General features: G+C 30.4%; 1 protein-coding gene across 1 annotated transcript; it reads left to right on the forward strand.

Annotated features, from left to right (window-relative positions):
* Positions 1-3,650: 3,650 nt before the first annotated feature.
* LOC141451293 (uncharacterized) lies at positions 3,651-39,143 on the forward strand. Its single transcript, XM_074122565.1, has 22 exons — positions 3,651-3,877; positions 11,549-11,650; positions 13,083-13,215; positions 13,300-13,463; positions 14,174-14,329; positions 15,176-15,304; positions 15,411-15,608; positions 15,955-16,251; positions 16,666-16,863; positions 17,093-17,239; positions 19,652-19,801; positions 21,369-21,509; positions 21,780-21,935; positions 22,042-22,140; positions 22,939-23,136; positions 24,109-24,286; positions 29,515-29,640; positions 31,325-31,436; positions 32,503-32,520; positions 32,772-32,996; positions 33,098-33,258; positions 34,331-39,143. The coding sequence occupies exons 1-22, from the start codon at positions 3,854-3,856 to the stop codon at positions 34,645-34,647; spliced, it is 3,429 nt and encodes a 1,142-aa protein (XP_073978666.1). The 5' UTR covers positions 3,651-3,853; the 3' UTR covers positions 34,648-39,143.
* Positions 39,144-60,948: the final 21,805 nt, after the last annotated feature.

The following is a 60,948-nucleotide window of genomic DNA, read 5'->3' on the forward strand; positions in this document are numbered from 1 at the left end:
ACTTAGAATTAAACATAGTTTAAATTAAACAGAGATCTGTGAAATAAAAGTTCTCTTTTAAACGCTAAAAATTTGAACTAGTAGTTAAAATTAAGGCTGTCGTTTTGAACGATATAATCAGAAATTCCTAGACGTTTGCATACCAACTACTCGTAAAAAGGCCAAATTTTTTTAGCTTGAAACAGTTTTTGACTGTTTCATTTTTTGCTATTTCTTGAGAGTTAAAAAATAAAATTAAATATTCCACTGAAGTAGAAATAGTTCAAAAGAATAATATGTCATATTTGAGATAAACAAATAAGTTTAATCTAACAGAACAATTGTTCAATAAAATGATCAATAACATTTCTTACAAACTTTTTTATCATATCAGAGAAGTTACGAGTTAACAGTAAATTATTGACGACAAGCGGTGTTCGTTCCTTTACTTAGGAGGAATTCTGATCTAAGTAATTAATAGCTTTAATCGGGGACTTACCTTCGATAGTATTCCTAAATTAATAACGGTTCCCTAAACAATTAATTTTCCACTGGATGATTTTAATTAAATTTTAAATTAAAGTCACTTCGCCAAATTTTGTTCATAAATTTTAGATTGTAAATTTTAGAGTGCTTGCTAACTGTCCAATTTACTTTGAAAAATATAGTTTTAAAATTATTCTGATATTTTTAAATTTTAGGTTTCATGCAAAGTGATGTAATTTTTTCCAAAAGTAGAAGGTAAAGGTTATTTTCTTTTTTAAGGGATTTGAATCAGTTTGTGATAAATGGAAGTCAAAATATATTTTTGGTCTGTTCCATTGTAAGCAATGATGAAAATCTTTTTTGAAAGTGTACCAAGTTTGTCCGTGTTTAGCCCAGGTAATTTGTGATCATGTTGTTAGAGAATAGTGACTTTATTTGTATTTATAAACTTTTTACACAAATTATTAAAGTATTAACCACCTTTATAGGTACTGTGAACTTCTATAAATTATAAAGTTCGCTATTTGCTGGCCTCTCTTAAATAAAGTATAAAGATAACCTTTAATCTGGATAAGAGTTAGCAAACTTAATTTTATTGTTCTTAGTTGTTTTTATTTTCTGTCATGTTTGCCGTTAGATTTTTTAAATCACTTTTTATGTTGTAAGAACTAACGTGATATGTCTTGGTTCATGTACAGATCTATAGTTGGGCCTGAAAATTTACTGTATTTGTAAAACAATATGTAAGAGTGAATACTGTGAAGTAATGTTTAGGTGGCCTAATTCATGTTGTATAATTGGGTAAGGAATCAAACAATAACGGAGAAAATGAAATGAATAGACTTTAAAGAAAAGACGAGTCCTGATTGTTGCTAATGAAATCGAGAAAGAAATTAAAGCAAGAATTACGTTAGATGCCTGTATGAGTTTATACTCCTGTCGAATATCTAATCAACGATGTAGTACAGGAAGTGACGATTATGTGGAAATGATGCGAGTTATAACAAATAGCCAGTTATTGAACTCTAGAAGGAGTCAAACTCGGCTAAACTGGTCATCGTGATTTGAAGAGTCTTTGGATAGTATTTCTAGGAGGCTAACATGCAGGACCGCATAAAGTGCAGTTATGCCCAACTGAAAAAGTAATAAAAAGACTTAGTTGTTGACGAAGGCCTTGTTACAATTTGATTAGTAAGCAAAATGGTAGAAAACTATTTTTTGCAATCTCGACAAACCTTTTCACATTTTGTTTGAAATTAAAGATAACTATATCATGTGTTTGTTTCATATTTTTTCACAATCAAGTCTATTAAAAAGCTTAAAAATTTGTTTATATCAATCAAAAAAGAATCTGTACTTTTTGTTTAAATAAAAATATACCAAAGTAACTAATTCAAAGAGGACTATTGAAGGCTGCCAAGCTGTCTGGAATCAGGAAACACTGCTATTAAAAATAAAACAATGAGGGGCGAGTTATTCCCTTCTCGTTCTCGCAGGACAAAATTAGAGACACAACACGAACTAAACCTCTTCTCACATGACCTTTTCTATTTAACGAACTATAAAAACTAGTTCAGAATACACGCTCAAATTATATGTTTGAGGACATCAAATTTAGAAATAGTTAGTCGTAATTAGGCTTTCATAAAGAGTTGTATTTGTATTTCTTTTGTAATAATGAACAAATATTTACAGAATTCCCAAGTGAATACGCCTGTAAGTACAGAGCGGAGTCTGAACACTTCGGTATCCAACTTTTTTCCACAAAAATGGCTGCAACGATCTATATTTTCTCTTATTCCCGACAAGAGGCTTTAAGAACTGGAACAACTGCTGAATATAATAATAATGGTGACCATCACCAGAGAGATAATGTTCGCATTATTACTTCTGCCTCTTGAATCATCCGGGAATGTTTGGCCGAATACCATAAGGGAAAGATAGTATATGTTTATAGTGAGATGGAAATCTCCGATAATGGAATTCCTTTGATGTAAAAAAGGGCATAACCATTGTAGAAACCATAAATATACGCAGAATTAGCAGATGCTGCCTCAATATTCCTCTATTTTCTCCAGTAATAATAATTGTTTATTGATGGTTGTATGAGTATAACAGCACTTTTTAAAAAACAATTGCTGACAATTGATTATTTTTTTTTTAGGCATTCTTAAATAGGCAAGAATGATATAATTTTGCTTTGTTCTATGTATACAAGATATTTTAAAGATCAGCAGCTTTTCCCTAATCTCCAAAAATAATTATTTTTGACCAATTATAATCGGTCAAATTGACTATGAGATATATGCAACTCGGCGCTCTCTGGGAACCATCTTATCTTTGAAATACTTGAAAGAAAATTGGGAAAAATCTGAAAAAACATTCATCAAAGACCCAAGAACATGTCAATGAATTCTATTATTTCAATATTGAAGTACAATTAAAAAAAAAAAAAATTCGCTACCAGATTTACAAATTGCAAGAAGCCATATTGATTGCTATGCAGCGAACTTAAAGGGGTCCTGCCCGGGTTTGACGGAAATTACCGAATGGTACCGACTTTTTCATTGCCAACAGAACAACTTTAAAAATTGTAATATATTTTTTTATTAAAAGAGAATAAAACCGAGAAATTCATGTCTAATAATTATTTGGGATTTAATTAATAACAAAATTGATCAAATAGGCCTGCAAATTTTGGGTAAAGTAGGTAACGGTCGTTGATAATAGAAAAGTACGAAAAGTATCAAAACTTTAGCAAATCGATACAGTTTTGATAAAATACAATGATTTTTGTGGTTTGAAAGCATACTTAAGCGAATAAATGTTTAGAAAAAATTGCTACTTTTCCTTCTGGCAAGCGAAGAGGTTTTCCATTCAACGGCAGTCATATATTTGCTAAAAAAATAATCGATCATTCCTAAAATAAATATTAGATAAATAAAATTATATAAAGTAAATTCTAATTAAATAAAAAAGGTTAAACAAACAAAAAAATTCCCTAATATAGTTCAAAGGACAAATAATTAAGCGGGTCAAAATTGATTTTTAGGTAAAAATAAACAAAAAAAAACATAGTGTTATCTAATGTTAGAAATAAAAGACAAATTAGTCCCTTTAAAGTACAAGGGTGGGACCAATGGGAGTTAGGTTGGCAACGCCGACCTAGGGTTCTAGGGTGGCCCTTATCAGACGTTCACCGTTCAGTCCGGTTTGAGATTCTAGTCAGAGTGCGATTGTGTAAATATTGAAGAAAAAAAAAAATACAAATACATCTAATTTATTAATTATTCTTCTTGTAAAATTTTAAACAAATTTTTGTTTAGTAGAGAAAAGGAGCCGTCCAAAAAATAGAATTTAAAATACTAGGCATTTTTAATTTTACAACATGGTAACGGAAGTGCCGGCTCAGGTAAGATTTTTTTCTCTCCACCAATTTTTAATTAATGATTAAATAATAATTTTACCCTCTATCTCAATATCTCTTTTTAAAATTTGAATATAATAAATTAGTTTGAAATCGATCAATAATGTGTTGATATTTAAGGGAAAAATAAATATTATCGGAGAGAAATCCCATTAATCCATTTACTGCTGTTTCATTGTTTAATTAAAAAAAGAGAACCAACCACAATTTTGCGATCCCAGACTAGGGAGCCATATTGTTCATGCAACGGAAGTAATAAATGACACGAAAGGTTTTAACCCTTCTATTGGTGAAGTGTTCCTCCACCTTCCTCACTTTTTTTTATGTATGCTCGATAAATTTTAATTTGCATGTTAATGCCATAAAAATTAAAATATTTAGCCAATATGGAGTTCTTTTATTTAAAATTTTTTTTACTTTAAAAACCTGTTAAGATTATGCTTAAAAGAAGTTTTTATAAATAAATTTAACAAATTTGGAAACATAATTGAAGTTATAGCTTCAGTAAAGCCAATAATCCTGATACATCCGCTATCGATTACTGCTGACTCAATGGATGCCGGTTCAATTCCTAAACTAATTACTTGCTGAGTTAATTTTTTTTAATCTTAGATATTTTTTTAATACAAAATACTACAATAAAATGCCTTATGATATGTCTAAAATTACGGGATATTAAGCAATGTATCTTCTTCTTTTTTTATTGTCAAGTACCAACTTACGGGGCAATCTTAAAAAACTGAAAAGTCCATTTGAAACAGTTGGTATTACTAGAAGTAAATGAATTAGGGATTGGCAAGATACTGCCAAGATCTCTGGTTTAAACCCAACCTTGATTTAAAGTTTGAGCTTTCACTTATTTTCGGTCATTTAGCTATTTTGTACCCATTAAAAAACAGTTTTCTTGTAACCATTTTTTGGGATTCAAGGGAACACAAAACATAAGTAACATAATATCGAAAATTTCACTCCAATGCTACCACTTTCGTTTTCAAAGTAATATTCAACCATGCGATTTACGAATTCAGAATAAAAGAAAAAACCGGACTCCTTATTCTAATTAAAAAAAGAAGATGACTGATAAAATCGTGATCCCTACAAATACAAATAGTAGTGGCATAAAAGGATAAAACAGAAAAGAAGCAAATATTTCTATTGATTTCTGTTTGTATAATCCGGCGCAACAAGTATGTTAAACCTGTCAAACATGTCTGTATTGCAGGTTATACAAAACCTCAATCATTACTACTGGAATTACAATTGGCCTTTTAACAGTTATGATTTTTTTTTTCAGCCACATTTTTATAAAATATTTATTTAAATCATTACCCAAGTAACAAGAGTGGTTAATATATTATTAATGTAACAATATTTGGGATTTTAAGTCAGGTGGCGTGTGCGCGTGCGATCAGTATTACGTCATCTCTGAAATATTGATCCTTTACACTAGCTCTTTCCGAATTACTCCTTTTTTTTTATTGTTACGTCCTTTTTCCTTGGTTCACTGATTTTTCACTAGGTGGTTTCCACCACTTTCCATTACCTAATATTCTACTTATTTCTTAATTCAATTTTATTTTTCTATACATTTAAGAAGTCAGGTTTTTCTCCTTCGTTAGTCTCATTAAAGTATGACAATATTTTGTCTTATTACCGTCATTAAAATGATTGTAAGTCTTAATTAACTTTATAGCTTACTAGATCATAACATTGATCAATTCCTTAGGAATGATTTACTAACAAGGAAAAGAAAAGCCGGATGTGGTATTGCGCAGTTTGCGCCGGTGAGAGAAATACGAGGGTCGTTTGAAAAGTCCGTGCAAAAATAAAAACTACTTAATTTTTTGGGGTAAACCTTATTTATTTTTCAACATAGTCTTCTTTTAGGCTTATACACTTCGTCCAACGCTGCTCTAGTTTGTTGATCCCTTCCGAATAATAGGATTTGTCCAAGTCTGAAAAATAGCCATTCGTTTCTGCAATCACCTCCTCGTTTGAATAAAATCTTTTTCCCGCCAGCCATTTCTTCATAATGGGGAACAAAATAGTAGTTCGAGGGAGCCAAGTCTGGAGAATAGGGGGGATGTGAAACGAGTTGGAACCCTATTTCCATTAATTTTGCGACCACAACTGCTGAGGTGTGAGCTGGTGCGTTGTCGTGATGGAAAAGGACTTTTTTGTGGGCCAATCGTGGGCGTTTTTCTTGCAGCTCGGTTTTCAAACGGTCCAATAACGATGAATAATATGCACCTGTAATAGTTTTACCCTTTTCCAGATAGTCGATGAGGATTATTCCTTGCGAATCCCAAAAGACAGTCGCCATAATCTTTCCGGCCGAAGGAACGGTCTTCGCCTTTTTTGGCGCAGATTCCCCCTTGGTAACCCATTGTTTAGATTGTTCTTTGGTCTCAGGAGTGTAGTGATGTATCCATGTTTCATCCACAGTGACGAAACGACGCTTAAAGTCCTGCGGATTCTTTTGGAACAGCTGCAAACCGTCCTTGCAACACTTCACGAAAAATACAAAGTTAAAGGTTAAAATCATTATATTCTCTGTCATTATCCGTCCGGTTCCAACCTTTTAGATATTAAATATTTCTGGGAGCTGTTACAGCTTCACCTGTGAAGAACAGTATTGTTTGTAACGAATCAGTGCGAGGCCGGTGTAAAACGGCTCGGTTGCCAATGAACTCAGATGTTGACGTATCTAAAATTAACAAAAATAGAATATAAATAAATTAATATTCAGTGCAAAAAGCTTACTGTAAAGGAAGTCGTAGATTTCTTTTAATTGAAAATCTGTATCAGATCTTTGATGGTCCTAAACGTATAAAGATATGAATTTTCTACAAATTTATTCTGTATAGAAATTGTTCGCTAAAATTCGCTTTTTAAAATGCCTACAATGTTTTAAAAGGCACAAGTAACCGGATAGGAAAACAAATCCTTTATTAGTATTAGATAGTTTGCGACAAAAACATTCTGAAGCGGAAGTAGGCATTACTGTCTTTTTTTAAAATAAAGCAGTAATAGGATGTGCCTATTTATAAAGAATACTATTCGACCAAAAAAGAAAGCGACAACGGCTTCGATGCAGCTATTTATACTCTCAGGGACTTTAAATACTTCAGTTTCTTTTAATGTAAAGATAACTTGAGCTTTTAAAATTTCCCATTTAGAATTCTTAAATTTGTGTTAAGAATAGATCGATTGATAGATAGAAAGTTTAGGTAAATAGATAAATCAAAATATACATACTTAAACTGTACAATAACCGCTTAAAAAATCGACCATTTAGAATAAATTGTAATGTATTTCAGGAATAGACAAAAAAACAAAACTGGGTTCCTCTAATGGCTCACATTTAAGGACAAAGTATCAGAAGTAGTAGTGCAATTACAGTATCACGACATACTGTAATCTTGAGCGGACTTTGCAGATGCAATGTTCTGATAAAAACAAAAAGAAGAAAATATTTATCTTCTTTTAGAAATAATAACTCAGATTAAACATTGTAATTTATTGTACGATCAGTCGATATGCTTGTAAATACCGGCTGGTAATATAAATCTGATGATTTGAAAACTCTTCCAATTTCCTTTCTACTAACATTGATGATTCTAAAACTGGTTTCTCGGACAGGAAATCTCGTCTTTCTCTCTGTTGCAAACATTTATGCCTTCATTAAAGGATGATATCGAACTGAGCTATTCTAGGTGTTTCGATTTGTTTATTTATGTTTTTCTTAAACTGTTTCATTTTGTGCTATATGTGTTTCGAACTCTTGGGACAACTAATTTTTTGTCCATTGTTATTTTTACCCATTTTTATCAATATTTTTAGTAAATATTTACAGAAATAAGTACAAGTTAAACTATTATTACGAGCACATTGTAAACTTAAATTGATAATGACTTAGTTCTACGATAAAGTTAGAGTTAAATTCTCCTTGCAGGGATAAGCAGCATTGTCATTTCCAAGATCTAAATTTCTATATTCTGAATTAAAATGTAGTACCACTTGAGGTCTCAAGATAAATTCCTGTATTAGAGTTTTTTTTTTAAATTAAGGTCACCAATTTAAAAGCTAACATTTTTGCTGAAAAGTCACTACTCATCTGCTTACTATTAAAATTGTTAATTCTAAAATTACGTCAGATATCAACAAAATTTAGATTTTATTGAAGAAAACTTTTTAATTTGTAATTCGGTTTAGTATAACCAAATACATAAATTAAAGTTTAAATTTACGAAGTAATAACATTAGTTTAATTAAACTTTAAAGTGCTGCTACTTAATTACATCAAAGCACTTTCGCTGTGTCCTCTTACATCAGAGTTGCAAAGTTTATAAGTTAGTAATTGTTGATGTTTGAAAGACTTCTCTGCTACAACGTGGACAATCAAAAGTTTGTACAATTATTTGAGAGGTTTTATTAAGGCCCCTTACTAATTGATGAGCACAACGTGGATTACAATTCCATAAGTCATGATTTCAGTGCCCATATTTTTTTAAAATACACTTAACACCATTAAAATCAAATAATCATTATGCGGAGCCTGATGAAATTCTTACGTCTTCCATGTTAAACTGATTTTACTAGGAAATATTAGTGTAGCGCATGGAATATAGTCTATAGATTGAACAATATGTAGAGATTGTTCATCTTTTTTGTTACTTCACAGTCTTTGAAGATGTTTAAACATTGCTATTTAAACTTTTTCTGAAGGAACCCTTAGAAGAGGCTTTCAAATTGAAGAAATTATAATTTACTGGACAAACCAGGTAGTTGGTGAAACATCCTTACCCTTCGAATGGGAACATGGGGAGTTGCTAAGGCTGCAATTTAGGCCCTATTAAGTTATCCCAGAACAGGTGCCTCGCCACGCCGGCATCAGGAGTAACGATGTTGTTGATCAGCTGGTCCTGATATGGAGCATCCATTCCATTCATTGATCTAGAACTAAGCAATAGCTCTGAAGAACCTGGACGGCTGCACCAGTCAATCGCTCAAACACGTTATTAGGCTTTCGCCCGAACTCTGTAAAAACAGATCTGGGGTAAAAACTCTGAGGTAAAGAAGTACTAGGATTACTCTGGTAACTAGCCTCCGTACAAGACCCAGAAGGTTCTGGAAATATCTCCACAGGGTGGGACAAAACTCAGAACCTCTCTGTAGATTTTGCCTGAAGGAGAAGTAAACGCTTCTCATATCGTGGGAAGGATCCTGGACTGGTAAGAAGGAGAGGATTAACTACTAGCCTAATAGTAAAATAATCTACCGGGCTCTTTGGAACCCCGAACTCATTGTACCCCATAATAACAATAAATTTACGGGTTCCCAAACGATGCTAAAATCTCTATGAAATGGACAATCAATCCACTTTTCCTTAAGAAAAACGTAATATTTGTTAATCAAACTTGCATCATTGGATTAAATCGAGTCGAATTCTGGTAATATTTATTTTATAAATCAACATTAGCGATTCATGTATAAATAACCAGTTTAGAGGTTGCATATAAACAGTAATTTTAAATAATTTATTCCACTCTTCAGCTGCATTTATAATTTTATTACCTTCCTTACAACAGAAATGTGAACATTAAAGTGTGATAAAGTTGGGCGAGGTTTGCTTTGTTATTGGGTCTGTTGCTACAGAAACCATGTCGATACAAGCCGACTGGAGCCACTAAAACGATCTGTCTCAGTCGATACCAGGCTGTAATTTGCAAATGTATCTATTGTATATCTGTGTTTATTTAGATTGTTTAATTAAATAAAAATTACCATTTTAACATTACTCAAAATGAGAAGCGTTGTCACGCTTTTCTATATTGTTGTTACTGTTTAATTTTGTTAGGTAGCTGGCGGTCGAAGAGGAAAAAGAGAATTTTGTTTCATACCTTCCGCAAAACATTTATTTATTTTAACCTGTTTTTATCATAAGCCTACTTCAGTAACAGTAGCCAGATAAATCGGTCGTGTATCCTTCAATCAAAGAGACACATCGTCGGCATGGAAGAACAGACATTCCCTTAGTGTGGTATCTATCTATAACTCTCGGAGGCTCAATAGGCATACCTGAGAACTACTCCTATTTTATGGAAGAGTTTTGAAAAGTGCTAGTAGTAATGAGCCCCATTGAATAGGGCCTCCTGTATCCAAGCTGGATTTTGCCCACTACTGTCGTTTGAGTGTCTCCCAGTTCTTCCTTAGTTTGGTCCTTATAATTTTCTTTCGCCGTCTTGAGGGGGAAGAGTGAGTCTGAATGACCCTTTGCAGCAGTTTCTTTTGCCAACAAGTCCCCTTCTTATTTTGTGAATACAGCATTGGTCTAATGGCTACAGCAGCTTAATCTTGCGTATCTGTTATCTACCACGAAGGTGTGGTAGAACAGTAAAACTAATCTTAATAATATTGTTCAATTTCATTGCGGAAATACATTAAAAACTGTCTTTGGGCTCATGTTTACAAACTCCATGAATAGCACACTCTTAATCCATATCAATGAAGATTTTTAAAATGATCAGCTTCGAAATATCTCTTTATATAATATTTATTTACAATTGTAAATATAATTAGGACACAATTTTCGAAAATAGGACTAAGGATCGATTCTAAGTAAGGATATTTTCAATTTGGCAGTTAATGAAGTGACATGAAGTTTAAAAACAAATCTGTAACACTCAGGGGCTCTGGAGTTTCTTGGTGAATATAAGGTATTATACCACTTGTCCGGCTCTCCGATTCCTGGAAAATACCTAAAGAGCCTGGATGGTTGTCAGGGTTGAAGGATTGTCCACCATCTTAAATTTAATTGGGATTGTACTCCCAATCTTGAATTAGGGGCTAGTTTTGGAAATCTAGCTTTGCAGTTTGGGGTGTTCGGATACCAAGAAGTTTTCACCACACAAATGGTTCCTCTTTCTTCAAACAACTTCCATGGAGAGCTAGATTCTATACTGATCTGGCAGATCCATCCTTAGAATATTTTGGGACGGTTGAGGAATAATTTGATAAGCTCTCCAACATGATGTAATTGAAATAAATTCCGTAAGTAATAAAAACAATAAAGTTACTTTCAATTTCACTCGTACAAAGTTGTAATTATTTTACGTTTCTTTGCTCCAGAATTAACAATTGTTTCTTGGTATTAATAATACAAATGTTTCTGCATCTAATGATTATTGATAAGAGTTACCGTCACTACGCTGACCCGTTACGGAAGTCTAGTCATGAATCAAAACGAATAAGATTAGGTTAGCTGGGATCTTAAGCTTTATTTCCATCGAATGCTATCAGAAGAGATACAGCCAGTTCCTCTTAGTGGCCAAGAGATTCCTAGAAAGATAATCAGACCAAGAAGAGGTTTACTGGAAAGGCAGAGTACTCCTAAACCCTTTAATGAGGATTGTGATATAAATAGATGGATCCAAATTTGGAATATGTCATATCACTAATTTGAAGTTAATTGCAACAATTATTTTTAAAAATTAAACCTCAATATTTTTTAAAAAAAATTAAGAATAACAATTGAACAAATAAACCAAAACACTAATGCATTATATTGTCCCTATTCACTCTACCACAATTCCCTTTATTATTAATATTTATAGGCAACCAAGCTTTAATCTTTCATGTATTTTTTTGTTTCAGTCGGATGGAAACACAGCATTTCTCCGAGCGGCCCGAGCTGGACATCTAGATAAAGTATTAGAACAGCTCAAAAATAATGTTGATATCAACACATCAAATGCTGTAATTTTTTTACCTTTATAATAGTTTTAAAAGAATATTTTTTCGATGTCTAAAGGTGTTTTAGGGTGAGTAAATGGATTCTTGAGGTACTATGTGTCATTTCACATGAGCATTACCTGCTTGCCTGCAATTCAAGTATATTGAGTGGATGTTGCATTAAGAAGTTCCTTATGGTTAAAGGAATCTTATGTAAATAGTAAAACATGTAAACTGACACATATTATTAAGCTTCTTGGGAAGTAAAAATGAGTTTAAGAATTCTTTTTCAAGCGTCATAATTAAACATAAAGGCAAAATAATTGGCTGAAACTAAATGAAGTAGACCAGACAAGAATAGTGGGAAATAAATTTTGATGAGGACAGGGAAAAATCACCAGTTCATTAAAAATAGCATTAATCGCTCTATTGTTCCAATAATTTTGCTGTGTTTGCTTTTTTGTAGATTTTTATTAGCACATTCTGAAACGTTAATTTTTTTTCTATTCAGTCTAATGACACTTTTGCTGAGAAAGAATATTTATGTAATTCATTTACTTCTGGACAATAGGAATAGAGTGTAATCGTTCTAACGCTTCCATGAGTTGCAACATTTATTTACTTGTATTTTTTTTTTGTCAACTTTTCTTAACGAGTTCTTGTCAGATATTTAATCTCTTCTTGCTGTTTTAACAATTAGAGATCGTTCAAAGCTGCCATTTTCATATTTGCAAAGTATCAAGAACTAGTTTATATTGCCTTGGCTCTTGGATATCTTTATACTTTAAATAGGACAAAAGTAAAAGTAATCCATTCCCAAGTATTCGAGAATGAAATGCAGCATAATCCTAAACCTAATCCTATCCAATCAATCATTTATAAATCTCAGCTATTGTCAGCTTAGATGAAGCACATTCGTGTGCAAATATCATAAACAAGATTTATCACATTAAAGCTAAATGTTAATGCAGCAACTTCTCATGATCTAAAATTTGGTTGGAAAACTTCAAAAATCGTGTTCTGGTTAGGAGAAAGATCAGTAATTCTATGCCAGAACTGTACATGCAAGCCACTTTCTGATTTTTCAAATTGTAAAATCAATAGTCACCAATTACCTATTTAGTAACTCACCAGAGTAAAGGATCTCAAAACATTTACTTTTCAAGAATGCTTAACAATTTAACAAAAATATTTACTTTTTGTGATCAAATATGGCAGTCCATCAATTGTTTGTTTATGATAATGTTTCAAAAAAGGTATTCTCCTATGCAGAGAGCAAACAGCAATAACATATAGTAAATAACTGATATAGAAAGCTTCTGCTGTTTAATTCAGAAACAAATATTCCCAAAGATAACCTCATTTTTTCCCCCTTGTTAGACATGCCTTGCTAGTTAACTATACAACTTTATTGGTAAGAATTCCATTCTATTATTACCTTATTTCTTTATTTTAGAATGGGTTGAATGCATTACATCTGGCATCTAAAGATGGCCATATAAATATTGTATCTGAACTTCTAAGAAGAGGTGCCAATGTGGATTCAGCCACAAAGAAAGGAAACACTGCACTTCATATTGCTTCATTAGGTTATTTATTATTAATTTTAAATAGACCAAACATTTATTAAGTAATGTAAAAAAATCTATCTCAAATTGCATTTTTTTTTATAGCTGGGCAAGAAGAAGTAGTTAAACATTTAGTTGAACATGGTGCTTGTGTTAATGTACAAAGTCAAAATGGGTTTACACCACTTTACATGGCAGCCCAGGAGAACCATGATGCTGTTGTACGGTTCTTATTATCGAATGGTGCTAACCAATCACTGGCCACAGAGGTAATTACTTCTTTTATTGATTTTTTTTTTTTATTACATTAAAATTTCCAACTATTTTTATTGTTATTAAGAATATGTAATTCATAGTTTATTATGTTATGATGTTGTATTGGAAAAAGCACCAAATGGTGTCTGTCATTCTAATAACATGAATATACAGATCCACTTCGTCCAATAATTTGTCCAGTTAATAAAGAAATTTGAAAATGGGGTAAGATTTTGTTAGCGAAAGTAACACTATACTTACCGATTTGGTATATAATTTGATTCATAATTTATCAAGTCAGAACTGCAGTTGGGTGAGTTGCACCTAAACAGCTCTAAATATGAATGAATGCTTTGGATTATGCAGCCACAGCCAACCCTAACCGAAAAGATTTGCCTTACGTTGGTAAGAGTTAGATGAGGTAGTAGTTGTGGGGATAGATAACTCTCTGTTTACACAATCAGGTTATCATCAAACGTGTTATCGATATAAAGAAAAAAATCCTCAGGTAACCTTGCTTCAGCTCGATGGAGATAGCCTTGGCTACTTCTTTTACTGATATGTACTTCTCATTTTATTTTGAAGCTCAATAATGGGGAAACAAGAACTTGGATCAGCGTCTTCTGACTTGGACAGAGTCTTCTGGCCAGCCTTACAAAAAAAAAAATCTTGTATGACATAAACTTTAAATCTCTGTTTTTTTTTTTTTTTTTAAAAAAAACAGGACGGATTTACACCTCTGGCTGTGGCTATGCAGCAAGGACACGACAAGGTAGTTGCTGTACTTTTAGAAAATGATACAAGAGGTAAAGTCAGGCTTCCTGCTTTACATATCGCTGCCAAGAAAGACGACTGTAAGGCTGCAGCACTTCTGCTTCAGGTGGGTTATTTTTATTATTTATACCTTCGAGTATACAAATGTTGAATATTATTTATAACCATTATTTTTTCCTTATAATCTAAAGGAATTGTTTTTCAGGGAGATCAAATAGGCATTTTGTAGTGTGTAGGAAATAAATGTTTATGATTCATTCCTTGTTTCTGTGTCTTTCTTGAGCCCAAATTCACCCCCAGTATCTTTTGTTTTTTTAAATAAAATCTATCTCAAAGGAATTTCCTGTTTTTATTATACTGATGAATGTATGTCCAGCATTAGTATTGATGATACGTAAGTGCTGAGTAATTCCAAGTTGAGTCAATCATCAGTGAATTATATTTTTCTTTGCTTAACCACCACAATATATCAAACTTAGCGATTCTTAACTGTCCCCATTAATTGTTCCTTCTCTTGGGAGAGAAGATGTACTATTATGAATTAAGTAGGCCAGGAAGATTTGCGTTGGAAGGGTTTTTAATGGTATTTGTTAAAAGAATCCGTTCCGAGTTTGATGTGGTTGGCCATGTCAGTAATTTGGACACTTCGGAGTCGAGCCTGGCAAACTTTTCTATTTAAAGTCGATACTGAATAGTTCATTCAGTTTAGATATCTAGACTTAGATTATTATTATTAGTAGTAGTATTATTTACTACTACTATTATTATTATTAGTATTATTTACTATTATTATTATTATTAGCTTATTAGAGAATAATTATTGAAAACCAAAACATTGGTTTTGAAAAATATTAGTGAGAAAAACATGCAACTTATATAGTCGTTACTATTAAAGTGTAAAACTGATAAAACTAGTTATAATATTCAATGTATGTTTAATTTTACTGTTTAGAATGAACATAATCCTGATGTTACGTCCAAAAGTGGCTTCACGCCACTGCACATAGCGTCCCATTATGGCAATGAGGGTATTGCCAATTTACTTCTGTCCAAAGGAGCAGACGTGAATTATGCAGCCAAAGTAAGACCTAAAATTAATTTGTTTATAATTTCACAATATTTATTCCATTTAGATATTTCATTAAAACTGCTTAAAAATTTATTTTTGTCATCTTATTTTGTTGTAGCACAACATAACACCATTACATGTTGCCGCAAAATGGGGCAAAGCTAACATGGTCTCCGTATTGTTAAGCCGAGGTGCAAATATCGAAGCAAAAACCAGAGATGGTTTAACTCCGCTACACTGTGCTGCCAGATCTGGTCATGAACAGGTGGTCGACATGCTGTTAGAAAGAGGTGCTCCGATCAGTGCCAAGACTAAAGTAAGTTTCCATTCTCTACAAAGGTCCTGGTAAAATCTGATGAAATTTAAGTAAATAAATATTTATCTTGAATTTGGTTTTCTTGAATCTCACTGTGCACGAAAACATTGAAAAGTAATTATCATTATAATTTTAACTTATATTAGATAATTAATGAACATATTGAGTAGTGTCTGACTGTTTTTTTTTTACCAAAAACTGTACAAATATTGTCTCAATTGATTAATTAAAAGAGTTTTAGTAGATTGAACTAAGTAAAATCTTTATGGAGCACCACAGAATTAATAAATAAATAATAAATCTGTCATAAATATGTTTTCTAATAATATTCTTATTGCCACTAAAGAATGGACTAGCCGCATTGCATATGTCATCACAAGGCGATCATGTGGACGCAGCGCGTATACTGCTATATCATCGAGCTCCAGTGGACGATGTGACGGTCGACTATTTAACAGCTTTACACGTAGCCGCCCATTGTGGACATGTCGGCGTGGCCAGACTGTTGCTCGATCGTAAAGCCGATCCAAACGCAAGAGCTTTAAACGGTTTTACCCCTCTTCATATTGCCTGCAAAAAGAATAGAATTAAGGTGGTTGAACTTCTTCTCAAACATGGTGCCTCCATTGAGGCTACAACTGAGGTACGTTTTTTTAGCTTCATAGAATTAACCATTTGAAAACAAACCTAAATATACATGAAGTGTAATAAATAATCTTTCTTGTGCTTCTGCTCTCAAATTAAAATACTGATTTCAAAATTAGATCTATGTACAAGATGTTAGGTAGACCATGTGATATTAAATATGTCTGGTCAGGTAGCGCACAAAATACATTCACAAAGCTGGTTATTCAAAAAATGGATTGATTGGCCTCTTTTTACATCTCTGATATTGTTGCGCCCGTAAGTTATTAGGTGTTTCTCTATTTTACAATCCACTAAAGATGTAAATATTGATATAAACTTCTAAGACAAGTAATTGATTTATTATTGATATAATTATCACTATTAACTGCTTTGGCAGAATTAAATGAGAATATTCTTGTTCCTGTTACAGTCCGGGTTGACGCCTCTCCATGTTGCCAGTTTCATGGGCTGCATGAACATTGTGATCTACCTAGTACAGAATGAGGCCAGTCCTGACGTTACTACAGTAAGAGGAGAAACGCCACTACATTTGGCGGCCAGGGCTAATCAAACTGATATAATTAGAATACTCTTAAGAAATGGTGCTACAGTTGACGCAAGAGCTAGGGTAAGCTTTGGAGTCTTTATTATATCATTAGCATTGACTTTTGCTATATAGATTCTTAAATTAATAATAATTTATTTTTGACTTGATTTTATAATAGAATTCTTCAAATTAAAGAAGAAAAAATGGATTTGCATGATTTCTGATAGTTTCAGAAATTAGAATAGTGTTACAGAACTATTAGAAGAAAATAATTTCAAGAGAGTAACCTCCATACTCTTTTTCTGTTCAGGAACAACAAACACCCTTGCATATAGCGTCACGTTTAGGAAATGTAGACATTGTCATGTTATTATTGCAACATGGGGCTAGTGTGGATTCAACTACTAAAGATCTTTATACAGCTTTACATATTGCTGCCAAAGAAGGACAAGATGAGGTAAAGTATTTGTTTCTTAGAAGAATTGCTGACCATATTGATACTATGTATTTACTTGATAGATTTTGGCACAGGCCTCGTGAATTCCTTATTTAAATATATTTAACTAAAACTATTTAATATAAAATGTTAAGTAGTAGGTGTCATGTTTAATCTGTGATCAATGTTAAAAATTTTTATTTAATTTTTTATAAATAAGGAAGGAAAACCTAAAGTTTCTTTTTTTTAAAAAAAAAGAAATAACTAGTGTCTGTTAGGCAGATTGTTAAAGTTTTGTAACCTTTACGTTGAAATGGAATCTATTGAGATGCTTCAATAATTTTCAAGTTTAGTACAAAGCATCATAATTTTGATTGGTGTCATTTTAAGTGATAAACGGCTCAAGATAATGTGACATCATTTTAATGAGTTAACGAGAATTTCTTTCCTAATTTCTGAAGAAAATTAACTGTTTTGAAGAGGTAGCCGATGAACAAATGGTATTTGCTTCGGAAACGGTATCAGAGAAAGCCAGAAACCTGGTTTTCACTCTCCTACATACTCTTGGCTGGAAGATAATTGGTCGCGGTCGCTGAATGCCAGCGATTAGTTCAAATAACTTCTCATACCAGGTGTTAATTATGGGAGAAGTGAAGCGGCCATTACGCACAACTAACATTACGAAGAAAACAATTCACATCCTAAATGTTCATCTGGTGTAAAAATATGATGACAAACAAGAAAATCTATCATTGCTTTAGAGAAAACCAGACTATAAACATATGATCTAGAAACAAAATGGTCTTATAGAGAAGATAATTATCTATTCCAAAGATAAGGACTAATATAAAGGACTTAAGTGTACACTAAAGAATCAATAAGATAAAAATATATGGTCATTTATTGAGAAGTGTAGAAGAACTCTGGCCAGAAAGAATGTTGACATCATCCCCCAAAAAAACACGGAAGAGATGCTGGCCGAGAGAACTGTGCTCCGAGAGTCTCAGAATTTTTTTTTTTTTTTTTTTTTGAGGAATAGCATGACTGAATCAAAAAATGGTTAATAAATAAGCAAAGTTAAAAGCTCAATATCACAAGGGGGCTCCATTGTTTATGAATCAGTGAAATTTAAGTGCTATTTTACCTAGTTCAACTTAAAAGAGTAACTTTTTTGTGCTGAATGGAGGAGCGGAAGGAAGCTCATTCCTACTTAATATTTTTCTACTAAATAAAAAGTAATTACACTCGAACGTTACTAGTCCATACTCATAAATATTAATCCAACCAGCCATATTAAATAATATAAAAAATGTATTATTCTGAACTAGTTTGCTAAATAATTACAGTAGCTACAGGCGATAGCAATAGTTACCAAAGTTGTGATAAATCTTAAAATTAAAAAATCCAACCATCTTTCGTGCTATGACTTTGTGCACCGTTTTCTCTTTAAAATGATACCACTGAAAATGAACATGCTAACCAAGACATCAACCAATTAATGTTTGGATTGTGTGTACTCTTTTCACAATCTCGAATGTTTCATTGTCTTCCAAATACAAGATAATTATATTGCAGTGTTCATAACAATAATATATGAAAGACTAAAAACTAAAACTTATTTTTTTAATGTGATATATGCTCACTGCCACATGTTACTAATGCCAAAAAGTTTTGTTAAATATCCAGAATCAGACTGAGTTTAAATACAATTTCAAGAAAATTGTTATATATTTTCTTATGACTAAAATTTAAAGATAAATTTCATATCAACAAATTGATTTTTAATAATTTGTTAAAACATTTGTCTAGCTTTGATATTTAAAAACTACGGTTCAAACATATTTAAAAACTATGATATTATTCCTGTTAAGTGTTCAAAATGTAAATATTATTTTAATATTTGCAAGAATTTAACGATGTACTTCGTAAAAAAAAAAAATAAATATTGTGCGGCCAATTTTAATAATTTAATTTTGTACGAAATATAAATTAAAATGTTTTTAATATAAAATGGTTTGTTACGATTTGTTTTTTCAATATATTTGTATTTTGAAGTTTATATATATGTTTCATTTTAACAAGTCTTTTGTGTAAAGTTTCCTAACAAACCCTTGAATTGTCCTTTTGATTTTACGAGTAATTTAGCGAATAAAATGTTGAGCGGTTAAAAAAAGAAAAAGAAAGACAAATTAATTCATGAATTACTTAAATCGGAAAATAAATAATATTTACATTGTGGACACATCTAACATCAACACTTAAACGGGCTTGTATCACGTTCAAAATTAAATTTAGAAAGAATTATGAACTGCAGTAAACTTATTAAGCTAGAATAGCATTATAATGTTCAATATGTTTGTTAACAAAACAAATAAAATGAAAAATTTAAACTGAATTTTGAAGATAATAGATTATTAAAACTATGCCATGCAGGTTGCATCCGTACTACTAGAGAATGGTGCGTCTTTGGAGGCTACAACGAAAAAAGGCTTTACACCTCTACATTTGGCTGCCAAATATGGCCATATGAATGTAGCCAAACTACTACTTAGAAGGGACGCACCAGTGGATGCTCAAGGAAAGGTATAATCTCTTCCGCTAATAACAGCTTACTTACTTGAGAAGTATATCTACAGTGAAAGCAGTTATTTTGAAGAAGGCTTAGTATTTTTTAAAAATGTTTGACAAAAAAACAAACTAAACGAAAATAATTAATTTTAATATAACCATTAACATTCTTATTTGCCTGTCAAGATCTCCAGAAGATTCCGCTCATCTTAAAATGTTTTCTGTGTTTTAAAAGAAAAAAAACAATACAAATACAAGCATTTTAAATGCCCTTTTCAGAAGATGAGTTGTGACATTTTACAATTTTATCATTATTCTTTGGGATTTCGTGCTAAGCCGAGGCCGGAGAGTCCAAAATTAAGCTTGACATCAGCTGAGCTTCAAGTTAGTACGCAGTTGCTGCTTCTTGATCAAACTAAGTGTGCAACATAGGCTCCTACGTTAAGTGCAAAAATGATGATAATTTTTTCTGGGAACCATTCTTATAGAAGCAGCAACTGTTATGAATAAACCCGTGTAAACGATTCCAAAAGTTGAGTAGATAGTGAAGGCATATGATGCCATAATTCCTCCCTACATTAGTGATTTTAAAATGGCGTATCAAAACTAGTCTGTCAGAATACTTACTTACTTTCATGCTGAGATTGCCGTTGAAGTTCATGTTGCTCTCTTCATCTTAAGCGATCCTGCCTCTCTTCATCTCACAGACAACGACGTACCTATTTCTTTCTACCTAGAATCTATTCTGGAAGCCGCTTCCTACCCCGTCAGGACCTAACCTAATGTCCTGCAAAACCACTTTACAATACATTTTATTTCTTACTTTGAGTTTCTCTATATTTGTAATCCATTGTTTTAGGAACGTAGATTCCAAAGGGATTGATTTATCTGATTTCCCTTTTTAAAAAAACCTACCCTGGCTTGTTTTGTATGGATGTATGTTTTCCCAAACTGCAATGACTCTACAATCAAGAGACCTGAAAATTATCTTAATAGCCTCTAGTCTTTTTTGTTGTAGCTTAATGATGAAATATTAACAGAAAAAAGTTGAATGAACTACTTGGAGATACTAAGGATTTTACGTTTAATTTGAATTTTAAAAGTAATACAGTAAAAAGCAATAAAAAATAATTTTGATTTTAAAAATGTAAAGAACGTTAAAAATTAATTTTAAGCTCTCAAAAAAAAACTTCAATTTTGAATGAAATTTTCATTGTGCTTGTATTTTTTGTTCCCTCGTATAAATTTTCGGAAATAAGAGCTAGGGAAACACTACTTTTTCCCTGTATTATCAAATTTACAAAAGTGGGCGTCAAAATATTTGGAACAGAAATACTGCAAAATAACTCAAGTGCATGCTTTCTATTCAATCAGTAATTAAAGTGTTGGAAGTTTTGCTTTTGTTCAAACTTCATTAGTGTATCTATAACACTCCTTGATTTAATTTTTCTTTTTTTTTATTCGAAAGCCTAAAGAGTTATTTTCTCCATTTAAAGAATTTTTATTATGGATCCCTTTTTTTAACATATTTCTTGAATTTGAAATGGCAATTAAAATATATTCATACGTGTTTTCTTTTTAGAATGGAGTCACTCCGTTACATGTTGCTAGTCACTACGATCATCAGAACGTAGCGTTATTATTATTAGAAAAAGGAGCATCACCTCATGCTACAGCCAAAAATGGACATACTCCACTTCATATTGCTGCAAGAAAGAATCAGGTCTGAAATTCACATTTTAAAAATGCTTGAACGCTTTTTTTTTCTTTATAGAACTGTTTTGGATTATTAACCGTAATCAGAGAATGATTCATCTTAGATGTGATATGTAGGCAAGCTATGCCGTATAAAATAAGAGATGTTATTTAGCATTATATTTTCAAGTAATTTTAAGGTTCAGCAGTTTTTGCTTTCCTATTAAATTACTTATGTAGTCTGTAATTTCAGCATTTACTAGCTATACATATAAATATCATAATTCTTTTTTATTAGATGGATATTGCAACAACTCTTTTGGAATATGGAGCCAAAGCTAATGCTGAATCCAAAGCTGGATTTACTCCTTTACATCTGTCAGCTCAAGAGGGCCATACAGATATGTCTAATCTGTTAATAGAACACCAAGCTGATATCAATCACAATGCGAAGGTACAATAAATTTTTAGCTTTATAAATTCGAGAATAACAATATTAGATTATTTTTTTGTATTATTAATTACTTTTCGTATAATAAGCAAAATCTTTTCTCTTTCAGAATGGATTGACACCATTGCATCTGTGTGCCCAGGAAGATCGGGTCCCTGTGGGCACAATTCTGCTCAAAAACAGTGCAGAGATAGATAGCACGACGAAGGTTATTAAAACCCTATTTTTTGTTATAATGTTATTTTGTGCCAATTAAAAATTCTGTTAATGTTTTTCAGCGCCTTTTTTTCTATAAAAATTTTCTGTTGATATAATCTATCTTCAAATGGTGGACCCCCTGAACTGTAATTTATTGAAGACTTACGATGGGCTATGTGCTAAATAAAATTTTAAGCAAGGGAAAAAGTACAGTTCTTGGCAGTGAAATGCAACTTTTTTACGTCCTGCATAGATCCCTTTTAAATTTACAACACTTTGTCCAATATTTTTCTAGGAATTCGATTCAATCCCTGAAATGCGATCTGGAAAGTTGTGCGAAATAATTACGGCTTCTACCACATCTTCCTGTCTTCATTTGACTTAAACGCTTTCTGACCACAATTTTCTTAAGATTTGAGAACTAGAGGGTGCCAGAGATCTTGAGAATAGAAGTTTCCAACAAATCGTGTTTCAAATGCCTTAGTTTCTGTTGTGCAAACAAATTCGATGCAAGGCCAATGTCCTGATTTTTGTTTTTCTTTTGCAATCCTGGTCTCTTCTTTCAAACTTTTTCATCCAATTGGTCCAAAGAACTGCGAAGTGTTCGCTCATTATTGTATCCATGACAATTTTATCAAGTTGCTTTAATTTTTATTTTCAATCTCATTAATAGATAAAATATTAGTCAACATAATATGAACTAAATTTGTAAATATTGTAAGTTTTTTCCATGTGTTATTTTGTACAACTTAAAGCCATATTAAATGCTCTTATTGTGCACCATTATTAAATAACTTTTTATGACCAGGCTGGCTATACTCCACTGCACGTGGCTAGTCATTTTGGACAGATGGGAATGGTTCGACTGCTGTTAGCAGAAGGTGCGTCCGTTACGCCTACAACTGCTGTCAACTACACCCCACTCCATCAAGCAGCTCAGCAAGGACATTCAAATATTGTTAATGCACTTCTTGAAGCAGGAGCTAATCCAAATGCAACTACAAATGTAAATCATTTATATTTTTGTTTAGAGATTAGAATGCTATTGAAAAAAAAAAAAAATTGTTAACCTACTAAACCCAGTAAACCTGGTTAAAATATCAGATGTAGTGAAAAACTATGTTATTTTATCAAACTAATACTCTTCATGAAAAAATAAAGGATATGAAGCGATCTCAAGCGATGGATATCTTGTCAAAAGAGATCAAAAGAGAAAGAGAGAGATTCTTTATAAGGCTTTATAAGACTTTATGGATCTATCTACCCATTGAAGAATACCGTATGCATATATTTTCTGATGCTATCTTGTCATATAGAAAAACATGAGAGCAGATTAAGATGCTCTAGGCCAAACAAATACCACCAGAGGTTAAAATATTACTGGCTAGTGTCCATCGTGGACTTGTCGCTGAGTATCTACCTCTTGAACTAAAACCGTACAGGTTTCCCTCGAAATCCGCTAGGTCTTCGTCATCAAGATCATTGAATAAAGTTGTGCTAAATGCCGGCTAACCGATTGGCTACAATGTTTGTATAAGATGTAGGCGAGTTAAGCCATTTAATCTCGTATTAGAGATAGAATATCCTAAGTAAAGTATATAAATATGTTTTGACTACATAGCCTACGTTAGTAATTTTTTTGTTGAGCAAATTGGAAATTTTTTATTTGTATTTTTCTGGGGTGGAGATTCAACCTCTAAAACCCTTCTGGAGCACTTATGTAAGAAGAAACCTTGTGTTCAGAAATTGGTCCGAACCCAACAGTCTACGCTTAGGTTTTCATCCTCCTAGTAGTCTAAAATTAAAACTTTGTCAAGATCTTTATCTTAATTTTAAAAGAAATAATCTCATATAAATTATTTTTTACTATCTGTAAAAATTGGGTGCCCCACCATCTAGCTGTAAAAAACAAAACAAAAATTGTTAAATACTAAAAAGTGTAATTGCTTTCACTATATTTGTCCATATATTGTTTCAGCAAGGGCAGACGGCGCTTTCTATAGCCCAAAAATTGGGTTATATTAGCGTGGTTGAAACATTGAAAGGTGTAACGGACACCCCCATTTCACCAATTTCTTCTGCTGATGAAAAGTACAAAGTCGTCGCTCCAGAAACTATGCAAGAAACTTTCATGTCTGATTCCGAAGATGAAGGAGGTATTTTTGAAAAACAAATCTATCTTTATAATATTTTTCTTGTTTCTTCAAGCATTTATGTGAATGTTGGATTTTTTCTGTTTTACTATTATAGTAATGTTTTACCTTTCGTGTTTTGTGGTTCTCTGAATAGTAATTGTTTTTTTTCTATTCTTTTAACTCCTTTCGATCTTATATTTTATGGAATTTAATTATCAGATTAAATTGGTGAAAGTGATTTAAATTGGCATGAATTTTCTTATAAAACTAACAAAGTTTGTTGTGTGGCTTTGATTAAACAATTAACCTATTTTCACTAACTCGAGGAACAAATAAATATTACTTAAAATGAGGAGCCACTACTTTCTAGTTGTAAAATTGTAATATGCATTTCTTAGCCACATTTTTAGAATAAATGAAGATAATGGCATCAGTAATTGAAGGAAATAAATATTATGAAATCAGCGTTAGTTAAAAAAAAACGAAGAGAAAAGTCAACTGTAACTTTAAGATTCAAAAATTAATTGATGTATTTACCCATTCATTACTAGATTTGTTTAAATTTTACTATTTCAAAAATATACACTTTTAAAGAATTCAAAAAGCACGCATCATTTGAATTTGAATACAAAACAGTTTTATGGGATACAGAAATTGTACTACATACATTTTATAAGATACAATTTCTAAGGATTGCATGCCAAATTTTAAAAAAAGAAGTAAGAGCTTGCATATTGGTGATGACCCAGTTTTGTTTGTGAAATTTCAGTAGATTCTTTTTTTGATGGCATAAATTTCTAAATAAATCTTTAGATCTTTTTAGTTAACTTTTTTTAAAAAATTATGTTATCATTTCCTGTGTATTTCTTCGAAATTTTCACAATGTCAATGCCTAATGCTTGCTCTGCTTTATTTAAAAGTAGGAGGCACTTGCACTCCAGTATTATTAGATTACTAATATTACTACTATATTTATTACTATATTTTAAAGGTACATTAAAACTCATTACAGTGTATAGGAAGAATTAGAATTAAACGTCGTATAAATGGTTTATAAGATTATGATTATTAAAAATTGTCGCCGCAAGTTCTAAACCAAAACCTTATGATTTAAAAGTAGCCCACGTGCTAAAAAAAAAATTGTGCTATCCAAAAGGAGTAAAGTTATAGGCTTAAAACTTTCTCATTTTTGTTATATTTAACTTAGTAGAAAAGTAGGGGTAATTGGGGAGAAATAACAAGGATTAAATAAGAAACGTAATAAGGCGTTACCTCACCATGGTTAACAATACATTCTCTAATTGAACGAGTTAGCCAAGTCAGACAATTAGCTCTTAAATTCTTGCAACGTGAGTTCCATCACTGTTTTATTGAAAGAAAGCACCAGCCATTCTTACTTCAGTGGTTTCAAAAATGGCCTTAAGACCTCGTCGATGGAATGATGAACATTGAAATTGTTTTGCTCAAAACCAGAGATGGTCTAAGGGCACCCATAACTAAACACCTTATTTTCTATCATTTCACCATAAAAACGGAACTCCTCACAAAAGATAAAAGATAATTCACTAATGTCTTCCTTGGGAAAACTGTGCCTAGCTGCTTAATGAGATCGTGTTCTCCGAAAGGAGTCAAGTCCAATTGATGCTTTGTCACGCAAAAAGGTTCACTTGAACATAATACTATGTTTGCAAAAGTATACCCACACTTTTTCAATACCACATGATAATGGCCAACCGTCTTTCCTTAAACTTTGATTCTCCAATATCCAAGTTGAATTAAGTTTAAGTGGAATCAAATTAAAACTTTGGAATATTTTATTAAAAAGGGAGAGAAATCGTTGCCAACTTCATCAGTCATTATTTATTTTGGCAAAGCTTTTGATATAAAGAGTAGGACAGGCAGTGAAACATATTTCTTCAAAAATATGTATCAAGTATAATTTGACGAATATGATTCACAGTCTAAAAAATAACCTAGCCCCCAGGTCGAAAGCTTGTTACAAAACAATAAAATTTAAACCTGGAATTGACTTCTTCACTGATTATTAAATTATCCATACGAAATATATTTTGTTTTATTAGTTCTTATTACCACATTTTGATAGACCTAAAACTTCGAATGAGATTTACATGTTTCCTTTAATTAATTGAAGTGAAGTTAATTTACAGGTTCCTAGTTGCGGATACAAAATTTTTCTAATAAAACATTTGAATTGGCGGAAACAGTTAGGAAAGAATAATGTTTCTATTCATTTGTTCTCTCTCTGTTTATGTGTTAATTCATCCTGTTCCCTTAACGTTTTGTACTTATTCTATGTATCACCTTCGTTCACCGGGTAAAATGATTCCTATTTTACACCCTGGTCTTTCTGTGTATAAAAACCCAAACATTTTGTTTGGAAGTGTATGGATAATTCAATTTAATGTTTGTTTGTTTTTTAGGTAATTATTGTATTATTTTTTTGAAGTTTGTATTATTATATTTCATTTTAAATAGGACTTCACAAAAAAAAGTCAAAATTTTACAACGTTTGACAGCACTTAAATAGTTTCACTTTAACTTTTTCTTTCTTTTTCTTATTTACATTAGTGCCGAAGATAGTAGCATTGCATCCATTTTTTCCTTTTTATTCTTTCGAAAGAGGCTTGCCCTCTCCTTCTTATCAGGTAAGGACTGACGAATACGGCGGTTAGGAACTAATTACATTCATTTATTTCGGTATTCAACTCCACTTTTCATCTTGATGTACTTTATCTATTAGTTCTGGAAGATTAATTAAAATAATAAATGCAAAGTAGGCCCGCCGTGCCAGAAGTCGTAGTTCTCAGTTTGAGAAATATTTCAAAGTTTACCCAGGGTTGTGGAAGCTTAATCATACGGTAGCTTATAAAATTTGAATTAAATAAGCAATCAGTTAGATGCATTTCTGCCAATCATTCCCTGAAGTCTTTCGTTACTGTAGGTATAATTATTATATAAAAAATACTATTATTCGTGCAGTACGCAAAATATGCGTGAGTGTAGTACCTATACACTGTTTAAGTTATGTATCTGTAAGCAATAAATTAATGAAAAAAGTACTAACCAACTCCAGAAGGTTTACTGGAGAGCACTTATTCCTAAATTAACAAAGTAAACAAAAATATAAAACACGTGTTGTGGTGTGCTTTGGCACTTAACAGCTGCGCACTTTGCTTGTGTGTGATTGTCATAGGCGATGTCCTGGGGCTTGAGTATGGCTTTACACCTGCCCAACCGCACGTCTATCTACCGTACTTCCAAGCTGACTCCATGTTCACTCGTAAGTTCACTCGTAAGTGCACAGTTTTTAACATACTTCTTTTACAATTGACTATCACGTTTGTTTTTTTTGGAATAATAACGATAATAAATTCATTTGATTTAACTTATTTAACCTTTATGTACTCCACATTAATATTTGTTCATAAAGTTTAATTTAATATGTTAATTCACCAACATCCTTTAAAATGTATTGTCACCTTATACGAACCTGAGAATATCTATTGTAATGTAGTAATTTTCCATGCTACAAAATACATGTTTTAATTTAATGAACATGGCGCAAGCAGAATCTCAATTCATGCCAAAATAGAATTGCGTAGGCTGCACTAGTCGTCAAGAGGTGGCTCTGATCCAACATCGGATGATTTGTCGATTGATTAATTACCCATACAGAAAAGTTTTCCTACAACTCTGTCAATCACATACTGAAGTTGATTTTATGAAATTTAGTAAAACTGTTCTTAGTTTAATTCTTCTGGGGCGGAATTATCTTTGTGAAAACTTCCACAAGTAACTAGTAGAGTCTACGTAATTATAATTCATCTGGAATTCAGGTTCTGCAAAGAAAAAAAAGTTTACTTTTATTTGTTTTAAATATTTGTTAATCAAGTTGTTAATTAAGCTGTTATCTGGAAAAAAAAATTAAATTAAATCAATCGCCAAACTAAGAAATCAACAAATTATAGATTTGCTCAAAATAGTAAAACTTTTTTTTAAAAAACAGATTTTTCAATTTTGAATCATAAAATAGAGCAGTCAAACTTTCTTCACCGCATCTTTCATCATGAGGGTAATATTAATTGGATTTTTTACTTCTGTCAAATCACTACACATTTTATCTCAGTTCAAACATGATCTTACATATGAAAACCTTGTATTTTCTTCTTTAATAATATTTGTATTTTTCCATTACGATTAAAATTTAAGAATTTGAGTAACATGTTATCAGACGAATAGCATCGGAACATCAGTTACTTTGATTTCTTTTAATATAAAAATTGCTTAATGTAGTTTCTTTTATTTTTTCCGCTTTTCGCGCTTTACTTCGTCACACGCTTGTCTGTAAAAGATATCTCTGTTCATCGGAAAAGAAATATACATAAAGCTGTCATTTTGTATAGGTTCCTCTAATACACTAAGTACCGGTTAAATTTCCCACCAAAATTACGAAAGTTTCGTTATCAGAAACCAACTCCTGAATGTTTTCGGCACTTTTTTAAATGCGAATGTTCAAGCCTAGTTGCCTTTTCTAGAAAAAAATATGTATAATATTCCTTCGGTAATCTGAACTCTGATGAAATGTGCATGTGATTGATGACGATGTGATTATACCATAAAATGCCTTGTTTGAGCAAATGATCGCAATTTAAAGATGGAAGCACGTTTAAAAACAAAATGTTTATTAGATTTATGTCACTTTAAGTTTTAAACTCTGAATTCTCTAGTTTCTACCCTTATTATGGTTCGGACTGTTTTTGTCATGTCTCATTTATACTCTTTCTTTTCAAGTTACCGCTTATCATTTACTGTTTAGATGCTTTTTTTTTCCTTTCTTTTTTCCATTTAACATTTATAATAATGTAGCATTAATTATATGCATTCCATCGTTTGGTAAATGCTCTGGAAATCTCAAACGAGTCTCTTATAAAAAAAAAAAGAAAAACAAATAAGAATGTTTTAAAAATAAATTAATGCTCAGTAAAGAATGAGATTGATATAATTAATACATATATTTAATATCGCTTACATGTATTAAAATAATAGCGGTTCTTACTTTAAGAAAACTATTAAATTATGTGCATTGACAAATTTCTTAAGAGTGAGCATGAGTTAAACATTTTAGAAGTTTTATTTATTTATTATTTTTTTGTTAAAATGTTCAGAAAAATAATCATATTAATCTGTAGAAATGAAAAATCATTGATCAAAAAATATAATGTTTGCAGGGGAAGACACTATGCTTAGCGAACAACCATATCATTATTTAACAGTGGACGAAATGAAAGGATTAGGTGATGATTCCCTACCAATTGATGTTACCAGAGATGAACGGGATAATAGAGACAATATGGGTGAGTTTTTATGTGTGTAGATAATCATTCATTCAATTCTCTGGAGTTATTTTCATAATTAACTTCTCCATTCCAAGTGTGCAAATGGATCATTCTATATTATCCTTCACGCTTGTAGCTAAATAAACGGTTAAAAAAATAAAATAAATTAAATGAATGAATAAATAAAGTGAAACTTAAATCAAAGCGCATTTTTTAAAAGAGACATTGAGAGTTAAAAGCTCTAAATTATTTGCAACTAAATTCTACTTTTCATCATCTGCTAGTACATGGAATGCCAAGCGTTCTAACATGAGCCGCTCCCAAATTACCCAATCAAATTCTATGCCATAAAAGCCTGTTCTAGGTTTCCAACCAAACCTCAGCAATGTTACTTTGCTAGGGCCATTTTTTAAAGGACTTATCGTTCTTCATCTATGTCATCGCCTGCATTCTTAACGAAATTTAAGGCAGATAGCTTCTTAAATATCCATCACCCAAAAGTTGCCATTTAAAAAAAAGGATCCCAGTTTGGGAGAAATGATGCAATTTGATTTGTATCTTATGTATTTTTTTTTTTTTTTTTTTTCAACAAGTAGATTATTTTTGTTCTAAAAGAACTAAATGGGCTGGCATTTAAAATCCTCAGTAAGCATATTTAGTTCAAATTCAGCGCAGTTAGTTAGACATTTAAATTCATGTATGTAGCTGTCCTTAAAAAGTGTTTTGTTCAACAGCTGTTTTCGTTCTCATGGAAGATATTTTTTCTTTCTAAAAAATAGTAACTGGTTGATTTAATTTGTTTTTTTGTTAAAATTGACTATAAGTTAAATAAAAATTTGTGAATGTTGTTATTAAATTTAATCCAAGGGCGGTCGTTGAGCCTTCACTTTAATTTCAACTCTGTTTCAGATAAGTTTTTTAAAATTATTCTTTAACCTAACAAATAAGTTCTAGATTTCTTTTGTAGTAATTTTTTAATCTATTTCATCTTTGATTAATTTTCATTGATAATATTATAAAATGTTAATCAGCAGCTTATGTTACAGTTTGCGACAGCTTTCATTGTGGTCTTATGCTCTAGTTTCTAAAACTTATACCTTACACATTTATGGAAGAGAGTTTTTTTAGATGGTCTCTTTTTTTTTTGAAAAAGTAAAGAAAGAGTTTGTACTTGTGCTCGTTCAGAGAAAAAATTAAATAATATTTGCAAGTTAGATTGGAGAGGAGTTTTTGTAAATTTTGTTGTATTTTTTCTAGAAATGTGATTTGGAATTTCTATAACTACAGCGTCATGAGAAATTTGATTTTAGAGCTAATTCAATTACTAATCACCCTTAAATAACTGAGTAGCTCCTTAAAGGAAACATTTTACTTAACTTAATTCAAAATGATAACTGAGCTTTGAATTCCAGAAGTTTACAAAATGGGTCTGCCTTCAACTATACATCGAAGATATGATGCTATTTGTTAAACACAATAAAATTTGTTATTCTTATATTTTAAAGAATGTTAAAATAGTAACATTTATAATTGGAACAGCATGCATTCAGTTAGAACACCGTTATTGTATTTTGTATTAAATAAATCATTTTGCTCATAATATGAATTTTTAGTACTTACGTACTTTTAGTTACAAAAAATAGAAATCAAAACTTTTAAGAATATATTGCATACCATTTATATTATTTTTTGTTTGTTGAAGGACCTCCAACAGCTATCGATGATACTATCAGCCCCCAGCACATCAAAGAAAGTTACAGCCAATTCACTGCTACTGATAATGTTGATATTACCAAGCATCCTCTTCATATTGGGTAGCTATTTTTTCTAAAAGCTATTAATTCATTTTAAACATTAGTTATAAGAAAAGCTGGAAAATTGTGTGTCCTTTTTGATTTGTAAGTAGCCCCTCTAAAATTTGAAATAAACTGTAATGAAGATGGGAATCCTATTTTCTTCAAAGGGTTTGGGGAAAATCAGAGCCCTTAGAAGTTGTGTAATTAATAAAATTCGAGATTAATCCTTGCTTAATGAATTTATGAACTAGTTAGAATCAGTTACCTCCAACTCAAGCAGCAATTATTTTTAACATTATTTGATTGCTGAGTTACGGAAGAGATTAGTTGGCTCTTTTGATTAGTGCAGTGGACTCAGAGCACAAAGATCTTGTATTCAGCTTCTCTCAGATTTTATGATTTTCATTAGCCACTTTTACCTCACTATCCGGTGATGACTGTTAATAACAGTCTGACTGGAGGCCAGAAGTTCATTGAAAAAGCGCCTGGCGTAAATTACTTAGATGATGATGTGCCTTAATTAAAAAACAAAACAAAAACAAGTGTTAAAAGGCAAATTAAACACTTTTTTGTTATACTTTTAAGGGTAGGTAATTGTAGAGCTTGATCAGTTGCAAAACTTATTCCTTTTGATAAGAAGAAAGCTTTTATGGCAATGTTGGCATTTCTGTCTAACTTATTACTTACTAATATTCAAGTATCTTTAAAGCATTAAAAGGAAATCTCTGGTTAATCCCTTTTGAGAATTCAAGTAAGGTACCATTAAGAACTCAGCCCTCTTTGATATAGTAAAAGTAATATAGTAACTTAATCGTCTGTTACTTACAGGCGGTATTTTGCATTCTGTACCAAATTAGGTGCATGGACAGCGGGTACTATTATATTTTTCCATCAAATAAGTGACTACTCGATGTGGGAATCCCCTACTTACTAGTCTGCGCAAATAACCACAACACCAAGCCTTACCCTTAAACCTTCTCTCTAATATATACATCTTTATTCATTACATTATTTGTATTTATACTTATAGTTTTCTTTATGAACGCTAATAATCTATTATTCTTTTGTGCTTGCAAATCCGTAGGAAATTACAATGGAGAAAGTGAGTAAAAATATGCTTTTTATCAGTCATAATTAAAAACCCACTGCGTTATTCTTTTAGAACTAATTGTATACTTGACTATGTGTACGAAAAATAAAAATTTTTGATTAAAGTATTTTGGAATAAGACGATTAATGTTTCATTTCAGGAACACTGTCATAATCACTATTGTTTTCTTGTAATTGTTTAATTTTTTGAGAATTGACGGTTTTATCTAAAATCTTCTCAATAATATGAAATTCTTGTTCCAGTTTTCTAGTAAGCTTCTTGGTAGACGCTCGAGGAGGTGCAATGCGAGGATGCAGACATTCTGGTGTACGGGTAATCGTCCCGCCTAGAAGAGCTCCAATGCCGTTAAGAGTCACTTGTCGTTATTTGAAACGAGATAAATTACCTCATCCGCCCCCATTAATGGAAGGTGAAGCATTAGCGTCGAGAATCCTTGAATTGGGTCCAGTTGGAGCGAAATTTCTTGGGTATGTAACGAAATTTACTACAAAAAAATTTGAAAATCTTTATTTTAAAATACTTAATTAAATAAATTTATTTAATTTTATTATTATTTTTTTTTGAGCAGACCTGTCATGATTGAAGTTCCTCACTTTGGTTCTCTACGTGGTAAAGAAAGAGAGATTGTAATCTTACGATCAGACAATGGTGAATCGTGGAGGGAGCATACATTTGAAGCATCTGAAGAAGCTGTACATGATGTTCTTAGCCATAGTTTTGAGAAAGAAGGTATGTAAAATTTAGAATCCATTAAGCGAACTATTAGTATAAATTTTGTTAACAATCTAAATATTGAGGAAGAAGAAACTAAATCGCCAAATTTAAAAAAAAAAAAATTTCTAGTGAAAGTACTGCAATGCTTACAAAGTGACCAGGGCTTATACCTTATGATCATTCTGTTGAATTCTTGTTGAACTTACAGGCTGAAGTGAGACAAGCTTTTCGTTTCGAGAAAAATGAAATGAAATGAATATTTAAGTAGTTCATTTTTTAGAATAATGTTTCATAATTTATTATTTATACTATCATTTAGCATTCCGATTTAACTATTCAGTTCTGATTTTTGTCAAACTAAGAATTTCAGCATCAATGCTTCTTAATGTTAACATTTGATAAGTGAAAGAACTGCACCGATTCCTTTTGACTTAAAATGATAATTGCACTCATGAATCTATTTCTCATTTTGTCAGAAGAGGTAATTTTTAGGTTGTTGTTGGTTTTTAGAAAATCTAATTATTTTATATTAACGTAGCACGGCAGACTTCATCTACAGGTGTACAGTCATATGATTTTTTGTAACTGCTCAAGAATTTATTGTATCCTCCTTCTAACTCATTAATTTAGAAGATTCATCATTTATAAATGTTAATTGCAGCAAGTTAAATTAAGGGTGTTTAAAAAAGATTTTAGCTCCATCCAGACCATAAAATTCCAAAACAATCTAGAACATCTGATATAATCAAAACACTTTTTCCCTTGTATAGTAAGAGATAATTACTGTATAAAGTAAGTAAAGTTTTGTCAGGCTTGCTTGACATCCAACTACCGATCAAGTATCGTGGAAGAAGGAGGTTAAATAACATACTTTATTAGTTTTTGTATTATTCCATTAAAGACAATTAAAGGCCAAAATTGAGAATCGAATCACCCAAATATACTCAGCTTTGTAATCCGCTCTTATAACCGCTCTGCCACTTAAGCGCTGAAAAAAAAGAAATTTAGGTAGACTGATTACATATGTATGCAAATATCTGTAAGTATAAGAATCTATTTAACTTTATTTTTATTATTGTTAAAACAGAATTGAGCGGCCTAACAGAAGATGGTGGACGTACAACACGTATAGTGACCACCGAATTCCCACAATATATTGCTGTTGTGTCAAGGGTACGTCAAGAGGTGCATGCTATCGGCCCGGAAGGCGGTATGGTATCATCGACAGTTGTACCACAAGTACAGGCTGTATTCCCGCATGGAGCTCTAACCAAGAAGATCAAAGTTGGACTGCAGGTAAACGTTAACCTCTTCAAACCGAGGAAAAATGCTCATGTGGCATCACTTAAAAAGATAACAGTAAACCACATACCAAAGAAAAAACGTTTTTCATTAATTTGGTGAGATGTTTGTTTCTTGTGAACATTTTTGCTTTTATTGGCATTATATAGAAGTGAGTACAAAAAAAAAATTTGTTTAGAGAACAGGGAAATTAATCAAAAAAGGAAAGAATATAACAAATTTCTCACCTAGTCCAGTAATATTTTTAAAAAAATCTAATTGTGATTATCTAGTCATTTTGATTACTTTTTATTTTATTTTTTTTATGTGATAATATCAAAAAAAAGTAAAACTAAATCGGTAGATTTAAAATTAGTATTTCTCCCACAAAAGTAAAATTAGAGAAAATTAAAAAAATGAAATTGTGTGTAGATTTTTAATTTTAAATGGATTTTACGTGTTATGGTGTTCACAATTATCTTTCTATTTCTCTCTCTTGGCCTTCTTTATCAATTAGTAATTTAATTATTTATATTTGAGTGTGAGTGAGTTAATTAGTTGAATTTAAAATTTTATTTTTAAAATTAGAAAAAGTAAATACTGAATTCTTGGGAAATAAAAATTGCTTTGGCAATTTCAAAAGTAAAAATAAACTGCTCTTATTGCCTTTGCTGGTAAAGTACGAAATATCTGTTAAAACTAGGTCTCGAAAAAGACCGTTTTCATTGAAATATTAACATAAATATTTTTTGTTAAAGAGTAAACGAGCATTGCATGAGTAGTGCATGCTTTTTTTTTATTTAGCTAATTATTATATTTGAAAACTCTTTGCACAGATAATATTTGACTTATGATTTGTCTAAATTTTGAAAAATATAATTAATTTTTCATTGCCTGCATTCTGTTCGCTATCAGTACCAATAAAAGAACAGTCAAATCTAGCGAAATTTTGTTCGTAGAGATGTGTAGTTTCTGATTCATTAAATGCTTTTTTTTCCTCAACGGACAATCGGTCAATAAACCACAAAAATTGGATAGTTAGTTGCTCTTAAATGTTAATTGGTCGGCACAATACTGTTTTTAAGTTTATCTGGAATTAGGAAATTAAAAAATGTTTCAAAGCACGTTCGATTAAATCCTGAAAGATTAGATTTATTTAAAAATTTCTTGAAACAAACCGTTAGTAACATAACTTGAATTTGAAATGAGAAATTTCATTGAATTGAGGTTTTGCCAATGATAATTCGGTATAATTTTTTTTAAATGTTTAGTGCATGTCTGAAAAAAAAACCAGCTTTCGATTGTTTGTGATCAGATCAAAAAAATTGTAAAAATTAAACGTCAAGAAGTAAGGCAATTGTGGTTGAAATACTTCATAAAAACATAATCCAGCTTGTTTTCTTATGAAGGTTATTGTTAATATTTCTTTTTGTTAATGAAAGATTGTTAACTAAATTCTTTACTCACCAGAAAATCGTAAGTCACATATCATCTGTATTTTAAATTTCACTCATCAAGTATTTTATCTTCCTAATTCAGTTTTTAAGTAGATTAGATTTTTTTTTTACCCTCAGAGCATGCTACCATTAACAAAACCTAAATAAATTTGATTCATTGAATGAGCGACTAAAATTTATTGTATTAGCTTTTAGTTTTTTGTTTTTTTTTTTTGTAATATATACTAATTTTTAAATTTCTCAATTGTTGAACCACTGGTGTTGACTACTACTTAAAATTTGATGATCTAAACTAGATTTTTTCATATCTATAAATACATATTTACATATATAATGTGCCATAATTAACTGCCATTTTGTTGTAATTAATTGTAAATAATTATACAAAAACAACGAGAATTTCTTTTAAGAATCTTAAGATAAATAGTAATTCTCTTTATAAAAACATCATGGTATTACAATTTTCTATTAATTCAGTTCAAATAAGAATTTTTATTATAGTTCATTTAATTAGACCCGTACATTCTTTAGATTATTCGAAGTTTTATTTATTTTATTTTACTTTTTAACTTCCAAATGATGTTACTCGTATTTACAATAAAATAGTTGGCCAGCTCTCGGATTGAAGAAGCTTTGTATTGAAAAATTAAATACCTCTTCATTTATACTTCATTCATCAGATACGTTGAAACTAATATGAGTCCTCAATTTTAGATTTTCATGCATCTATCTTAGAGCTTTCTGATAAAAAAAAAGCTAACCATTTACAGAAAAATTTCAAAGCGATAGTGTGCATATTTAAAAATAGATTTAGCGATTTAGCTCTAGATTTCATAGGGTGTTTTATTTTATTTAAGGCAATTATTTCATCATTGTATAATGTCACTTTTACACATCACAATGTTATTGTTTGTTGTTGTTTTTACTCATACTTGTAAAATTACTGTTTGCTCAACTGAACAATAGCTTCTTTAAAATATTATAGATAAATATGCAATAGTTAATAGATTTTGTTATTGATATTGTACTATAACAGCGCCTGATTGTACAATTTTACTTGATGGAAATACAAACTATTCCCATTTCAAGATATGTAAATCTTAAAACCTTTAAAGCAGGATAAATTATAAGAAGGCAGAATAAACTTGGTTGGCATTCGAACTTTTAGAAGTCTAAGAAATTTACAAGAGGTAAATGTATACATTTGATAGCAATTTGCTTTTTCAAAAAATAAAAAGAATTTTAGATAAATTTCGGGAAGGATCAAACTAAAATAAAAATACTTGTAAAAGACGATTAAAATGCCTTTTTTGTTGTTGTTGTGTTCATTAGACAATCGCATTCGTGCAATTATCATGGTACCAAGACATTCGTTTAATTTACACAAAATTGCCGGAAAAAGTATCAACACTCGTGGCATTGCATTAACGTTGCTAAGTGTGTTCAAGAGAACCAACCTTCTTCACTTCTTTGGTTGATTAGAGAAGTGTTATCCCATTAACCAAAATAAGGATTTACCAAAATCAGTTAACTGAAGAGCCTTATACCTGAAAAATGTATAATTTATTTTTATTTATTTATTTTTTAATTTTTGAATGTAGACCAATTTTGTGTGAAAACGTTTTTTAAACATAAAAAATATTAAGTCTTGGATTATACTTGTTCCGGTTTCACTCTTTTTCATTAGGCCATTTCTGGACTTGAGTTCTCCAGAGAATTTTATTCATTTTTTCCCCTTAAAATATAGTCGATTAAGCTTGAAAATAATTGTCAGTTTGTATTGAAAAGGTAAAAAATTGTGCCTTAAAAAGTGTCATCCCATACAAAGTTGAGGAATTCCATTGAATGATTTACAATTAATCTTTTTCTACATGTGAATAATATCAGAGATTTAGCATACCATTTTGCAATTAAGCAATTTACATTACCTGAAAATAACTACTTCGATTTAAATAGTGTCTTTGTTTTTAATATTTGCCAAGAATGTACTGAATTTAGTATTAGTATTAGTTTGAAAAAATTAAATTAAAATAAGTAATCTTAAACGTTAAATATGAATTTAAACAGAAGGATTAAGAAGAAGATTTCTGTGTTTGTTGATGTGAAGTCGGGATGCATCAAAATGTGACAAAAATAATGCGTACTCTATTCTTATAGTAAATACAATCAGCATAAGGTTGAAGACTTGATAATGTTTTGCCAAATTCTGTTTGAAATTAATAGCTTTTTGATTTTTTTAAAAATATTTTAGTTTGAATTGTTCTGCAACGTAATAAATGATATTTTGTTGTTGATCTATAATCAGATGTTCAGATATTTAAAGCAGTATTTATTTAAAATTTCTGGATAATTAGCTTTCGTCCATTTTTAAAATTGAAGGAAAAAGGACATGGAACAGTTCATCTGGAATATTGGACAAAAACAGTCTCACATGTCCACCGTTTAAGATTAAATATTCTTTTCACAACTGGGGTATCTGAAAGGAAGCTTAAGTTCAGATACCACCTTTAGTTCCATATTTCAAGCTTCCTAGCTGTAATACTGCTTATTACGTAGGCCTGTAAAGAGGACTGTTTACTTCTAATGACTTTTTTGTTTGACTCTAGTTTGTAATCACCGGTCATGCAATTTACTTACTTATTTTTCGACTTTATTTCGAAAGATCTATCTTCGTTCAGATGTACCTAGTTAATTGTAGAGTAAAATATCAAATTTTGGGCCGCTATAGATAATAGTCTTTCTCTCTATCAAATATATTACGTTAATTTTTAAACAGAATTTCTCACTGCTGTCCAAATATTCATTTATTATGTTGGATGTATTTACTTTTGCGCTCTATTATAGTTTGTTACATTCCTATTTCACAATACCTTATACAGAGCTCACCGTGGAAATTTTTATGCTTATTGTATATATTACATAATCTCATTTAAAATAATGTATAAAAACCCTTATACAACTATCCTGCGGGATAGATTTAAACAGTCAGAATCGAATATTTCATTACCGTGCTTTGATTTTAGTATTTGCTCAGTAATTATATTTTACTCAATATATTTATTCAGAGTTTGTATATTTATGTAGACAGTGTTTAAATTGTGTTCTCTCCTAATGCCTGACGATTTTGCAAAGCCTAGATGCCTTCTGCACACCAAATTGATTCCTGCACCTTTTTACAAATAACTGTAAATTTAGCAAAATGTAATACAGTTTTCTTCTGTGTATGGCTGAAATTATAAGATAAAGCCTTATCGTTTGAAAAAAAAAAGCATAATTTAAAACAAAAATAATTTGGAAATTTAGGCTAGATAATGTTAGTTTTTAAACTTTAATTATTATTATTTTTTTTGTTTGATTGAAACAGTTTAAAGTTTTCCGTAGTGCAGTAAATCACCTATTTTTACAATTATTTATTTACACATTACCTATTTCTTCGCTTCGTTTTTGAAAGATATTCAATGTGAGATTAAGAAAACATTGAAATCCTGCTGCCAACTATTTTATTGACATTTTAAATTTGGAAAATAAAGGAAGCTAGGCCAAAGCGATATCTCAAAATACATTTTCATTTGATTTTTAGTCACCATAGTTGATGATAAAGGTCTTAATTCTCATTTAGAAATATAAAATGAACTATAATAAAAAATTAAGTAATTTTCTATAAAATGAATGAACTCATGTTCTTCATTGATTAAAGCTAAGTATGTCATAATTTTTTTTTGTAACCAACATTGTTTTTTTTATGTTAACCAATAAATCAATCAATCCCTTGTTTAATAATGTAATGACCTAGAAGTTCATAAAGTGTTATTGTATCTAACATATTAGTAATCGTATTTAATGGATTTTGGTAAATTTAAAATGAAATGTTGATTCTAAAGACATTATTATGCAATTTGCTAAAGAAAAACAATGAAGTTTTTTGATAAGGTAAAGCATCTATCTAGAAATGAATGTAATTTATCACTCACTAGTTAAATGTCGCACTGTTAATGAATTTTTTGTTTGTTTTATTTTTAAACTTGTAAACTATTAATATATGTGCCCAATAAATTTAGTTTCAATAGCAAAACTGGTGCAAAGTTTGTATACTGCATTGAAAAAACAAAACAAAAATATCTCTTGAAATCATAAATGCTGCGCTTTCTTATTTTAAGAATTTTTAAAATATGACTGCACAGTTGAAACAATTCCTAAGAGGTGTGATCCATCATAATGCCATTAAAAAACTATCCTAAGTTTCAAAGTGGCACCTTGTGATGGTTAATACCGCTTAAATAATATTTAGAGGAAGAAAGAAAATTAAAAGAGCACAGTTCGAAAATAATTAGTTAATATTCAATTAATAATATTTAATCTTTACTATAACCATCAAATGCAGTACAGATTAATAAAACAGTTTTAGCACTTTAAAAACGAAATAAAGGACATATTTGTAAATATAGAAATAAAAACTAATATTTATTGGGCATGAATTACTGCTCAATTATTTTTGCTTTTGATGTTGCAATGTCCTTTACGCTTTTTATTTATTTTTTTGGAATTTCTTTATTTATTCTTTATAATTATTATCTTTTAATTTTTTAATATCACCTATTTTGCTTGAATTATTACTTTTATGTTATTTTCGAGCTCTGCTTTTTCATGCTAACAATTTTCCCTTTCATTCCACATATTTTTTTATTTTAAATACTTCATCTATTTGTTCCTTAACCTCGTTTAATTTTTTATTTATTAGAACAGTTCACTAAGAATACACAAAATAAAAATTAGCAACGTAAAATAAGCACATAATGTTGATTGAAGCAGCTGATAGATAACAACTAATTGATTGACTCACTCACAAGTTAAATTTAAAATAATAATAAAAGAAAAGGTCAAAAATATCATTACAACGAGATAATGCAACGAACGTACTGTTAAGTTGGAATGCATGATTAGAATTCAGTCTCAATAATTTTTACAGAATTAGCATGATAATTATCTAACATTTAAAAAAACATCTGACGTGAAATATCGAACTAATTAATTTTATACTCTTTTTTTTGTTATCAAACCTTGGTTCTCGCAATTCTCTTCTAATTCTCTTGTATTTTTGTTAGCAGCAATCAGATCAAAAAACCAAACTTAATCTGGAATAGTAGACCTGCGCTGATCTACTGATCAAACTTCTTTAAAGAAAAGAAATACAAGTTTTGAATAACTGTACTTCATAGGCACGTTTGCACTATTTATGAACGTAGTCCCGGAGACTGTCGACCGATATTTATTTATAGGATTACTGATTAGAAAGCAATGATACGACCCTTGCGGGGGTAAAGGCAAGGGAAAAGAAAAAGGAATGTGTGGGTCGAATTTGGTTTAAAAGTAGATTTTATTTTAAAATGCCGTGTTCAGGATTTTTTTTTTCGCATTGATTGCCACGTTCATTAGCCCTACTTGCTAGGTTCATTAACCCTATAGCTACTTCAGGTGGGATGACTTGTGCAACCCTACAGTTTCCAATCACAACACCTTGCTCAACAAGGCAAGGTGGAGCTTAGGTGTCTTTACCCACCACTTCTTATTTCATCTATCTAATCAACAAGGAAAAGTGTGGAGTCCAATAAATGAGAGAATGATTTAGGCGGAATATATTTTGTAACAAAATACATAAAGTTAGCCCTTTTTCAGTAGTTTAAGAGGCTTTTTATAAATTGATCTTCGAAAGCGAAGGGAACCGTTCAAGCGAGTAAGTTTCCTGGAATCACCTTCACTACTTTCACCACCTTCAGAGGTTTAAAAATAATAAAAATGAAAAAGAAGAGAAAAAAAAAGGTATGGTTGGGAAAAATAACAATACTCTAGTTAGAATCTCTCTTGTCAACTTCTAGGGCGAGAGCTCGTCGTCAAGTCAACATGTCGCATCGTTTTTCTACTATTAAATTCTCAAATTAACCATTAAATAAAATCCAAGGCTTAGACGGGGAATCGAATCATTACGACAATACTTCTTATCTTTGCAGGCCTCGCTTCCAACTGCTCGGCGCCTACTAAATAATGTAGATTTCTTTGTTATCTCAGCTAAGAATGGTCCGCGCAAGTATTAAAAGCAGCTAGAAATTCCATTCAGAATGCTGTTCTCAAGAGAAAATTGAAATACCTTACGAAATTTCAGTTTACACTGCTCAAGTACTATTCTACTCCACGTTATGTAGGGTAACAAAGAAGTACCGAGATTGAATACGGTGAATTAAGAAGTAGCATCTTTACGGGGACTATTCAGTGGGGTTGTGTTGAGATACAGTGCATTGCCGCAGAATTTGACAGTTAAATATTCTGAGTACTCTCTCCTAGTTATCTGAAAAAGCTGAAAATCTGGGTGGGTTCTAGTTGCGAGGCTGTGGTTACACATTTAGTTCTAAAAACTTACGATATTATTGTAAATGAAACATACATGACGAAAACAAATTTCTCTTTATTTATTTGATAATCACAAGGTCTCCTTTGAATTAAAAAAAAAAATACAACTTAATAAAACTTCACATTAGCTTGCAGTATGAACTCAAGTGTGTACATGGAAAGATTATACATGTCCTATGAATGCCATTTCTCAAAAAAGGAAGACAAAGAAGAATCAAGAGAGAGTTACCTTAAAACCAAGAAGTTACCCAAATATCATCAAGTTTATACCTTCAGACCAAACTTTTCAGAGTTATTACAGAGTAGAAATAACTTAAAAGTAGGTAGGAGAGTTTTTTAAAGATTGAAGAAATAGAAGAAATGTCTGCTATTTTTAGTTTGAATTGTTGTTATGTGCTTTCTAAGCAATGTGAGTTTTCTAATGATGAATAATTGCACTAGTTGAAGCATTTCGTAAAACAGAAGAATAAGTATTCTAGAGTAAGGAAGAGATTGGAAAAATAAAAATTAGCTCAGAACATTCGTGTTTGACAATTCTTTATAATTTAAATATAGCACACAATTTTTGAACCTCAAATTCTCAAAACCAAGCAACGAATTGGAGAAGTTTTTTTATGTAATTAATGGAGGTAGTTAATGGTAACAAAAAACAAAATTAAAATAATAATTTTGGAACTGTTGGAATATTGGTGATGAGTGGTACAAATCAATTGAATGACGAGCTAAAGAATATTCTCAAATAATGAGGATTTCTAATTTCAGGTAAGTTTTTTAATAATTAGTAATAAAACCTTTCAAAAAAAGTTATTTCTACGTTTATTTTACAAATTATTAGAAGCTGAACTATTATCAGATTACAGTTATAACCCTAAGATATTATTAGGTTCAGAATCTTTGCCTAATATATTTTGAGTTTTAGAAAGTTTTGACACAGAAGAGCTGTGAGGATCTTATAAGGTACTGATCGACAGCAACTTTGTGAGGAATCAGTTCAAGAACAAAAAAAAAATTCATTTGCAAAGATAGGAGTTAATTAATCAAAAAAGAGTGACCGATAACACGAAATTCTTGTTTTTTTTTCTTTCTTTTTTTTTTTTACAAACATTTGAATGAATGGCTTCGAACCATTTTATTTTTCTGTGACCCTTCGTGAACACATTAGTGTTGGATATCCATCGCCTACAGTATTCTAGTTTAATCTGCTCCTCCTTTAATATAAAGCAATGGAACATAGCTCTAGAGGAATTTAGAAACAGTTGATAGGGATCAAAATGCAGCGGTATTTCTGTATATTTGTTTGGTTGTTAAATTATAGAAAAATACTCGAACGTCTTTAACAACAGAAACAATGTGTAACGCTAGTTGGGTAAATGAAGTTAAATAAATTCTAAATCACTTAGCTGGTTAGATTCGAAAGTAAATGTAACGGTTGGTTCCAAAAAAATAAATCTTGTTAGTAACAGATCAATCTTTATTGATCTGTAATGTATATTAATTGTACCTTGAACCGTAGTAGGATGTCTGAAAAAGGTGCGAGTGTTGGTGAAAGAAAATACCATGAAAGACCTACACAATTGTCTCGTGCGTCAATAGGTCGTTTTATTCACCTTAAGAAGTAAATACTAAGATATTTAATTTCTCTTACTATATTGTACACTAAACAATAACGGCGGTATGAACTAAAACAATAGAAAGAAATTGCAAAATAATACAAATCCAATATGAAGATATTATTGTGAACAACTTTTGTTGGAGAAATACTTCAAAGATATCGTTTTTTTTTTTAACATACTGCTAACATTATAATTAATTTCCAATAAACTATTATGTTCACTAGGCGCAACCGATACCTGCAGAACTGACAGCCAAATTGCTTGGCAATCGTGTAGCTGTATCTCCAATAGTCACTGTTGAACCTAGGCGCAGAAAATTCCATAAACCTATATCGTTAACAATTCCAGTACCGCAAGCTGCCAATAAAGGCATGATCAACCAGTACAGCGGCGATGCGCCTACGCTTCGATTGTTGTGCAGTATTACAGGTATGTAAAGTCTTACTTAATTAGGCTGGCTTGAATATCTACTCTTTTTTTTTTTTAGTATAAAATTAATCAAATAAATATGTTTTAAATTTAATAACCAATATGTTGGTGGCAATGGCATAAATGTTTGTTTCAGTTTAATGTTGTTGCAGAAATTCATTTAAAAATATTCGGTTAATTACTGAAAAAAGTAAGCAGAAAAAGTATTTCGAAGAGAAGTTAAGGTTTTTAGATGTTATTTTAAATTTATCACTTAAATAACTAAACTCATTGTTTAATATTATTTTGGTAATAACAAAACAAATCAAATGTGAATAATTTAGGTACGAAAATGCATGAATGTAAAGCTGAGATGTTTGCTACATTATCCATTTCATTTTGTGACATTCAACGATTTTAGGCGTCAGTCATTGTCTAGTTGTTTGGACCAAATCCATGAGAAATTTAAAGCCTATACGGATGTAGTAATTGTGCCTATATAAACATCTAAGCACAATAACTTTTGGACTGGCATTTAAGTAGTATTGCAACAAAAGGGGGGCCAGTATGTAGAGAAAGTTGACTTCATATGCAAAACTGCAAATTGAGGAAAAGGGAGAACTTTCAAACTTAAAAAAAAAAAAAAGCCTCAAAACTTCTCGATGTAATCACTTCACTCCGACTTGTCAATGATGAGAAAAAGTTAGTGATGATGAAAATGAAAAGAAAAAGAGTTGATGGTGCTGTAATTCCACAGTTAATTGTGTTCTCATCAATTTTATCTCCTTCATTTTGTATAATCATCATTATGCTTGTTGCCTGTAACAACTATACTAAAAGTACCAGTGATTATTGTACTAGTTGTTTGTGCCTTTTTAGGCGTAAAAAAATCATACGAGTGAACATCTTCTTTTGTTTGAGTCTTAACAAGAAAGCTTAGATCATATTAAAGAAATGTGTGCTTTCATCATAATTCGTTAGATCACTAAAAGAAAGGTTAGTACTTATGGTTTCTCTAAGTTGTTAAGACTCGAAGTACTATCTGCTTAAAATTTGTCATGAATGGACTAGCCGCATATGAATCTTATTTGTCAGAATTGAGTTTATGGTGAAGATGGTTTGCGACGACATAAACTATTCAGAATTGTTGCTAGTGTAGTACGTACTAATCAGCTTGCAAATCAGGTAACTTGCCGCTTTTATTATAGAGTGGTTTAAATTGTACTAAATTTGTACGGTTTTCAGGATAGAAAGGTTATTAGCCATTAAATATCATTTCCCAGCCTTTCATGATCCAGGTTTATTGGTTCTTTTTATTGGTAGTTACCTATTCTTTCCTGTTAATTAAGCCTCGACACAATCTGAGGTCATTATTGCCCGGAGCACTTTTATCAGTCCGTTACCGGTATACTCTCGTTACAGATAACACTTTCCATCATCTAACAGTGTGTTGGAAGAGAAAAATCCAAGGTTAGAAAGGTGGATTACCGCATGGGAATCCGCTGTGCTAACCACTGCGCCCTTATTTTTTATTATCTGACAAAATCCAGTGGTCATGAGTCTAATTGGGGATAGATATCTAGTAAGGCCACTCAGTTTTATTCTAATCTCTTTTCTTTTCTTCTTCTTTAATGAATGTGAAACCAGAACTACTCATCTTGCTACTAAATTGTAATAAATATTTTTCTGTTTACTTTTTCAGTATTTGATTTGTAATTTATTTACTGGGACATAAGACGTCCTCTAATTGGTCTTGCTTTAATGTTCACAGTTAATAGTTAGAAAGAAACGTTTTCATAAATATAAAGAAAACTCATCTCAATTTGTCAACTTTTCTCATTTATTATTTTCTTAATGCGTACTTCAAAAAATTAACCTTAAGGTTTGACATTTAGTATAGCAATTTCATTATTGCTATTATGTTATTTTAACTTTGTGACAATCTGCAAAAGTAAATTACAAAGCACATTACGAAATTGAGTTCCAAACATACAATATTTTTTTCATTTAGTTTGATTAGCATATGTTGTTCTTCCATAAATTATATTTATGGTGGCTGCATATAAATAATTTCTATAGCGTTCTTTGAGCGGTATATATTACAATTAATACTAATAAAAATAAATAATAGGAAATAATAATTTCTGATGCTTTTCTGACTTCCTTAAGTTTTAACACTTGTTTTTGAAACATGGTTCACTACTTGGGTATCCGTTTTAATGGAACGTAACGGAAGAATAATTAGTGAGGCGCGATAATTGACCAACTACTCCCATTTCTTTGACGCATTTTAATTCATCCATAAATAAATTCTCCCATATCTCCCGATCTGGCTATGACGGATCATCACTTTCCATAGTCTCTCCTGAATTTTCTAAATGCAACGAATGTGAAAGTAGCGATCAAGACTCAAGTGTAAGATGAATATTTTCTTCGTGAAAGAATAGGATTGATAAACTATAAGTTCTAAAACATTTCTAGACTTTTTTTTCCCCCTTTTTAATGTAAGCAGTCAATTCATTAATAGCTTCGATTAGTACAAAATTATACGTTTATTTTGAAAAATTATTCCGTTTATTGAAACAATTTACAAAAGGCTGACGTTTGCAGTCTTATTTTCATAAGAGCTAAAGAGGATCTTTACTGTTCAAAGAACGCCTAAGACATATGTCTCAGATTCGCAGCCTCAAAGAATGTCAGATAAAAATACTGTTAAAGTTTATTATTTTGCCCCCCAAGTATAACATATTTTCCAATTATTTATGTTATTGCCTATATTTCTGAATTAATTAATCAGGCAAAAGCCAAGCCAGCCTTCGTTTAATTTTTTTCCCTTTTATATGTTCTTAATGCACAATTTATTTTTTAAAATGTGTTTTCTTTTCATTTTGCTTGACGTGTGCTCAATATAATCATATACTTAAGTTTTACATAAATAAACTGTTGTTTCATGGGCACAAATCAATTACCTTATGAATAATTTAATTAAACTAACTTTACTTTTTTTTTTTCTTTAGATTTTTAATACAAAAACAAAAGGTCTTTCTCTTTAAAAACACTCTTATTAAAAAAGATCTTGAACAAAATGTACAACAAAATATGCTACCTAATTTTTGCCATCAGTGTGGTTTATTTTTCTATTCGCATTTTTTGTTTTCAAAATTGATGGTTGATTTATCTTAAATTAATTTTAAAAAACACTATTGCACTGTGCATAGTTTTTTCTTTGTGTATTTTAAATTGAAAATTTGGCTGATAAGTGACTAATAAAAAATTATTACTTTTAAAAATTCAGTGCAGTTAGCCGCGTGCTAAGTGTTATTGTTTCTTCTTAATCCAATTTACCTATATTTTATTTATTTATTTTTTGTTTATTTTAACGAGCTCTCTTATCCGTATACTTCTTCATAAAGGAGCTCTTTTTTTAGAGACTCATTTTTATTATTCTTTATTTCAAACTAATACGGATTTTATTTTTAATACTTAAAAAAATAGTAATAGTATTTAATATAATAAAAATAAAGCATGAATAATAAATTTTATATATATGTAAGTTATTAGTTTGTTAAATTATTTAAAAATATTGAAAACATAGTATATTTTAGATGTAGAAGACCCAATAATTACTATCATTATCATTAATTTGTTAGTTCATTTTCATTTTTTTTTTTTTTTTAAACAAGTATATTTATTTTATTTTTTTATTAAAGGTATCCCCATTAAATGATGTTACTACTAAAATTGTATTCTATAATTTTTAGATTAAATAAAAAATTAAATTATTAAAGGTTCATTTCATTTAAATGCGCTTCTTAATAAGTAATAGATGGCCGCATATTTCTGTCGTATTTTGAGATTATTTTTCTTATGTTTTTCATCCATATTTTCAGCGATTGTTGAGGTTTTATCTTGTCCTTTTTTCGTTTGCGTACATAATAAGGCTTTGGGGTTAGAAAAATGGAAAGCATATGCAGCATTACGAATACGTATTCAATTCTATCTAATCGCTTAGGTCAATATACGTAGCATCCTCAAAAACGGGATTTCAGATTTATAAGAAATACGTGGGGAAAGAATTGTCCTAATTAATTAGAATTTGGTGTTGTTCGCTTTCAATTCATTTGGTCTTATGGTAAGATTATTTAAGCCTAGTCATTGATTACACAGGCGGTTAAATACAAAGTATAAAACAACATGTAAAGAATTTTTTTGTTGTTTGTTTTTAAACGTTTTTTTGTAACAATGTTTTCCATTTTGTTTGAAAAAATGCATCGGCAATTTGGTCTAGCTAAATTGAGCTTTTGAAATTATTACAAAAAAATCACTGTCTTGGTGTGCTGATTAAGACTTCATAGAACTTACTATCTAAATAAAATTCTCGGTCATCTAGGACTGGCTTTGATGAGACCCATTTTCAATTAGGTTATTAATGAAAGATGTTATGGAAGATAGTTGCTTGGAAATGACTGTCAATTAATATTTTGGAGCATAGTTCTTTCTTCAAATAACAGTTCTTTCTTTACTTTCTTTTCAATTAAGTGAGGTTTTCAAGAAAGTTCGTTATCAATTCAGCTAAAAAAGGACGGTTATGCTGGTGCTTTAGGGTAAAAGATAAGTAAATAATTGATACGACAGAAAACTTAAGTGGCAATCTTTCTTATCATACATAACTTTTTACTCGCAAAGCTGTCAAAAACTTATAAATAAATTTTTGCTCAATGTGGCATTCATTATACATTTATCATTACTATTGTTTCCGTTTTACAAAAATAAGAGTAAAAGTTGAAAAAAAAAAAAACAAAAGAAATAGACGACAAATGTTTTTTTTAAGTAATACAATAGATATGGTGCATTTTGAATTAAATTTAGGGTAGATAGACATTTTTTTTTTAAGATGTAGTAAACATTTATTTTTCAATCATGGGATAGTGCATTGAATTTACAGTGCTAGAGAATTATATATTTTATTTCATTTTTTTGGTATTTATTTCTAATAAAGTGGAAATTTAATTACAATTAATTGCTGTACTTCAAGTTATGTATGTTAAAAAATTAGAAAAAATAATTTTCTTTAAAATAAACCATAAAAAGGGTCTTCTTTGTTTGGTTTTTCTTCTTAAAATGTACATAGTGATATTTTTTGTTTTGTTGTTTTTTAAGAATAATAAATAAATAATTACTATTACTATGTGGATGACCACGCTAAGTCCAAAGAATGCCCTTTTCTATGAGTTTACCTGTAAGAGTAAGATTAAATTTAAAAGTAATTATTTAACATAAAAACAAAGGCCAGCAAATTAAATTCCACAACATTTAATGCAAAATATTATACGTTTTCTTTTACTAAAATACAAAAAACATTTGAATTTAAATGGTGGCTAATGTTGGGGATTGGAAAATGTCCTTTAATATATTCTTTATTAATATTAATTTTAGTTCATTCAAGCAGTCTTTTTATTTTTAAGTTTTTTCAAGTTTTTTTTTTTTTGGTTTTACTATCTTCTTTTTTTTGGGAGGGAATTAGAACTGCTTTATTGGATTTAATACACAGATCACGTGGTTGTTTTTGAAAGCTATTGTATACTTTTTTCTTAATTCTTTTTATTATTACTACCTCGATGTATGCTGAAAGCCGAAGTTGGGCATACTTTCGTCTTACCAGAATAGTTAGCGCAGGTTTCACCCAAGATACAGTGAAAATGAAGCTGTTTGAAAATCCACCCAATAAGAAAGTGATTCAATAGACAATAAGATAAGAAGTTGGTTCTTTTTTTCCCTAAGATTGTGTTTTTGTTTGGGGTGCTCTTGTACTACTGGCCCTCAGGCTTTCCCCACAGTTTTTCTTTTTCACATTGATGCCTCCACTCGAGAGAGCATGGCATATTTAAACCTGTTTGGTTTACACTCATGATGCTTTCCTGAGTTAAACAGTCTTAGGTATTAGAGATGGTTTACACACATCTTATTTCAAAGTTTTCTATCTTTTTCATAGTTCTAGTCCACAAAAGAGCGCATAAATACGATTTGTACCACCCTTTCATTCATCCTATTTAACTTAACTTTACTTTAAAAGTGCTTTATGTATATTTTTTATAATACTTATAGAAATCATTGCAGGTATAGAAATGTACACTACTAATAACTGTTTGTATCCTCAATATACTTACTACTTCAAAACGTTTGCTGAGTGGTTCAACTTCTTTCTAGTAACTTATTCTCTGCATCTTATCTACTCTGGAAAAAAATTAATTAATTGGCGAAGAAAAATGATTTGCTTTAGGTACACTTTAAGTTTTTTTACTTAAATTTTTATGCTCAAGATTTAGGCAAAAAGTAAATTAAGAGAAATAGTAAAACCAAAAATATTGTTAACAATTTTTTCGTTTTTAAAGAAGTAAATTATTTTTAGTAAATTTATTTTGGTTTTCTTACTAATTTACAACAACTAAATAAATTGATTAAGAGTATAATTTTTATTCATCTATTTTATTTAAATAAAATAACAGTTGAAAGAGTATCATCGAAATAAACAGTTATTGAAGCTAAAGTTTATTAGATTTTACATGAAACTCGAATCAGTTATCTCTGTAAAATTTGAGTTGTTTTTAGTAAATTTATCATTAATTCTTTACGTAGAATGAATTTATAAAATGAAGCAAAAACTTATAGATAATCTTGTATAAATGACGTACAAATTTCCCATCCCCTGACGCCATTAAATAAAAAAGAAAAAGTACCTTTCTTTGTCTGACCACTTTTTGTTACTGTTGCACTCCTGCTCAGGCGTGTTTCGGAAAAGATCTCTCAAAGGTAAATAAAAAAATATATTGGGAAACCCCTATATCTATTTTATTAATAATTTTTTATTTTATTTTTCTCTATATTAAATTATTTACCTTTATACTTTTAAAAATATTTATTTATTTTCTTAGCCCTTCTGTTTTGACCGAATGGGACTCTTATATTCTCGGCAAAAATAACACTAATAATAGTAAAAACACCGCCACACGTTTTTATTTTTAATATCTAATTATTTTTAATTTTGGATTAAGTTATTATTTTTTTATTAGTTCACATTTTTGTTTTATTTTCTTAATATTTCAGTTTTATTATTTTCATTTTTTCTTAATTTCTTAGATTGCTGCATCGACTTTTATTTGTATTTGTTCAATACCATGTATAATTATATATATATATATATATATATATATTTAATCGTTTTGGCATATTGGTTTAATAAATATTGGTCTTGATTTGATTCCAAAACTTGTCTATAAGATATATTTATTTTATTTTTTTTTTTTACGCCGCTATTTTTTAAAATGTACACAAAATATATCCAATAGAGTATGCCACTTGATTGAGTTTTGATTTTGTTTTCATTCCATTTTACTTCATTTGAACAATTTAATTTTGCACAAAACACTTGAAATATATATATATTATGTTTATTTTTATATTTTTTCATTTTTTAATGTCATTATTAATTAATATTAAAAACAGGAATCCCTCGATTAACGCGGTGCAGTTATTATCTCCTTAATAATAGTATAATTATCAAATTGATAATGACTGTTGGTCTGTCTTATCACATTTCTAATTTAGTTCTATGTATAACAAGTCTATCTCGAATTCTCGACCCGATCACAATGTAAATAGTTTGCACATTCCCTTGAAATGTGGCGAAAAAAGTAATTTAATTCTCTAGGAACGCTAATAACATTAAAGGCCGCAAATAATTAAACAAAATTGTAAAGTCAAAATGACGATTTTTGGTATAAAGTTGTTCCGATTTCCTGATGATACCTAGAAGTTTAAGAGTAGCTTGAGCTCCAATGGTAGACATAACGTTATGTTTCACTTTACATAATCTCATGGAATTCCAAACATTACGGGGCGAGACATTGGGGTTCAAAATTTGAAGGAAATGAAGTTTTCGCAAATTTTAATTGTCTCTTCTATTGAGAGATGTGGTTTAAAATTGATTGTACCGCCCGATCTTTAGCCACTATCTCGCCATCAATGTTTTGCAATGGACATCCTCCAATGCTTTACACTTTTGCCCTCTGAGGCTATGTATTCACGCCAACGTAATAATATGTGACGTAGAAATCACTTTCATTTGAGCCAGTCATTTAACATTCAAACGGACCCATACCCATTTAGACCAGCTGAGAAAACTATTCTTTTTTTATTTGCTATCACTTTTCGAAGAAAACTCATTTAACAAAGTATTTGAATGCCAGAATATTTCTCTTTTGATGGTTGAACATTTACCAAAACAAAAAGGGATATACAACACAAAACTTCTTTCGTCTTGATACTTTCTAACTGGAGAACATCTAATATCTTAGCTAATTTTCGAGAGTAAATTTTATTTTCATTTAAACTAATAAGGCAAATGTATATTTGACTTCTTCTTTTATTATATATTCACATAAAGGTATATATTTTTTGTATTATTAACTCATATTTGAAATCTGATTAATTTGGAAAAGGCAAAGTAATTGCTTTAGCTTGTTTTGAAAATACATTAACCTTTATCTTTCCCCGGAGTTTTTAAAGGTCCTATGGTAACTAAGGTAATATTTGTAATATTTTATCGGGAAAGAAACTTGTTCTTTTAATTGCCTGCAAGAGATAGAAAGAAATTAATGTAGTGAAAAAAAAAACTAAATATACCCATGTAAATATAATGATTAAATTGTAATATTATTTAATGCTAATGTAGCCATATATTGGTGATAATTTATAAAACGCATTAAAAGTTAACTTGTGTAAGGGCTGTACAAAATTTGAGAGAAACATTACGCTCAGAAACAAACTCTAGCGTTGTTATTTTTCTGTTATGGAATTAGCTCGGTTCGAATAAATTTTTATATCTCGCTTAATAAATAATTTAGAGAAAAGAATCCAAATGATAGTGATTATAACAGACAAAATTAAACATAAGAAAATGTTTTGAACAAAACAAATTGCTTTATTTTCAATATGACTCCCTTAGCCTATTCACTTATTGCTCTCTAAGTCTAAATTTGCGCAATAAAAAAATAAAGAAAGAAAGAAAATAGGTAATAAAAATAAAGTGTATATTATAAGAATTAACCTATATCAGGATTATTCTATTTCCAAGATATCAATTCTTTAGCTATAAAATTATAATTGTTATTAATTATAGATATCCAGTGTTACGTATTTCAATTATTTACAAATTTACGTTAGTCTTTTGCAAGCTGCACCTTAGTAGTTTTTTAAAGATTTGCAAATTGTAAAATTGTTAGTTTATAAAACTAAGTATTCAGAAAAATGCCACGTTAATCAAGGGTTTGCCTAAAACCAAAGGACTGTATACCTTTAAAAAAGCAGTAACACATCATTACATCTAGTTTTCTTTTTTTAGAAAGAATAACTTTAATATAAAAAAGAAAAAAAAAAGGGGGTTAATCACCATTATACCATTTACCAAAAACTGCCACCAGTGCTGATTGTGCAAAAAAAAATTGTATTCAATTATTTATAAATACAAAACAAAGTACAGTAATTTATTTCATTTCTGTATTTGAAAAAACAAATGTGTAAACATCACCTTTATTTATTTAAATACACCATTTTTTTTTTTCTAGAAAAAATTAAATATTTTTAAAAAAAATTAAATATGAAATCAATATTTTTATTTTCAAGCTAACTAAAAAAATATAGGTTTGCACAGAGAGGGTCTTTTCTGAAACATTTTGCCGCTTCTTTTTTTGCTATAATTACCTAAAATATTTTTAATTGTCTTGAATATTTTTCTTTAATTTAATTTTGAATATAATACATTTTAATTTCATTTATTTATTCATTGCTTTATTGCCTGGTTTGCTTTGTATGTTTAACGAAACAGATTTATTTTTTCTCTCTTCAATTTGGTTTTTCATTTCTTTTGTAGTTTATTATTTAGCTTCATCTATATATATTTACTTATAACTAATAAAACTTTTTCTCTTGCACCAAAGTAGATTTGATTTTTAACTGTGTTATTTTATAATTGTTAATTGTAATGTTATTTAAGTATTTAGTGTTTCGAGTGATGTGTAGTTAAAAAGAATAATTCTTTAAACCAATTATTTATTTTTTGGCTTATAAATCCTTTCTTTTTCATATTTATTTCTTTTTCATTTGTTTCAATATTTTCTCTCAATGATGTTTGTACATAACTATCTTGCAACTATCCTTTAGGAGTTTTATTGAAATTAACATTTATTTTCCGTTTCTTCATCACACATTTAACACAACCCTGTGATAATTGATATATAACCAAAGGAGATAAACAAAAAAATAACCTAATTTTGTTAGTGATATAATACATTAGATTTTTTGTTTCGTAATGAGTAAGTTTACTTAGCGGTAGTAGATTATTGATCAATATTAAATGATCTCAAAATTGAAAAATTTTAATGATCAAAAATTGCATGTTTGAAATCGTTTTGATTGGTTTCGGTTTTCCATCCATCTAAATAGTTGGGTTTCCAGTTTGTGGTGATTGTTTGGGGATTCGGATTCTAGCAAGCATAGTTTAGTCAAACAAGTGAATGTTTGTTTGGAAATAAATGATTTTGTGTAAGACAAAAAGATTCCTTGATTATAAAAAGTGAAATTAAACTAGTATTTAAGATTATATCTATCCTTATTTCCACTAACCCTTTGTAACATTATACACTTATAAATATATCTGCTGGGTAAAACTCCTGCGTTCAACGATGATAACTCACATATCCTCTCTCAAATCCACACATGATTCCTTCAAGCGGTGAATATGACAATGATTTAGTCGGTTTTGATATTTGTTAAATAAGTTAGGAGAATATTTAAAGACAGCGATAAGTTTGAAATTTTGCCCTTAATATGAGTAAAATACTTAAAAAGTGTTTGGGTAATTTTTTAGAAATTTTAAAATGAAAATATGTACGTATATATCAGTTATCATGGGTTTATTCTTATAATCAGTTATTTCATGTTATTTTTCTCTAATAATCATAATCCATATTCTGATTGTCAGCTTTAAAATTTAGAAAGATATTTGCAGACAAAAATTATGAGCAAAAATTATCATTAATTAAATATTAACAGGCATTCTCTTACTATAATTTAGTCTTAGTAAGTATAATATTAAGTTTCCGTTGTAATTTAAATAGAAAAATACGATTTGAAATTTATTATATGACGTTCTAGGCATTCGAGGTTGAGTATACACTTAAAAAAAGTGTAATGATTGTAAAATTTAACTGTCTAGCTTTTTTTTTTATTGGTTAAAAATTGAAAAATAAAATTCTTACGCCTGCACTAGAAGACAAGTAAGCCTAAAACCATTTCAATGGCCATTAACCAGGTTTGCAAGAAATCCTGGTAGTATCTTTCGCCTGACTTACTCTCCAAGTTTCTGAATAGCTAGGTCACGTTTTGATAGACATTAATCATTTCTTAATATGTCCTTAATGCAATGAACAAAGAGATTCTTCAACGTGTTGTTGCATTTACCTTTGAAGGCATAAGAAACCAAAAAAAAAAGAATAAGAAAAAGAAAAATGCCACATTTTCAATTTAAATAAATTCTAATTGAAAACCTCTTCTCGTTAAACTAAATAAAATACCCAGAGACCTATAGTTTGATAGTCTATCTATAAACATTGTGTATAAACATAGACAAAATACCCAGACCTATTTTTTAAAAAAGCTACATTTTTAGAGTAATAAACTGCTTCTCTACAATGCAAAAGATGTAAAAGGTCATTATTTATTTCGTCAGCATGCTCCAAGTGATATTTCTCTAAGGGGATTGGCCGCGATAATCATTACCTTTGGATTCTTAGACTTGCAACTTTTAAGATAAAACCATGAATTCATATAAATGCAAACATTCCTAGACAGTTCCTAATTTTTGTTTTTTTTTTATTTATTTTTTTGAGTTTATAAATATTATTTTCAATCGAATGTTTATTAACTGTGAAGTAGATAAATTTCAAATTGTATTTTGGGAAATAGTAAGTGATATTCTCTAGCAGATGCGACAGAATAGCGGAAATTTTCTCAAACCAACAGTTAGGATATATTTTTTTGCTTTGATTTCATTTTTAAATAAGAAATGCATTTAGTTATTTTCCCATTTTTGTCTGATAAAAAGTGTGAAACTTCTAATGGAAATACGAATTGTGTAGGTGGGACGACCAGAGCACAATGGGAAGATGTTACTGGTTCAACGCCACTTACATTTGTAAATGACTGTGTATCATTTACAACTACCGTTTCGGCAAGATTTTGGCTAATGGATTGTCGAAATATTTCTGAAGCTACAAAGATGGCTACAGAACTTTACCGAGAAGCAATACATGTGCCGTTTATGGCAAAGTAAGCAATTTTCACTTTTATTGTCTTCAACACGTTTTATGTTTATATATTATACCTAATTGTGAAGTTAGTAATTTTAATCGAAATAGGTTTTATTTTAATGTAAAGTATTTTATGGGAGCAACTAATTAAGTTGTGTAGACGTTTGATCGCCTGATATTACTCAATTTTTTTTTTTATTGCTTTTCACTCATGTGTTTAGTATTAATTTATGTTCGAACATAATTCAGAGGTCTTTAGAGAGTTATTAAACTATCATTTATCCTCTCAAACTTGAACAAAAATGATACATGGCAAACTGTTAAAAAAGTAAGCCTAAATGTGACATGAAAGATATGCCAAACTTTTAGCTGCAACGTTTTAATAACTTCTAGAAAAGATTTGTCTTTCCGTAGTTAAGCTACTACTAATTTTACTACTTAAATTTTCAGTTAATTATTAATTTTGGCTTTCAATTCTCTGAAAGAGGCTGTTCATAAACTGTTATTTACAAACTTGTGGTGAACCTCTAAGAGGCTATCGGCATTTAGTTTGTTTTGTCTTCGAAAACTAGGAAGGTAGTGATGGAAACGTGAATACGTTCTTTATCATTTAATGAATGAGGAACCTTTTAATATCATGCTAAGGAAACATTAAATAATTCAATTTCAAAAATTTCATAATATAAAACTAATTAATTATTTTCTAGATTTGTAGTATTTGCTAAACGAGTTGACACGACGGAAGCTAGGTTAAGAGTTTTCTGTATGACTGATGATAAGGAGGATAAGACTTTAGAACATCAAGAACACTTTACCGAAGTGGCTAAGAGTAGAGATGTCGAGGTAAGAAATAAAATGTAAATAAGTTACAACTTGTACAAGGTCTTTTTCTTTATGAAAGGCAGATTTCCCAAAACATTTGCTACTGTCCTTTTATATAATATGATTTTTAATTAAAAAAAAAAAACTTTTAATGTATATCAATTGTGTAATTAAGATTTTTGTATACAAGAATAATTTTTTAATTTTTACATTTTTAGGTATTAGAAGGCAAAATGCAATATCTAGAGTTTGCTGGCAATCTTATACCAGTAACAAAATCTGGGGAACAGTTGCAGCTTGGTTTTAGAGCTTTTAAGGAGAATAGACTACCTTTTACCGTCAGGGTGAAAGATCCTCATGCTGATGCAATCGGTAGAACAATATTCATGAGAGAACCTAAGGTAAATATTTTTAAATTTTTCCTGTAATTTTGTTTTTGTTTTTTTAAATTTAATTTAGTTATAGTGCTAAACAGCTTGATTGATCTGTTAGGTGGCGAAAGGAGATGCTCCTCAGCAACCAATTTGTATACTTAATATAGTTCTTCCAGAGAATATAATACCAGAGCCAGAGGCTCCTGACTTGGACGGTCATAAACATTTGTATATTACTCACACAAGTAAGTGCATTCTTTCAATATATCTCTCATCAACTGGTTTTTAACTGGATTGATTGGGTCGATAGTAATGGCTGTTTGGCCATTTCTCCAGGTCAGCCTCTACTTTTCTTAAAAGCTGACCATGTTCAATACATTACTGAAGATTAGTTATGCCCTAAAAGCTTTTCAACATGGTTATTCTATGGTTACGATTAGGTAAAACTATTTACATGAAAATTTTTCAACCTCTTGTCTAATATGGAGAAGACTACGTGAAATTTTAACAGTTACATCTGAGTTCTGTCTAAACAGTTGGAAGTGGCAAAATCCTTAGGAGTGTCTTTCTACCAATAGTGGAAAGAGGGGTGGGCCGTTTGAGGAAAAATTAGAAAGTAAAAGTGCTCTTTAGAGAAGAAAGATTTAGCTGCAACAGCTAAGAAGGCTCGGATAATTGGGATACTTGCACCGATTGAGAGAGTGATAGTGGTCTGAGATGGGCGTACGAGAGGAGAGAAGACTTCAAATGGTTGAATGATGTGAAGGTGATTTTGAGACGAATGAGATTTTGAGGGCAACTTAGAAGTTGGTGGGAGATGGGCAAAGGTGGGATTCAAAAGAGGCCTAGGTCCTGAATTAGCCGGAGGTGCACAGAGATCAATAAATAAATAGATAAATATCATTCTGTTTGAAATCATTGTGCATAGTTTACTTTTTCGAACAGGGACTTCGTAAAGGTGAAAAATAATAAAAATTAAAAAAAAAATTAAAAATTACAGCTGGAGTTATTTAGTTAAACATTGCGGAAACAATGTAAAGGATTGATGAAAGCCAACTAGACAATATTTAAAAAATAGGCTTTTCCTAGGTTTTAAAAGAATGTTAAAGGCTTCTAGTGAGATTGTAAAAAATACCTCAGTTTCCAATTCCAATCATCAAACCAAAAATATATTAATATTAAGTTTAGTACTAGTTCTTTATTTTTAAAAATTTATATATCCTACTATTAATATTTTCTTGTACAAAGGTGGATTACAAAGGTTGTCAGATATTAGTAACTTACTTGGTGAAGATTGGACTAGATTAGCATCTGAACTTGGTGTTACCACCTCAGAAGTAAATAATATTAAGAGTGAATTATGTGAAAGCAGTGTAGCTCACCAAGGTCTTGCAATGTTAAGGTTGTGGTTGCAAAACGCTGGTAATAAAGCTTCAGGTATCTTGCCCATTTAGTTTTTCAAAACTTAGTAAATATACAAAATATTTATGCCTTAATTATTATTGTTTGATTTTGCCATTACTTTAAATTATAGCTTCAACTTTAGAGGAGGCCTTAAGGAAAATTGGAAGAGAGGATATTATACAACAAACAGTGTTCAGTATAGACCAAACAGGTACTTATGTTCTTAGTGAAGATCTCAGCCCGTCGTACACTTCGAAGCATAGTATTTTGAAGAAAGTTACCTCTGAAAAAGAAATTATTAAGGTAATATAATCATTTATTCATCAAGGAAAAATATATTCTTAGTGCTACGTGGAATTCTGCAAACTCATACTAACAAAACTGTTGTTGCTTATTAAACCTTTCAGTTAGTAGAAGCTTATGGGACGCAAACTCTCATTTAATTTTAACGTCAGTGATCTTATGCGTGGCCATGTGAAAATGGACTCAAAATGAAACCCATTAGTTGTAGTTCCCCTCCTTAAAATGAAATAAAAAAATTGTCTTATATGTAGTTTCTGTTAAGCAGGATTGTCTTTATGTTAAAAATTGGGGAAATTGCCTGCAATTTTTGTTAATTTGTTTTTTTATCTTTACTTTTATTTTGCAGGATGGAGATAGAATATTGGAAACAAGGGTAACAAAAGTGAAAGGTAATGTACATTTTAATTTAGAAAACCCCAATTATTGTTTTTTACTGATACAATAAATTAATGTAAAATGTAAATAAGACAAAAGTATTTTTTACAAATAAACTGTCATGAGTCTGTTTCTGAAAAAAATGTTTATGTAAAATGTAAAACCATATTTCGTTTCGTTTATGATAAAATTTGGTTATCAATATACATGTACTAAACCCAAATGCTATTAACTCATTCATCACGTAACCAAAAGGCTGACAAACTTAAATTTGACTGGTTTGGTATCTATTGGGTCTAAAGAATGGATTTTTGAAAATCCTGTAACCAGCGAGGAGATGCAAAAATATCCAGAAATAATTAACTACGCTCCTATTTCTTAACCAGGCATAGAACCTCATTTTGAGTTTTATGGTGTAGAAATTTAAACAGAGGGACTTCGTTACGTAGCTGTTTTGTTAAGGTAGAAAAAAATAAATATTCTTGCTAATCTTTGCAATGTTGTGGGAAGATCTGATCAGAATAACTGACAAAGTATACCCCAAATTCATCAGAACAGAGAGGGTTACTCTTTATGACCAACAATAAACAAACAACAGCGCGAACGTGTGCCAAGAAGCTGCCGACTGAGCATTAGCAATATGAGTCTGTGGACTCTGAGACAGAACTCAAGGGTTTCCGGTCAACACACAACAACGAAGCCAGGATTTTCAAAGCATCGGTCGAGGAGAAACCGTCTTCATGCTTCGAATTCTTCACATCTCAATAGGCTGCCACTTTCAATTCAAACGCCTGCAGTTTCGAGTATTGTGCTACATTATTATAATGTAGCTTAGGGAAGGGATTAGCTATGAGGTTAGCATACTGGACTCCCACGCGGAGGTCCCGGGTTCGAATCCAGC

The sequence above is a fragment of the Rhodnius prolixus genome, unplaced genomic scaffold (assembly GCF_049639745.1).
Source record: "Rhodnius prolixus isolate KJV_2025 unplaced genomic scaffold, Rpr scaffold_8, whole genome shotgun sequence".
Classification (NCBI taxonomy): Eukaryota; Metazoa; Arthropoda; class Insecta; order Hemiptera; family Reduviidae; genus Rhodnius; species Rhodnius prolixus.

Excerpts from the sequence above, each read along its gene's own strand:
- LOC141451293 (XM_074122565.1), top strand. The coding sequence starts at position 3,854 with ATGGTAACGGAAGTGCCGGCTCAG. Across the intron at positions 15,305-15,410 it reads ACGTGAATTATGCAGCCAAA|CACAACATAACACCATTACA; the intron begins GTAAGACCTAAA and ends ATTTTGTTGTAG. Across the intron at positions 19,802-21,368 it reads CAGTGGATGCTCAAGGAAAG|AATGGAGTCACTCCGTTACA; the intron begins GTATAATCTCTT and ends TTTTCTTTTTAG.